The following is a 69830-nucleotide window of genomic DNA, read 5'->3' on the forward strand; positions in this document are numbered from 1 at the left end:
TTGATGAAAGTCTGCAACTTAATGAAACTTTCTCAACAGGGTTCCTATGCAGGGCTTCAAACCGGTTTGTTTGGGTTCAAACCCCTGCTGAGAATTTGCATTTCTAACAAGTTCACAGGCAATGCTAATGCTACTGGTTAGGGACCAATTCTGAGAACCACTAGTAGAGCCAAAAGCAAAACAAAAAACAAAAACAAACCCATTGCCATCAGGTCAATTCCAACTCTTAGCGACCCTATAGGACTGAGTAGAACTGCCCCGTAAGGTTTCCAAGAAGTGGTTGGTGGATTTGAACCCGTAGCCTTATGGTTAGCAGTAAAGCTCTTAACCACTGTGCCACCAGGGCTCCTAAACCAGACAAGCCCATAAAATAAACAATAACATCCTAGAGGAACGTGCTCCTTAGGACAATCAATTATGCGAGGTCAAAAGGGAAACATTTGCCCAAAAGCAAAGATGAGAAGGCAGGAAGGAATAGAAAACCAGGATAGGATGAAAGGAAACAGGGAACCTAGGATGGAAATGGGGACAGCGCTGACACATCGTGGGGAGTGAAACCAGTGTTATGGGACCCTTTATGTACAAACTATCGAATGGGGAATAAATTTGCTATGTAAACTAGCAAATACACACCTAATGCGTGCACACACACAAAGAAAATCACCTGTTAAGATGTAGATTCTGATTCAATATACCTGGGGTGGAAAAGCAAATTCTCAGCAGGGGGCTGAACCGGAATGAACCAGTTCAAAGCCCTGTTCCTATGAAACCAACTGAAAAACACATGTACAACTACCACATCCTTCAGCACAGACATCTGCCCATCCATTCAGCTGACAGTGGTTGAGTGCTGCTTTCTCTGCGTGTGAGCCTCAGGAAAGCTTGTGCGTGGTGCTCGAGAAGACTCCCATCAGAGCTGTCAAGTGGACAAATCACTGGCAAGAAGATGATGCTTTCCCTTGATGGAGTTCTGGAATCTTCCAAACCCTCTCTCTCCTCCTCTCTACTCATTCGTCAGTGATGGAAAGCACAGCAGAATTTAAAGAATGGTGGGAACGTGTCCAAGACACAGTATTAAGTGGAGAAAGCAACTGCAGAACAACACGCATAGTGGGATTACTTTTTCTACAAATACTTAGAACAAAACCTGGAGAACTTGCATCAAATTATGGGTGAGTTTTTTTTTTTTCCCGCCTTCCGGTTGTTGGATTATTTCTTATACAGTTTTGTAAAGTTTGAAAAGATTACATCATTCTTTTGCAATTAAAAAAAAAAATGAAGACTAAAAAAAGAACAAAAAACAAAAACCAAACAGGAAACACAAGACTCAAGAAATATTTACCAAATGTCCACATAAGACTCGGAACGTGTGTCTAAGCAAATCCATGTTGATCGTGTCACTTGTCTTCCTTGCTAATTGGCAAACGCCATGAAGTCACAGCCCATGGCTGCCTTAGACATACCCGTAGTCCCAGAATTTAGCAGAAGGTGATGTGTTACGTGAGGGGTCAGCCAACCTTTGCTGTAAAGAGTCGGTTAAGAAATATTTTAGGTTTTGGGGGACAAAAGGCAAAAACCTAAGATACTACATAGGTATTTATATACCAAAAGAGAAAGTAAACTTCCATACGTTTCTTCACTGATGAAATTAAAAATACAAAGACTAAGTATAATCCTTTGGAAACCCGGGTGGCGTAGTGGTTAAGTGCCACGGCTGCTAACCGAAAGTCAGCAGTTCAAATCTACCAGGCACTCCTTGGAAGCTCTATGGGGCAGTTCTGCTCTGCCCTATAGGGATGCTATGAGTTGGAATCAACTCGACGGCAACAGTTTTTAAGAGTAATCTTTAGTAATCCATGTCTACCAATAAGAAAAATGTATTCTTTTGAGGGAGGGACAATATTTCACTTAAGATGCCCTGGTGGCGCAGTGATTAAGCGCTTGGCTGCTAACCAAAAGGTTGGAGGTTTGAACCCACCAAGCTGCTTCTGTGGGGGAAGGGTGTGGCAACCTGCTTCCGTAAAGATTTACAGCCTAGGAGACCTTATGAAGCAGTTCTACTCTGTCCTACAGGGTACCTATGAGTCAGAATCGACTCGACGGCAACAGGTAATATTTCACTTAACTAAGGTTCGCAGGTAGTGTTCTCTATCATCAAAATAGGTTGCACATGTTTGATTTTTCCCCAAGCGTGTAAAGATGTAAAAACCATTCTCTCCTCACAGGCCATACAAAACAGGAAGCCCACCTGATTTGGCTCATAAGTAGTAGTTTGCTGTGCTAAGCAATTGATACATTTTTAATTAAATGAATGAAAGGAGGAAGAAAGGCAGGTACATTCTTCTTATCTGCACCTACATGTCACTGGGGCACACCAGCCTCTGGAATATTAGAACAGCAGTTTTCGGAGTCAAAGAAACAGTTGCTGAATGATTCAGACTCACAGCGACCCCATGTGTGTTAGACTAGAACCAGGCCCCAAAGAGTTTTCAATGGCTGATTTTTGGGAAGTAGTTCACCAGACCTTTCTTCTGAGGCGCATCTAGATGAACTCGAACCCCTAACCTTTGGGTTAGCAGCCAAGTAAGTTAACTATTTGCGCCACCCAGGGGCTCCTTTAAGAGTGAGAAACAGTTTTAATTATCCTGGAATCCATGTTTTGGGGTCCATGGATTTGGGGTGACTTACCCGGATCATTTGCCCTTAGGTGTCTTTTTGAACCTTGAAGAAACTGGTTTCCTAAAGTCATGTTTAAATCAAACAATGGCCTAGGAGGCAGCTGAGTGATGACCGTTTTGCCTTCGGCCTAGGGTTCTTTTGGAGACTTATCCACATGTAGTCAGTTTCAGCAAACAGGAACTCCAGGGTCTGCCTGGAAGCTGTGTTTCAGGGTAAATTGTTATTATAGAAACAGTGTCCTGGCCCTGTTTCCATGGCAATACTGATAAGATGTGGTAGAAGAATTTGGGAAGTTCTCATCTTCAGAGTATTTTTGACTTTCTAGTCAAAATGTTACCGCGATTCACAAATCCTATACTGAATAAATTTTAATCAATTTCTGTTATTGGCTTAATTGGGTTTTTATTTTAACAGGAGTCAAGAGGTAGTGATATCATCTCCGCTGCTTCTAAATATAAGACCTCCCAGCTTTTGAGGGAAAAAGCAGTGCCGAGCTCGCATCAGGAAGCCTGGCTTTAGACGCTCCACCATGGGTAAGGCAGCTCCACATGACAGCATGGACTGAGCACCTGTCCCTGGCCAAGGCGCCACCTCAAAAGATGGCATGATGAGTTTATTACACGTCCTCTCCGGAGCAGACTGAATACCAGCCCCTCTTCCCATAGCTGGCTCTTCTTGAGTCTGGAGTCAGACTGCTGGGCAGAGAATGTTCTGGATGGTAAGGTCGAGCCAGACCAGCTGGCAGTGGCGCTGTGTTTGCCGAGAGGCTTTTATGGATTGAATTGTGTTCCTCAAAAAGTCACGCTGAAGTCCTAACCCCTATACCTGTAAGTGAAGCCTTGGGAGCACAGTGGTTAAGAGCTTGGGCTGCTAACCAAAAGGTCAGCAGTTGGAATCCACCAGCCACTCCTTGGAAACCCTATGGGGCAATTCTGCTCTGTCCTGTAAGGTCGCTGAGTCAAGAGTCAACTTGAAGGCAGCATATTTTTTTGGTACCGGTGTGACCCTGTTTGGAAATCAGGGCTTTCTTTTATTATGTTAATGAGTCATACCAGGGTAGGGTGGGCCCTAACCCTAATCACTTCTGTGTGATGTCTTGGCAGAATAGACACCGCACACACGGCACACAGGAGGAAGATGCCACATGAAGATCCATCTACAAAGGAACACCAAGAGTTGATGGCAGACACCAGAAACCAGGAGAGGCCGCAGAAGGAACCGACACAGCGGAGAGCCTGATTTGGACTTTTAGCCTCCAGGACAGTGAGAAAATAAACTGTTTTAGTGCTATTTTTGTTATGGCAGCACTAGGTAACTGAGACAGAGCTCCCCTCCCACCCCTTGCCCTTGGGTGCAGGCTGGGACAGGAGAGGGAGCTGGACACACATGGGTCAGAACGACCCTTGGGCCTCACACTCCCACATAGCGTCCTTCCTGTCTCATGCAGGGCCTGCCGGCACCTCAGGCCTCACTCCAGATAGATCCCAGAATCAGTTAAAGCTCTTAAAGCGAATCTCATTTGGATACTGAGCTGCAGTAACCGTAAAAAAGTCAGAAGAGTTATAGAAAAGGGGTACCCCGCTCCTCCAAGCCATTTCCCCGCTGCTCTTGGTATTCCAAGTCTAGGGAGAAAGGAGGCTACTTTGCTAGGACTAGACTAGGGGTGGGAAAATTGTATTCCCATGAACTCAAGGGATGCCCTGCTCCTGGCTCTGTCCTGTGCCTGGGCTGTTAGGGTACAGAGGCCTCTGCACCTCCCCGGAGGGGTTCCCAAAGGACACAGAAGCTGCTCACTTAGAGAAGCACCTTGAAACACTGTCAATTCGAGGCACACAGGTGCTACACAAGTCAACAGTAGCTTAGTGACTCCTGGGAGACCTGGTGTTGGCCCTGCCAAGCCTTCCTGGGCTGGCTGGGTTTTTCATGTCAAATGAGACACTGCAAAAAAGGCCTGAAGGGTGCTGTGCTTCTGCCAGGAAAGGCGAACAGTTTAGGGAGAGCTCGTAAGGACTGATACAGAGCTGGTGAGCAGCGTGCATGCTCCCCCTGGGAGAAGTGGCCCCCCGCCCTCCCTCCACCCACTGCATTATACAGAGGGTCCAGTGGAGGGGGCGTCTAGACGGGAGCTCAGGGTCAGACACTCTTGGTTCTGGTCACCTGCCCCAACCAAGTCCTCAACCTCTCTGCACCTTTGATTTGTTGTAATGAACGATCTCGTACAGTTGTTGTGCACTTAATTAACAATTAACATATTAGGGGACACTCATCTTCTGTTGGAGCCCTGGTGGTGCAGTGGTTAAGAGCTCATCTGCTAACAAAAATGTCGGCAGTTCGAATCTACCAGCCACTCCTTGGAAACTCTATGGGGCAGCTCTACTCTGTCCTATAGGGTCTCTATGAGTTGGAATCGACTCGACGGCAAAGGGTTTTTTTGTTTTTCATTTTCTGTTAAGGGTGATGGAAAAATTTGGGAACCATCGGTGGTGATGGCGAACAACAGGGTGAATGAAATTAAGGGGCCTGATGGCACAGTGGTTAAGCACTCAGCTACTAACTGAAGGTTGGCGATTTGAACCCACTTAGAAGCCGCACGGGTCAATGACCTGCAGTCCGTTCCCGTAAAGATTACAGTCAAGGAAACCCAATGGGGCAGTTCTACTCTGTCATGTGAGGTCACTATGACAGAACCTAACACCATTACCAAGAATATTAAGAGCATGGCCTTTGGGGAGAAAAGACTAGGGCAGCAGTGAGGCCTGTTTTTTGAGATGCCTTGTGACCTTCATTCAAGGCTCCATCTTTCAATCCTGTCACTAAAATTGTTACTGACATCTGCTTTGAAGCCCCTCCTTGCCTACTACATAACCCTGGAAGAGACTGCTCAACACCTGCCTTATTCCCTGCGGCCGAGGAAGCGGGAGGCTCACTGCATATTTAGTGTAAGTGGTTTATTTCTCTTCCAGGTGAGGCTACACAGGTATGAAGCAGAGCTCTGCCCACCTGGCTCCGTCAGGAGCCACCCAAGGAATTTGAGCTCAGTTTACATGCATTCAAAACACCTCTTCTAGTTGCCAACAATGACACATTAAGAACACCTTGATGGTGCAGGCACCCCCACCCGCACGCAACATGGACATACAAAGGGTAGGCTTATGGTACACGGTATGTACAGGTTAGTGTGGGTGAGACACAGGCCCAGTTCTGTCACAGAGGCTTGGCTGGGAACCACTCTGCTGTCAGTGTTTTGATGACAAAGTGGCTCTTCCCAAGCAGGAATGGAGCCCCGCCCCAAGCCATGGCACCCCGTGTCCCTACTTTGGTGTATGAGGTAGGGGAGGGGGTTCCCTGTTGTGCACCGAATTGGCAAAGGTTGGAGCACCAAAGACCCTCACCCTGGATCCTCCGCAGGGCAGGAAGGTGGGTCATTATTCCCTCCCGACCAACAAGATCATTTCCATCTAGCAGGTACAGTCAGGAGCCTGGGACACGGTAGTCGGGAGGTAGGGAAGTAGCCTGTCTCCACTTCGAGACTCAGTTGTCCTGCTTTTGCTAAACCCTGCTTCTGCTAAAGCCAAGTCAAACTTGCTTGAAGACAAAAGGGAGGGGACAGGTGGCTTGGCCATTCAGCTACCCCAACCCCACCAAGAACAGGGGGCTCTGTTCAGTTCAGCTTCTCCCCCTTCTTAAAGAGCCTCCCTCTGGAGTGGGGTCAACCCAGATCCCCACCTAACAGCAGCTTGGGGCAGAACATCTCCCTGATCTTTATTCTGTTTAAAAGTCCAGCCCCACCTCCAGGTCCATCAAGAACTGGTCAGTGCCAGAAAAATCTGCCAAGTAGTGGCAGAAAAACCAAGCTGAGGAATGAGCGCCGAGTCTACAGTAAAAACTGGACGTGCTATAGGCATTGGTTCTTTGGATAATCAAAATATTTAAAAACTGGGAGGGAAAAAAAAAAGAGTTAAGGTCGCTTTCAAAGTGTCTGTTAATACCTGAGACCGCCCCTGGCCACAGCTGACTACCTCAGAGCATCATTTCTGGGATGGAGGTGAGATCATGGAGGCTGTAGGGAAATGCTGCCCCAATAGGGCAGCCGTGAAGGACAACGGCAACTCGGAGAAAGGTCACCCGGGCTTCTGAGCCTGGCTAAGCTAACAGGGGGCCAGGTCCTGGCAGTGGGGCCCCCAGAGGGATTGGCTCCAAGGGTGGCGGCACCTGCCTGGCCCTGTCCTTGCTGCCTGCCCCATCTGGTGAGGGTGGAGGTCAGGCCGGGTCCAGCCAGGCTGTGGAGAGGGGATGAGGAGTGGCAGCTTGGGGGCAGCACCTCCAAGGCCGCCAAGTGCTTGGTGGCAGCAGACAGAAGAGGGAGAGGCTGCCCAAGTCATGGGTCTTCCTCCAGCTTGGGCCTTAGTCAGGAACCTCTGAGGCAACCCCAGGCTTGCATCTTCACCAGTCTCAGTGCCAACATCCATAGTCCTGCCTTTGGTTTCTATGAAAGAAACGCAGCTGCGAGGAGGCTAGAACCCTGGGCAGGTGTCATTAGGCTGGGTAGTGCCCCAGGTGCTCATCCGCCACGGACAGGTAGGTGGCCCTCATGCTGGGGGAGTACTGTGGGGAGAGAAGAGAGGGTCAGTCAGCAGAGGACCATGCCTCAGGGACAGACAAATTGGACACTGTAGTAAAGGTGTCCAGACTTCTCAGAGTGTGAGAACTGGACCTGCTGTAGCAGCAGCCAGGTACCGAGTTCTAATCCCAGTATACTGTGGGGACTGGAGGATACCACAGAGGCCTGGGCAGGTGGCCATGCCTGGTGGTACATCCAGCCCCCAGGTGAGCAGCCCTTGACTGGGAGGTGGAGAGGGACCCACTCAAGCCCAGGTCTATCAGGACTTCTGGCTCGCAGCCTCAAATGCAAAACCTACTCACAGGCTAGCTGCCACCCCTCCACCATGCTGCACCTCCACTCCAATGCACGCCACTGCACAAGGGGGCGACAACACCCAGGCCATCACCTCACGTCAGGGGCAGCTGCAGCAGGGTGCACCAGTGCAGCTAGGAGCCCACTGGGCAAGCTGGCTGTGGTACAGGCGCTAGGCTCAGGAGCCAGGTGCAGACCTCAGCTGTGCCGTGACCATGGCTGAGGTTCTCCAGTCTGTGAGCCTATTTCCCCACCTGTCCAGTGCACCTGAGAGTGTTCAGCTCTCACCCTGAAAGGCTGAGATGACACAACACAGCCACGACCCCTCCCACTGCAGTTCTTTAGAAACACCAGGGGGAGCTTAGGAGATCTGCATGCCCAGGCCCCACCCCACTTGCATTTCCTAAAAATTGAGATAAAATTCACATGACATAAAATGAACCATCTTACAGAGTCACCAGTAGTTTTCAAAGCTGTTCAGGTGATTCCAGTATGCAGCCAGCTCTGAGCAGCAGTGACCTCACGCAAAGAAAGTGCTCAATAGCAGCACCAGCTAGGGATCCTGTCCTGGTCACTGACACAGTGAGGCTCAGCTAGCGTGGACATGAATCACCTCAGGAACACCTGCGATTCTGCATTTCTAACAAGCTCCCACACTGTCTGTCCACTGACCCCAGGACCCTGACTACTGTCTCTGGGACCTCAGGGACATTTGGGGGGCCAGGCCATTGGCACCAGAGAGGGAGGGAGTGCCTCCAGCTGGACGAGAGGACAAGGCTCTTTAACCCTGTGGGTCTTAGCTGGGGGCGATTTTTGACCCTCAGAGATATTCAGCAATGTCTGTAGTCATTTTTGGTTCTCATGACTTGGGGTGGGGGCGAGTGCTACTGGCATTTAGTGAACAGAGGCCAGGGATGCTGCTAAACATCGTGCAACGTCAGGACAGCCTAACCACAAACAATGATCCTGCCCCAAACGTCAGCAGGCTGAGAAACCCACCTCAGAGCGGTGATTCTCCAAGTGTGGTTCCCAGACCTGCGGTAGTAGCTTTCCCCCGAACAAGTTAGAAATGCAAACCTAACCCTCGGCTCCACCCCAGGCTTTTGGAATCAGGAGCTGGGGGTGGACCCAGCAGGCTGTTTGACCAGTCTTCAGCAGAACTGGAGGAGCAGCTACCCAAACTTTCTGGTGATAAGGATCGAGCGGGGTCTGTTAACTAAAAACTTCCCAGAAATTCTGATTCCATGAGTTTGATGTGAGGTCCAGGATAGGTCTTTTTTTTTTTTTTAACAGTTGCACCCAGGTCCTTTTCACCCATCAAGTTCAGGCAATAGCTTGGAAGGATAGGAAGGATTCCAGGAGGCAGAGCTCTGGGGGAAGACACCTTTCTAGCCAAGGGAGCAGACTGCATTCCGGTTGGCTTTGCTGGGGGGATCACTCACTGGGGAAGTCCTGTCTATCCCAGAGATGGAGTTTGGAAGAGGGAGGAACTGCCCCAACAGCAGGCACATGGAGTACCAGTGGGTATTCAAAGCTGGCAGCAGGGGGAGGGTGGGTTGTCCCTTCCCATGCTCCAGGCCCTGGGGTTTCTTGCTCAACAGCACCTTTGGGTGTATCTCACCCAGCTTACTTGGGGTGTGGTGTGGGGAAGGGTCTTCCCTGGGGCAGGATGAGCTGGGTGGGGCCTGATAGCCAACTTTATCAAAGCAGTAAGTGTGTATGGGAAGGTTTATTCTGCTCTGGAGCCTTGCAAATAAGGTCAGTTCTTAATCTCTGCTAGTACAGGAGAAATGGCCTGGGTATTTCCAAAACAAAACCGGCTGCCATTCCGACTCATAGACAGTTCTACTCCGTCGTATAGGGTGGCTATGAGTTGGAATCCACTCGAGGGCAGTGGGTTCCAAAACAAAAGGTAATTCAAAAATCATTTTTAATTGGCACCACAGTGCATCAAGGAATTCTTTTTTTTCAGATTTCCCCTGGTTGTGTTTTGCCTGGATTAATGTTAAACTCAATCTGTATTTCTGGATCCCAGCGGCTGTGGGAGGTACAGGAATACCAGAGATTTTTGGTGAGCGAGGAAGCCAGGCTGGAGTCTAAAATGCAGTCCAAACAGCCCACCTTCCCTTCCTGAGGACCCCAGAGAGAGAACGAGTCAGGCTGGGTCTAGTGCTGCCTGCAAAGCTGCTTAAAAACTGGCAGGTTTGACGCTCTGGGTAGAGGCACCAAGGAGGAGTCACGGGAGGGAAAGACAGAGGACTGGGTAGAACAGGCTCTCTCAACCCAGCACCATTGACATTTGGGGCTGGCCCATTCTTTGTGGTGGGGGCTGACCTGGGCATTGTAGGAAGGTCAGCAGCAACCCTTGGCCTCACCCCTTAGGTGCCAGTAGTACCCTCTCCCCAGTTTTGAAAAGAAAAAATGTCTCCAGACACTGCCAAATGTCCCCTGGGGACCAAAATCACCCCTGCTCTAAGGTTTGGTTCAAATGCTACCTCCTCCATGGAACCATCTGGGGTCTCCAGGGCAGAACCGACGGCCCCCCCCCATTCCAAAGCACTTAACCACAGGAAAGTTCTCCTGACTCCCCTCCTACAGACCGTACACTTCCTGAAGACAGTGACTGGATCCCAGTCACATCTGGGAGGTTGGTTCAATGGATGCCCCACGAGCATCCTGGGGTCTCAGGTCCCAAGCCCTCTTTCATCCATTTACTTGAGTCTCCAGTGTTGGCCATCCCCTCCCAAAGCACCTGGGTGTGGCAGGTGACAGCCATCATACAGCAAAGGCAAGGGCTCCCTCCCTGACCAACACCTGGCTCCAGAGCTCTGCTGCCCACCCCTCTTGCAGACTTCCAGTCCCTCCTTTCTTATTAAGGCCACATTAATAGGTGTGTGCTATTATTACCATCCCCATCCTATAGATGGGGAAATTGAGGCAGGGAGAGGTGAAGTACTTGTCCAGGGTCACAGAAATCATAAGTGACAAGCTGGAATTTGAACCTGCATTTGGCCCTGGAACCTGATCTTCCATATTCTAAACCAAAGAAACCCCAAACCCATTGCCTTCAAATTGATTCCGACTCACAGCGACCCCATAGGGCAGAGTAGAACTGCCCTATAGGGTTTCCAAGGCACGGCTGGTGGATTTGAACTGCCGACCTTTTGGTTTGTAGCCAAGCACTTAACCACTGTCTCACCAGGACTCCTTCTACATCCTACTGCCTCTGTCTATAGTTCTCTCTGTATCAGTTAGTATTCCTGCGACCCTCAGATCCTTCTCTTGGGTAAAAGAGCATGATGGTCTTTCCTTCTCAGCTTGCCCACCCTCCACCGCAGGCTCCTGCCCTGATGATGCATCTTGGTGTCCTTGGCTGGAGGTGGTGTGGTGGGCAGGAGGCACAGACCCCACTGGAGCACAGTTCCAGGGGCAGGAGAGCTGGGCGGGGTTGAGGAAGACTATCTAGTATGAGCTGTCTGGTATGACTGCCATGCCAGCCACCGTGCCCTTCAGCCCATGTGGTGCAGAGGCTGAGGATGTAAACCAAACCAAAACGCACTGCCATGGAGTCGATTCTGACTCATAGCAGCCCTGAAGGACACAACAGAACTGCCCCATAGGGTTTCCCAGGAGCAGCTCGGGGATTTAAACTGCTGACCTTTTGGTTTGCAGCTGATCTTTTAACCACTGCACCACCATCGAGTCATTGAGTTGGTTCCGACTCATACTGACCCTGTAGCACAGAGTAGACCTGCCCCGTAGGGTTTCCAAGGCTGGAATCTTCGTGAAGCAGATCACCACATTGTTCTCCCACAGAGTGGCTGGTGGGTTCAAACAACTGACCTTTTGATTAGCAACCCAGCGCTTAACCACTGCGCCACTCCTTGAGGGTATAAAGGCAGATATGAATCTGGGTAACAGGAAAGAGTCTGTCTCCCCTTTTTTCTAGAAAACTTGTAATTTATTTCTCTGTCCCTTTGCCAAAACCAAAATCTGTTGCCATCAAGTCCATTCTAACTCATAGGCCCCTAAAGGACAGAGCAGAACTGCCTCAAAGGGTTTGCAAGGAGCGGCTGGTGGATTAGACTTTTTGGTTAGCAGCCTATAAGCACTTTAGCCACTATGCCACCAGGGCCCTCTCTGAGATGTATGTAAATCTTTTTAAAGGCTAAATAAGCCCCTTGTCGGTTTTAAGACTCAGGAATGCTTCTTAAGGGTCTTGGCTTCGTCTCTGAAATGCAAGCCTCAAGGGAGACGGTGGCCTAGTCTCCCACTTTCCAGGAATTTAACTTGGGTGCCTGGCTCCAAGCTGTGACACCCTGCTTGTCATAGAGATGTGGGAAGTCTTATCCTCCTTTGGATAAAGGTAGTCAGCTTATACCCTAATAACCAGGTGGCTTTATGATGGATTATGGATGACAAAAAGGAGTCCTTGGATTGCAAGAATCGTAAAGTTTTCAACCACTAACTGAAAGGTTGACAGTTTGAGCCCACCTAGAGGTGCCTTGGAAGAAAGTCCTGGCAATCTGTTTCCGAAAGGTCATGAAAACCCTGTGGAGCACAGTTCTACTCTGCAACACATGGGGTCACCGTGAGTCAGAACCAACTCAATGGCAACTGAGAAATGTGTGAAAAACGGTGCTGTTGAATCCTCTCATTTGAGGACAACTTATCGTTTATCTTGAGAACAGGCGTCTCAAGATAAATGGGTTGGCTCTGCCCGGCTATACAAAAGCGTGAGATGTCTCACTGTTCTGCAGTCTTCTCATCGGGTGGCCAGTGTCAACCATCTCAGGCTGGTTTCATGCTTATTCCAAAATAAACTATCTCATTCTTTTATACCTTTGTGGAGCAGTCTCACTGGGCCAGCAAAAGGTTTTGTTTTTAATTATTTCCCTCCCACCTGCTCCCCCAGTGGAAGTCCAGGTTACCGTGGGAGGGGGGGAGCCTCTTCCAATGAGTGGCACGTTCTCGTAGCGCGGGTTCCCACCAAAGAGTGCAGCTTGGTTCCTGCAGGGGCCAAGATAGGAGCTCAGGAGGGGTAAAGGGTCTAAGTTCACACACCCATTGCTACATGAGGTCCCTGTGGTGTGTACCCCGGAGCAGGGGATGAAACAGACGGGCATGGATGGGGGCATGTGAACAGGAAGAGAAAGGAAAATGTGTTAGGAGGGGCCCAGGGAGAAGCAGCAGACTAGGGCGACAGGTATGGGGAGCAGGTGGCAGCTTCTCGTCCCCGTGGCACAGTCCATGGGCTCGTGGCAAATGCCTGCTGATGGGCATGTACAGTGGGTTCCTCTTCTGCACGTGTGGGTGGAGGGGTGAATAGGTGCTCTCTGGGCCCTTCTGGGTGGGCACGCTGTGGCTGTAGAGGGGTGGCCCTGGGTGGCCTTAATGCCTTCCCTTCCCACCTGGCTCTCTGGAGCTGAACATGCAATCACCATCCCCCTTCTAGGGCTGAAAGCTGAGCCTAGCTGGGATGGGTGCCCCCCTGCCTCAGCTCCTGCCATACATGTACTCGGAGACGGGGGCATTGGAGATGGTCTGGGCCGGGGGCTGCAGGCTGGTCTGGCTGCCCAGGCCGCTGCTGTAGCTGCAGAAGCTGTGAAGTGGCCCCCGTGGGGGGTTGTGTGCGGCGATGCGCCGGGCCTGGGGGTTAAAGGGGTCGTCGTCGTCGATGTCGTTGTAGTCCCTGTCCCTAAAAAAGATGTGGAATAGGGAGGTGTGTGAGAGGTGAGGGAGGCTGCGGGGGTCCTGCCTGCTTCCAATCTTTTCTCCCAGGACTCACTCTGGCCAGACAGATCTCCTTGAGTCTGTTCTAAAATGTGGTCCTCAGCCCAGCCTCCTACCAATCATTCCTTCCCTTTCCCAACTTCATGCCCACTTCTTCCTCCAGGAAGCCCACCATCCTGACTGTACACACTGAGTGTCTGATCTACTCACGAGGGGCTGAGATACCACTTTGTCTCTCTGTTTCCTCAATGAGACCATAGGTCCCTGACAACACTGACTACAGCCGACCCTTGGTATGCCCTGGGGGCCCTCTCCCAGCACCCAAAATTCTCCTCCCCACTGCACACCACTAAGTCCGGCCCAGGAAGAGAGACACAAGGGATGCCAGCTGCAGCATGGGGGCTGTCACCATCCTCAGCCCCCCACTCTTGCCCCGGGACCTCCCTTTGGGGGTCTGTCTGGACTCTGAGGAAAGCTTCTGCAGAAACTCAGCCAGCCTCTGGGACCTGAAAAGGCCCTGGGTCCTCTGCCTCCCTCTCAGCCCAGGTTATTGCTCTGACTCTGTCACAGAGCAGAGCCTCCCACCTGCTCCCCCAGGAAACCCCTGGGCACCAACCGGCAGGCTCCCCTCCTTACCTGGTGGTAAAGTGCTTCCAGGCCCGTGGCCCCACGCAGATCATGGTGGAGAAGGCCAGCGCGGCCAGGAGGGAGAAGAGGCCGAGGTAGAGCAAGCCCTCGATGCCATCATAGCAGATGCCAGTGAGGGCATCCAGGTAGTCCTGGGGGGAACGGAGGAACAGGCCGTTGGACAGGGAGTGGAGGACACATGTGGGCTCTGAGCTCTTCTTGGAAGCCCCTCTGCTGGGCCTGGATCACCTGGCCACTCCCCATCCTGAGCACCTGAGACAGCCACACTCTGGCACACAACACAATGGGCTTCCTGGGCTCACCCTACAAACATTTGCTGAGCATGTTAGGACTAGAGGTTTGGCGCCAAAGAAGGCAGACACAAATGCTGGGGGATGGGCAGGAGCCAGGGAAAGCCTGTCCGAGGAGGGGGCATTTACGGTGAAGCCAGGAGGGCAAGAAGGTACACACCTTGAGAAGAAGGGGACAAGGGCACAAGGTTGGGATGTCTAGGAAGGAGAACAAAGACAGCAGGAGGTGAGGTCAGGTAGGGCCAGGTCATGCTGGGCCTTGGGGGCAGGCAGGGAGTTTGGATCTTGTCATGGGGAGACAGAAGGCCCGAGAGGGATCAAAGATGAAAGAGATGTGACCTGATTCATTTCACAGCCCCTCTGGCTGCCCTGTGCAAGAGGTAAGGATGGAAGGGGGCAAGAGAGAATGTGTGGACCTATTAGGAGCCCAGGGGAGCAGGGTGGGGAAGCCGTGGCCAGAGGAGCAGACTCAGGATACTCATGGTGGCCACAACTCGCTGTGGGACTGGATGGCTTGCGTGTGGAGGGAGACAGGATACTGGCGCACTGCCCACGTTCTGAGTTCTACTAAGTCGGCTCCAAAACCCAACTCCTTGACTCGCCAGCTCTGGAATCTTCAGTGTCCTACGTGATAGACATCCACATACATACACAGATCTTTGTTCCTCGAGTGTAAAATTTCCCTTGAAAAAAAATCTATTCACGGTATAACTGTGAGGCTGAACGACATACTGAATATGAGGCGTATAGAATAGTGCTGACCACAGAACCAAGTATTCGGTAAACGGCATCGCGATCCTTATTTTTATCATTTGCTCTAAATCCACCTGGGATGTGAAAGCTGCTGACTTCCAGGGGATGCACACTCCTGAAGTGTTCTCTGCATTAGTGTGCCTGTCTGATATTTCAAGTTCCTGGAAAGCCAACCCTGGCCTCCTCTTGAAGCCCAGTGAAAAGGGCAGGTCGGGGCCTCCTAGCACTCCAGGGCTAATGGGATGCTACCCCACCCCATGTTGTCCCTTTCACCAAGCCTGTGTCTCAGCCACTAGAGAGAATCAAGAAGCCAGGTACCTCCGCCACCTCCCCTCCATCCAGCCAAGTCCTGAGGGGAGCCCAGGCTTTGCTCTAGGAAATGGCCTGCTGTGCGCCCCAGCCCCCCCACATGCCTGGGACCACAGCACCTTGTGCAGTCCTCGGCAGTCCAGCAGGGCTGTCAGCTGGTGAAGGCTGGCCTCAGACGAGTTCAGCAGGAGCTGGATCCCCAGCAGATCTTTCTGAAGTGGGGAGAGACACCGAGGCAAGCATGCAGACACACAGGGTGTGTGGCATGAGGGGAGGGCTTGCAGAGAAAACCACCAACAGCAGCTAGGGCAGAGAAGCCTGACGAGCCGGGGGAAGGGCCAGCCTGCCCGGGCAGGGAACACAGAACGACAGCCTTACTCTCAGAAGCTGGCCCTGGGCCTTGGCCTTACCTCTGCCGTGGGGAAGAGGGGCACTGCAAACTGCAACAGCCCGGCGGCCTGGATCTGCATGGTGGTCAGCGAGCGCTGGAAGATGGTCAGCGCCTGTGCCGGGAGAGAGAGAGCACAGCCGCTGTGAGCCCAGGGGTACCAGCTACCGGGGCCTGTTCCCACAGGAGCACCCTGATTTGGCCCTTCCCACTTGCAGGCAGTTTCTCCCTCATCCTTTCAGGCTCTTGAGAACGACAAGCCTCTTGCTCCCTGTTATTCAGAGTGAGGTCCTCAGACTGGAAGCTTGTCAGAAATGCAGAATCCTGGGTCCCACCCCAGATGCAGCATAGCGTCTGTGTTCTATCCAGCTCCTGTGTGATGGGAAGGAGCCCTGGTGGTGCCACAGCTAAGAACTAGGCTGCTAACTGAAATGTTGGCAGTCTGAATCCACCCAGAGGCTACCTGGGAGAAAGACCTGGTGAAGATTACAACCTAGAAAACCACGTGGGACAGTTCTCTTCACACGGGGTCGCCATGAGGCGTAACCAATCTGACAACACACAACAACGGGGGATGTGCACACAGGTTAAAGAAACACTGATCTAGAATACAGTGACTAAGGGCACTGACCCTTCTGGGAAGCAGTTAGACAGAGGACCCAATGAAGCAAGGAACACCCCAGCCACCTCCAGGTCCCTCCTTATTGGTCAGTGTTGGGGTGTGGGACCAAGGGGGAGTGAGTGGGTGGAGGGGCTGTGGGTGGGGCGAGGGCTGGTCTGGTGGGCTGTACCTGTTGGAAGGGGCTGCTCACACTCTGGCTGCAGTACAGGTAGTATCGGGTCACCTCTGCAAGGCAAAGCCATTGGCGTCAGGCAGGAGCTCACAAATGACCTGGTGGCCCAGCCAGGTTTCCCAAAGGAGGTTGTTTCCAGGAAATGGCCCAGAAATCCAGCCGGCCTTGAAGTCCTGGGGCAGGGAAGGGCTGGGACAGTACAGAGCTGAAAGGGGTGAGTAGAGGCTCATTCTGGCTGGCCACATGGGCCTGGCCTGGGCTTCCAGAGTGGTCCCGGGCAGCAGAAGCTGGAGCGCTCTTTACCTGTGCTGATCCGGCCCTGCGTGACGTTCAGGATGAAGGTGTCGGGAGCCACGCAAAAGTCGCTGGTGCCCTGAGCCAGGGAGAGAAGGGGAATGAAGGAAAAGTCAAGAAACCAGGGCCCTGGGGGTAGTGGGGAGGCAGGTACCGTTGCCCCAGCCACTCAGCACCTCAGTTCATTCCAAGGTGGGAAAGAATCCAGGGCTGGGAGCCAGTCTCCCTGAGTTTGAATCCTGTCTCTGCTCTTTCCCAGCTTTGTGGCCTTGGACAAGTGACTTATCCTTTCAATACCTGTTTCTTCACCTATAACATGGAGATAATAATGCCGATCTTATGAATTCATACATGTAAAAGTGTTGAGAAAAGTGGCTGACAGACAGCAGGGACTATATAAACATGAACTCTTCTGGACAGACCCTGCGGGCTCTCCCAGGAAGGGTGTGCACCCCTCCCTCAAGGGCTGGCAGACTGGGGCCCAGGGGAGCTGCATGTAGGATGTGTGTTAGGAAGCTATTATTTTATTTTTTGTGTGGCTGTTTCAAGTCTTATAGGCTCCGGGGGTCGATCTATGAACCTCCCTTGGGCTCTCTTTCTAAGAATTACGTTCCCCTGGATCCGTCTTGGAGGCTTTGGGTACAGGACCCGCTCATATCAACAGGCTGGGACAGAAGGAGCATGGACCCAGAGGATATGGGTCCCAGCTGAGAGTGTCATTCCCAGCAAGTGGCCTGGCTGGGTGACCGCAAGGGTCTTTGAAGACGTTATCAGTTAACAAGAGGTCATACCAGAGTAGACTGGATCCTAATCCAATCTGAGTGATGGCCTTATACAAAGAGACAGAGACACACAGAGAAGATGGGCACGTGATAACAGAGGCAGATTTGGAGAGCTGGAAGCATCTGTATGTGAAGGAACGCCAAGGATGGCCGGCCGTCACCAGAAGCTAGGAGAGAGGCATGGAACAGATTCTTCCTTAGAAGGAATCAACATGGCTGACACCCTGATTTTGGACTCCCAGCCTCCAGAAGTGTAAGAATAGATTTCGGTTCCTATACAAGCTACCCTCTTTGTGGTACTTCGTTGACGCAGTCCCAGGAGACTGGTACATCTCCCCTCACAGAATCACAGAATCCATCTCAACCCCCTTTCCTCCTAGCCCTGAACAAACAACTCATCCTTCTAGAACTTTCCAATGGCTGTGGCTCTGTCCCCTGAGCCCTCTCGCCTTACCTCCTGACCCTGCAGAGGGCCACCAAACAGGTCATCACTGGCTGTACAGCTGGGGTCACAGAGGCCAGGAGGCTCAGAGCATCACCCGACAGCCAGAACCCAGCCCCCCTAACTCCCACCCACCCTCCTATCTCTTGGTTAACTGAGCAGATTCTCAGGGGCAGCGGGGTCCTTTCTGGATGACAGAGAGGAGGGGGAGGGGCCTCAGTGTCAGCTCACAGTTCTCTGCAGGCTCGGAGGCCACACAAAAGCTCTCCACAACAACCCGCTGACAGCCCCCCTTCGCTCCTCCTCACCCCACTTCCTATTAAAATGCAGCAGTATCTGGGCGCTATCAAAGGTCCATTCAGCTCAGCTCACACTCTCCCTGGCTCACACAAGGGCCTGACTAAACAAATTAGGGAAATGGCATCTCTCTCTGCTCCTTTGCATTCCTGGCACCCCGTTGGGAGATTCAATGCGCTCTGGTTTCTAGAACACTGAAGCCTGGTGCAGGGAGAAGCCCCCTGGGCGGTGAGGGCTGTCTCCCAGAGTGTGGCTCCCAGTGGCCAGCTGGAAGCAGCCTCTGTGTCCGGCAGGCAGAGGGTGGCCATGGAGCGGGACAGGCCAGGGGAACCAGAGCTGGGCTTGTTCCTTTGTGCCTACCCTTGTCCACCAGGAGGGCCCTCGGAGCCGCAGCTGTGCCTGCAGCTGTGCCTGGAGCCCTGGCCAGCCCGGATCCAGGCTCCCTCCTCTCCCCTGGGGCACTCCCAGCTCCCCAGGACATTGGGAGGCTTTTGAGAATGACTGGGCACTCCTACCCAGCCTCCCCTGCATCTGAGGGGGCCCCAAGTCCTTGGCTCTCAGCTCATGCCTGTGGAAACCGTTTGAGGGGGACAGACAAGAAAGGCCCACCCCCTCTCCCTCTTGGCCCCAGCTCTGCCTAAATCTGCCACAAGCCACACCACATAGTCCCAGGCTCCACGTCTTCTGTGGGCATCGTGGGGGCAACTGCCCCTGTCCAGGGCTGCTGGGTGGAGTTTGGCTCTGGTCATAAACCTACGTGTGGTCTTGCAGGCCTGACTACAGACCATTACAAAGGCCTCACCTGGCAGGCCTAGAGGCAGCTGCCTGCCCCAACCAGGCCCGGTGCACGGCTGACATGTGGCAGTCTCTGAAGGGGGTTGGCCAAGGACTCAGGCGTCCCCCTCCCCCCCAAGCCACACTCTTTCTCTTATCTGCACTCCTAACTCCATCACCTCCACACGGGGCCTCTTTACGTACGGTGGGGGGCTTCGGCAGAGGCCTGCCTCAGGCACCTTGCTGAAGCCCCCTTATTAGAGGGAAGAAAGAGGAAACCTTGAAGATACTTTATTTAGTATTTTTCTACTAGCCCATTCCCCCACCCCACCAACCCTGGCCCCCAGGCCCAGAAGACTGCAGCCTTTTGTTCAGGGTCCCCAAACAGTAAGAGAGGGTCCCATGTCTGCAAGGGTCTACCTGACCCTCACCCAGGCACAGTTCCTGGGGAAATACGGAATGGGGGAGCCGGAGGGCCTTCTCCAGGTATCTCTTGCTTATAGGGCCACAGTAAGTGACTAAAGGCCTGGTTGTTACTTGTCTCTGAGTGAAGCATGGGTTTGGTGGGAGCTTCTCATACAAGGCTCCACCCTTTCATCCCAGGTAGCTAGGGCAGAACGGAGGCAGGCCACCTGGTGGGCTTATGGCCCCTGAATGAGCCAGAACCCAAAACCCACTGCCAGTGAGTCGATTCCGACTCATAGCGACCCCATAGGGCAGAGTAGAACTGCCCCATAGGGTTTCTGAGGCTGTAAATCTTTACGGAAGCAGACTGCCACATCCTCCTCCAGTGGTGTGGCTGGTGGGTTTGAACCGCTGACCTTTCTGTTAGCAGCCATGCTTGACCACTGTGCCTGCCACCAGGGCTCCTTGAAATCCCCTAGTCAATCATGCCCCTCCCCCCAGCACACATACACTTCCTCCAGGTACCGCCTGCCTCCCTGCACAGGGGTCTGCAGGAAGCTGCCCGCAGGCTTTTCCTTCTACTGAGCTGGGATATCTCAAGAGCAAACGGCCATGCCTTGCTTTGCATCCCATGGCACCTGGCAGTGGTCGGTACCACAGCAAAAAGTCAGCTGAAGGATGGAACAGGCTTGTGCACAGCTAACTCAAGCGTTAGGCCTATTAAAGACCAAACGTACCTGTATAGGAAGCCCCCAACTTTTCCTTAACGTTTTGAGGCACTATGTGCAGAAACAAGCACTATGTGTGTTTTAGACTACTTACGTGAGTCCAAGCACCATGGGAGGGAAGGCAAGCTCAAGGGCCCTTCCCATGTCCCCCGGGCTGGGGAAGTGGGTGAAGGAGGGGCTTCTGAAAGGCGGGAGGGACTCCTCCAACCAGAGGCTCAGACCCAGCCCATCCCACCTAGACTAAGACCTTACTAGCAGTACTGGGAAGTGGCCAGTGGGGTGGGAAAGGAATCAGGTTTCAGGTCTCACATCTTGGGCAAGTCATGTCCTTTCTCTGGGCCTGTTTCCCCACCTGTAAGGCAAAGGAGCTAGACCAGATGATCTGAGCTCCTTCACTTCTGAGATTCCAGGCTCGGGACTGTGGCTGGAAGCTGGCCCCGCCCTGGGGGCTCTGGACAGAGCACGAGGGACTGTGAGATGCAGTTTGGTCTTTTGTCTCAGAAAAAAGCCTGAGCAATTAAGGTGCCCTTTGCCTTTCTGAACAGCCAGGCCACACTTAAACATATGTAAATGAGCTGGGAGGGCCCAAGTCATCACCCTGGCAACAAACCTCCGAAAGGGGAGGGGACACGATGAGGCCCCCAACGTCCCCACTCACCTTTTGAGGCCTGATGTTTTCCCAAGTAGCATGGTACCCAGGCCTTTGCTGTTGTTGGGTGCCAACTCACAGCGAACCCATATGACAGAATAGAACTGCCCCATAGGGTTTCCTAGGCTGAAATCTTCATGGAAGCAGATCGCCAGCTCTTTCTCCTGTGGAGCTGCTGGTGTGTTTGAACAGCCAGCCTTTTGGTTAGCAGCCAAGTGCTTAACCACCACACTACCAGGGCTCCTCAAGAGGGTTTTAGGGTATGAAAATGGTACCAGATGGAAGTATGAGTAGCTTAAGTGTCTAGCACACCTAATTAGGCCTAGCTGGTCGAGAAGACCGGTAGAAGGAGGCCCCCCTTTTTAAGTCCCTCACCCACAGCAGAGTGGGGTGTCCATGGAAGGGTCGTCATTTCTCCCAGACAGGCTTCTCAAGTTAGTGGGTTGCTCAAAAAATGGATTCAGTTTGCTCTGGTGTGTTGAGTGCTTCTTGTTGTGAGTCATAAAAGCTACTTTCCAAGAGCGAACGCTCTGCAGGAGGAGCCCTGGTGGCGCAGTGGTTAAGAGCTCGGCTGCTAACCAAAAGGTCAGCAGTTTGGATCCACCAGCTGCTCCTTGGAAACCCTGTGGGGCAGTTCTGCTCTGTCCTATAGGGTCGCTATGAGTCAGAATCAACTCGATGGCAACAGGTAACGCTCTGGAAGCTTCCAGTGTGTACAGGCTCTGATTGAAAGGACGTGATGTTCACAGAGCAATCACATTTAGTGATTGGTCCCCTTTTTCTAACAGTCTCCTGGCTATTTACTCCTGCAGTTTTGGCATGGTGTCCCAGAGGGACGTACCACCAGACAGGCCATCTGGCTGACCACCCGCCACCTGCAGCCCCACATCTCCAACTCACCACTGTGGCAGCGGTGTCTGCAGCCAGGGAAGCCCAGCTGAGGAGCAGGGTCAGCACCCCACAGCACAGCATCCTAGAAGAGAGGCAGCGCTGATGGAATTCCGGTGGAGGCTGGCGGGCAGAGGACAGTCTGTGACTGTTGTCACTTCATGGACCTCCAGTGACCGTGGGGCTTGAGAGAAAATATGCCGTTCCCCCGGCTCCAATCCTGCCCTCCCTCCCCCAAGACTCCCGCAGGGTTCTGGAGGCAGCCTTGGCCCCTGCCCTCATCGTCAGCCCTATTAACTGCTGGAAGAACCATAAGGAACCTGTGCCTGGAGCTAAAGGGACACAGCTGGACCTGCAAGCTGAGGAGAGAGCTGGTCAGAAAGGATGGAGGCTCTAATTCTCCAGCTCCGTTTCTTCAGCTACTCAACAGAGGGGGCATACGTGGAGGTCAGCTCAGTCCTGGCTGACCACTTGGTTTCTGGATTGCAAGTTGGTGGCTGCAGTCTCTCCTCACTGGGGCTGAGGAGGGACAGGAAATGGCTCTGGCAGCCTGGCTGCCCCCTGCCCTCACTCTCTGAGCCTGGCCAGACCCTGATCTCTCTGTCCCTCTCTAAGGCTTGCTCAGGAGGCCCAGGGGTAGGCTACTCACGAGGCCAGCAGACACTTGGAGCGTTTGGCCAGCCCCAGGCAGGCGATCAGGCAGATGACCACGTCCATGATGAAGAGCAGGAGGTAGGAGAGCCACCTGTGGGGGGGAAGGGCAGTCAGGGGGTGCAGGGCAGAGCTCCCCACCTGCTGACCACTGCAGAGGCCCAGAAAGGAGTCCCCAGGCCACTCTGACCCTTGTGACAGCACAGTGCCCGAGCTAGTAGCTCAGCAGACTAGGCCAGGGCACATTCCCTGCCCTGAGCAGGAAGGACCCTGTGTGCTTGGCCTGAGGGTCTTCGGGGGCCCACCCCCATTTCTGCCTGGACAAAGGGACTCCACCATCCCCCTGCCTTAACCTTCTAGCTGAGTGTCCAAACCAGCGCCTGCCAATAGAACTTCAGGCAAGGATGGGGGGGTCCTGTATCTGTGCTACCCAATTCATAGCCACTACTTGCATGTGACCTCTGAGAATTGGAAACGTGGCTTGTGCAACTCAGGAAATAAAGTTTTATTTAATTTTGATTAATTTAAATGTAATAACCACATGTGGTTGGTGGCTACCACACTGTATGGCACAGGTTTAAACCGTCTCTGCAGTCTCCCAGCAGGCATGTCCTTGGACCTGCTCCCTCTCCTTCTAGAACTCTCTGACGGCTTCAGAACCAGGCAAGGTGGGACATGCATATCCAGAGATCTAGGAAGGGCCCCTGCAATGTCCAATCCTTTGCCAAAATCTCCACCTGGATTCCCCAAGGTCTCCTGTCTTATCCTCCCAGCTCTCTGGGGTCCACCATTTAGGACACTGCAACCAACATTTGTGCCTGAACTGAGCTTGGCACAGGGATGCCCAGAGAACTGGGCTCCCCGCCAGATCATCAAAGTGCTTGTGATGGGGCAGGGGAGCCCAGGGCAGCCCCAGGGCACCGACACAAAGAAGCACACCCAAAAGCAAGGCCTTCCAGCCCCACCCTCCTCTGGCCTTTATGCCCTGTTATGAATTGTGTCCACCCTCCCCCTGACCAAAAAAAAAAAAAGAGTTATGTTGATGTCCTAACCTCTGTACCTGTGAATGTGACCCCGCTTGGAAATAGGAGTTTTCTTTTTTTATGTTTATGAGGTTGTATCAGAGTTGTGTACTGTTGGGTTGATTTGGAATCATCGTGACCCTATAGAACAGAATAGAACTGCCCCATAAGGTTTCCTAGGCTGTAAACTTTATAGGAGCAAATTGCCAGGTCTTTTCTCTCATAGAGCCACTGGTGGATTCAAACCACTGACCTGTCAGTTAGCAGCCCAGTGCTCAGCCAGGGCCCTGTGAACTTGCTAGAAATGAAATTTCTCAGCCCAGCCCCAGTCCTACTGAATCAGAAACTTTGGAGTGATGGGTGTTTTAAAAAGCCCTCCAGGTGATTCCAATGCCTGCTCAAGTTTGAGAACCTCTGAGAGAGGCTGTAATCTTTATTATGGAAGCAGAGCGCCAGGTCTTTTCTCCCGCCAAGCTGCTGGGTGGGTTCCAGCTGCCAACCTCTCGGTTAGCAGCTGAGTGATTAACCATTGCACTACCAGGGCTCTTATATCAGAGTAGGGTGGTACTACGCCAAACCTGATGGCAGCTGGGTGGCACAAACAGTTAAGTGCTCGATTACTAGCCAAGTTCGGTCGTTTGAACCCACCCAGGGCTGCCCTGGAAGACAGGCCTGGCAATCTGGTTCTGAAAGGTCACAGCCATGAAAACCCTATGGAGTAGCTCTCCTTTGCCCACATGGGGTTGCCATGAGTTGGAACTGATTTGACAGCATTAACAACCCAAAACCCAGTGCCGTCGAGTCGATTCCGACTCATAGCGACCCTATAGGACAGAGTAGAACTGCCCCGCAGAGTTTCTAAGGAGCGCCTGGTGGATTCAAACTGCCGACCTTTTGGTTAGCAGCCATAGTACTTAACCACTACGCCACCAGGGTTTCCGCATTAACAAGAACTCTAAATCTAATCCCTTCTAAAAAGAGCAGAATAGACAGACACACGAAGGTAGAAGAGACCAGCGAGGGACCGTCCACAAGTCAAGGAATGCCTGGGGCTGCCAAAAGGAGGGATTCTCCCCTAGAGCCAATGCCCTGATTTGGACTTCTAGCCTCCGAAACTGTAAAACAATACATTTCTTTAAAGCTACCTACCCCCAACACCCTTTTAACTCCCCTGGACACCTTTTTAGCTCAGTTCTGAAGTCACTCCTGAGGTTCACCTTTCAGCCAAAATTAGATGGGCCCATAAAATAAGACTAAATGGAAACGCCAGTGCAGGGGCAAGGATGAGAAGGCAGGAGGGGACAGGAAAGCTGGTAATGGGGAGCCCAAGGTCGAGGAGACTGTTGACATGTCGTGGGGTTGGCAAACAATGTCACAAAACAATGTGTATATTATTTGTTTAATGAGAAACTAATTTGCTCTGTAAACCTTCATCTAAAGTACAATTGAAAAAAAAAAGCTACCCACTTTTATTTTTTGTTACAGCAGCACTAGGTAACTAAGACATCCCTCAGGGCTGATGGGGGAAGGCAGACACACATCTGCTGGAGCTCCGGGTAAGTCACCTAGCCTTTTGAGCCTCAGTTTCCTCATTTGTACAGAAAGCTGGAACTTGGTCAACTTGATCCCTGCTCTCTGGCATCTCCAAAGCCCAGGCTGAAGAAGGAAGAGGACTTCAAGGCTGAGGGGGCTGAGACTATCCAAAACAAACCACCCTCCTCTCTTTCCCTTACAAAGAGAATTTCAAGGCTACCTCCCAACCCAGGCCAGCCTTACCTAGCTGCTCCTTCCACTGCACTGACCTGAGGGGTAGAAGCTGAGACAGGACACTTCCCCCAGTCACAAAAGAGGGGAGTCTTTTGATCATGATTTCTCCTGATGCAAAAACTAAACGAATTCTTTAACCCCTCCTCTCCACCAATGGCTTTCTGCTTCACTAACATCACAAAACCAAAAACCCGTTGCTGTGGAGTCGATTCTGACTCACAGGGATCCTCTGTGACAGGATCTGGGTCTCCTCTTGGGCAACCTCCATCTTTGCTTTCCAGAAGATTCTTGAGCATAGCCATCCGGCTTTGTAGTTTCATACAAGGTCTGGCTAATTATTGTAGGAGTTAAAAGCCAGGAGACAACCATCTTCAAAAGGCTTGTACTCCAGTGGGGGAAAAGGCGTGTATACTGATAAGATCAATGCCAGGATGGATATGGGAGGTGCAAGGGAGTGAGGGTGGAGCAGCTCCAGCAGAGCCAAGTTCTTGGTTAGCATCACTGAGCTCCCTTGGGAAAAGCAGAACTGTTTCCAGGAACCCATTACAACAGGAGGCGTGGGTGTGGAGAAAGGGATGGAGACACAAACGTGCACAATGGCTTAGATGCAACCCTAACTTGATTTCCTGCCGATGTTAAGTGTAGGGGAGGAGGGCAGTTCTACTCTACGGTCGCTATGAGCTGGAACTGATAGCAACGCATACAGGTAGAGGCAGTTCAGGTCCCTGGGTGATGCAGTTCAAGTCTACCCAGAGGCACCTTAGAAGTCAGGCCTCGCAATCTGCTTCCAAAAGCTCACAGCCATGAAAACCCTGTGAAGCACAGTTCTACCCTGCATACTTGGGGTTACCACGAGCCAGAATCAACTCGATGACAAGAGGAGCGCTTTACAGTCTGGGCCCGGAGATTCAGGCATGGATGGAGGAAGTCAGCACACCCCTCGCCCCTCCGTCTGCCTTACACGGCCCCTCACCTGTAGTACTCCACGTAGCCGGTCTGGTCGGCCACCTCGGTCAGCTCGGCGGTGACGTCCCTCCACGCGGGCAGCCCTGAGAGCTGGGCCACGATGCTGCCGGCCATCTGCTGCATCAGCTTCAGGGTCTGGATGTAGTCACCACGGGCCATGAAGATCTCGCTGAGCCGGGCCAGGTGCTGCTCCAGGTCCACCTGCATCTTCTGGGTGGTTCCGGAAACCTGCGGGGGGTGGGGGGAGGAAGGGGTAAATCTGGCCCACCAGGTGAGAGGAGGTGTGTGTGTGGAGGGGAGTAGGGCTCCTGGCTCTTACTCTGGGGAAGAAGGTCTTTGCAGGGGCAGAAGACAGCTGCTCATGCGTGAATGAACTACCGACCACCCACCCCAGCCCCAAGGAGCTTGGGGGGTTGCAGCCCCAGGAAGGAGGGGAGGCAGAGGCCCTGTCACCCACCCAGCCCCTCACAGGCCTCAATCCCAGGGACAGCCCCTGAGCTGGCCTCAACCAGGGCCTGGGCTCCAAGTTCCAGAGTTTGGCTGTAAAGAGAGACCCGGAAGGGAAAACGAACAAAATAACCTTTTTTTTTTTCCCGTTTTTTTCCCTGAAAATTTTCTTAAAACTTTAAACTCCTTGGATGATGAGTTCTTTTTTAGAATGAGGAATAACATGTTTAAACTGAAGAGTTCCTCTGTCACTCCCTGATCTTTTATCCCCAAAGGATTTCTAAATTCCCCAGAAGAGAAAGGCTTTGTTGTAGAGCGAGCAACGCTTAGAGCGTCCAGTGCACAACAATCGGATGTTGAAATGACAGATCCGGTGCCGCCTCTGAGGAGCCTGGGTATTTGATGGTAGGAGGAAATCAGCGCCTTTTCTGAACTCTGCATGTTCATGGCCCCTTCCCCCTCTCTGGGCATGTGTCCTGCCGGCTGGGTGAACGGGTTCCTGTCCTTCAGCTGGGTCTTAAGTGCTTTGGAGCTGAGTGGACCCTGAAGAAAGTACCTGCCAATTCAGAGGGAGGGATGGAAGGGACAAGGGCTGTGACCGTCCTTGATTACAAGCAGGGAATACAGCTGGGGCTTGGTACTACAGGATTCTGGGAAAGGTGTTATTTAGATGAATGAAGCAGGGTTTTGATAGGCTCAAAGCAAAGTAAAGCAAACCAGTCGCCACTGAGTCAGTTCCAGCTCACGGTGATCCTGTGCCTGTCAGAGCAGAACTGTGCTACATAGGGTTTGCAATGGCTGATTATTCAGAAGTAGGTCACCAGGCCTTTCCTCCAAGGCAATTCTGGGTGGACTGGAACGTCCAACTTTTTGGTTAACAGCTGAGTGCACTAACTGTTTGCACCACCCAGGGACTCCCAGGGCTTGGTACTAGAAAGGTGTTTTCAAGCCACCCAGACCCAGGGTTCCCACAGGGCCTGGGGACACAGTCCAGAAAGCCCAGGCGTGTCCCTCCTGAGCCTGCGCAGGGCCTGTGTGTTGGCCGTGAGGGAAAGAAGGGCTTTGTTGTTCTGAATTGTCACATTCAACCAAGGAGCGCAACTGGTGGTGGGGGCGGGCGGCACTAATCCTCACCGGGCAGCCTTCAGCTTCATAGTTTGGGAAGGATGATAAAAATGCCACAGTGACAGCTCAGCAATGAGGCCGATGAAGTAACACTCCTAGGAGCAGACTCTGGGTTTGCTGTGTTAGGGCGATTGAACATGGAGGTTGTGGCCTTTCACATCTGCTTCATACTCTAAGCTCCTGATTCCAGAAAAAAGAATGGCTCTCTTTGTTTTGCTCTTCAACGTCAGAGGCTTGTTCCCTCTTCCTGCTTGTGCCTGGCTCTTAAAAGCTGGTTAAACGGCTAAGAGATGCCAATGATCTTACCAAGTCCAGAGGCATGTAGCTTCACACACAGGGAAGCATGTAAGAGTAAATTCAGTCACTAAATTAAAAAAAAAAAAAAAAAAAAACACTGCTGTCGAGTCAATTCTGACTCATAGTCACCCTATAGGACAGAGTAGAACTGCCCCCACAGGGTTTCCTAGGCTGTAATCTTTACGGGAGCAGATCACCAGGTCCTTCTCCTATGGAGCCAACCTTTCGGTTAGCAGCCAAGTGCTTAACCACTACACCACCAGGGCTCCTCTAGTAACTAAAAAAGAGATCATCCCAATAAACTTTCCTTCTTGATTTAGTAAGATAATATGTGTCGAAGTGCTTTGTAACCATGATACAAATGGCATGATCATTAAATGATAACATCATGAGCAAGCCAAATAGTATGTGATATTTTTATACATCTATATTATATCAGGAGTCCCTGGGAGGTGCAAACGGTAACGTGCTTGGCTGCTAACCAAAAGGTTGGAGGTTCAAGTCCACCCAGAGGCACCTCAGAAGAAAGGTCTAGTGATCTACTTCTGAACAGTCATTGTACACCCACAGTTCTATTCTGACAAACGTGGAGGTCACCATGAGTCGGAACTGACTGGATGGTGACTGGTTTGTATATCAAATGAACTTTCGAGTGAGAGCTTCGAAAATTATCTTTAAACTTTTTCCATAAGACCACTTTTTTTCTTCCTTCCCTAGCTCCAAATTTTTAACTTTTCTACTTCTTAAACCCCAACTTAAAAGAGCAAGACATTAAATGCCTGTCAGCCTCTCTCTTTCCTCCTGATGTCTTCCCACAGGAAACAAAACAAAGTAACAAAAAATTTATAATCACAAAATTGACCTGCTCTCAGCTCTCCTCCTTCCCTATTCCTCAGGGATTCCGGTACACAGCACTCCCTGCAAGGAGACACAGGTGGACAGGCTCCAGAGGCCTTTCTCCCACAGAGAAACAGTAGCTCTGAGAAGGAGAGGAAGAGGTTGGCCTTCCTCTAGGCGAGGCAGGGTTAGGCAGGAGCAAGGAGATGGTAGAAGCTGTTATCCCATGGGGCACAGCAGTGGTTCTCAAAGTGAGGGCCCCCAACAGCAGCATCAGTTGTTGTGTGCTGTGGAGTCGATTCTGACTTGTAGTGACCCTATAGGACAGCGTAGAACTGCCCCACAGGGTTTCCTAGGCTGTAATCTTTATGGACTGGAGCCCTGGAGGCACGGTGGTTAAGTGTTTGGCTGCTAACCAAAAGGCTGGCAGTTCAAATCCATAAGCCGCTCCTTGGAAACCGTATGGGGCAGTTGTACTCTGTCCTGTAGGGTTGCTATGACAGACGTGGCGAAGCTCCAGGGGCAGCTGAGAAAGCTGAGACCCTGAAGGGTTAGGGGCTTGCCCAGGCCCCCTTCACCGTGTGGGTGGTGGGGGTGCTGGATCCACAGAAAGACTCTTGGGCTTTGCCTACCTTTGGGCTCCAGCGCTCCCAAATGACCCCTTTATGACCCCCCAATTCGAGTGTGCAGAACCCTGTCAGGCCTGCCTGAGCCTTTACTCACTGCCCAGCCCACTGAGGCCTAAGTCCCTGTGGTGTAGAAAGGCACAGGTGTGGGGCTGGTGGTCTAGGAAAGCGGGGCGTAGAGGAGGGTCCGCCCCGCTCTCTGCTGGATGCAGTCCCAGAAGGCCTCTTGCTTGCCACCTGATCTGGGCTCCCAGGATGGCCCAGGTCTAGGTCAGCCTGACCAGTTCCATGAGCCCCTCCCACTCTGCCACCCACCAGGCCACCCCCAATCCCAGCCTCCTCTCACCTGCACAATGATTATAATAATTATTGTAATGGCTCTCATTACTGTAATCACCCCCATTTGGAGCTTACTCTGTAGCTGACGAGGCGCCTTCACTGACATTATCTCATTTAGTATCATTCATCTGCTGTTCAGCCTTCACCCTCAGGGCTGGTCCAGTGCCCTGGCTGAGCCCAGGGTGAGGAGGGGGAGGCCATGGGGATGGAAGTGCCCCGAGGCCCTGGAACTCCTGCATTGACTTCTTAGTGTTGGTGGAGAGAGGATGAGGGCTGATCTCCAGAACCTGCAGGGCCCCTCCCTTTGGGGGCGTGGGGGATTTCAGAGATGTGGGGCTTGCTGAGAAATGTCCAGACATTGCCCCAGAGACCTCCCAGGCCTAGAGGCAGATGGGCACATCTGGGGGGGGTCTCATTCCCAGCTGGTCTTCCTGCAATATTCTCATCCACAGGGATGAGGACGCTAAGCTTTTGCTTTCCCATCTTGGAAGCTCTGGGAGTTTCTCAGTCCCTGGGGAAGTGCAAAAAGTTTAAACTCTACTACTAACTTTTTTTTTTTTTAACTAGGCTAAAAAGGTTGGCAGTTTGAACTTACCCAGTGGTGCTATGGAAGAAAGGCCTGGCAATCTGCTTCTGTAAAGCTTACAGCCAAGAAAACCTACTCTGTTAACTCATGGGACCTCCGTGAGTCAGAATTAATTTGGCAACGAGTTTGGTTTTGGTTTGGGGAGACAAGGATGACCCCTATAACTGTCACAAGTTAGCCAGTAAGGGTCACAGCACTGGGGCTTCCCAGGCAGGGGACTCTCCCCTCTGGGCTGGGTTCCTCCTCCAGGGCTCTGGCAGGGGTGACTGGAAGAAGAGGGGGAGGGTAGACAGAGCCCAGAGGACAGTAATCATGGAACCCCTCCAGGGCCCAGGCAGGGGTGGGAATGCCCAGGGGGTGAGTTCCCTCTGGCCTGGAGCCAGGTGATACCCATGCCTCCAGGACTCATCAAGCCAAGTCAGTCCCTGTGTTAGCTCCTCCATCCCAGCGGCCCTGCCCTCACCCAGGCGCTGTCCCAGCCCAGTGGACACAGGAGACCTGCTCCCTGCTCTGCCCCAGACCCTCAACCCCAGGAAGGGCTCTCTGGGGCCAGAGACAGCCTGTATCTTTAACATGAGTCACCAGAGGGAGAGGCTAACTGAGGGATTAAAGTCTTAGACCAGCTTAGGGCAGAGGCTCAAAGGAGGTCGAATCCTCTTCCAGCAAATGACGGGCCGAGGATGCTTGACACAAAGGGCCACGTGCTGGGGCTGTTACCCTCTGCTAGGGATCTGATCCAGAAAGGACCCAGGAATAGCTTGCATGGCCAAGGACTGGTGTCCCTGAAAGCCACCCTTTGCGGTTTCTACCAAAGCCTGGCCTCCAAGGGAGCACCAAGGCTGCATGGGGCTGCCCAGAAAACCAGCCCAAAAGACCCCACAGCTATGGTGCAGGCAACATGCACCCAGGGGTGAGGTTGGCATCTGAGAAAACCCCAGCTCCCCGCCCTCTGCCACTATGCCTCTGGTCAGAGGGCTCAGCAGAGTAGCCCTTTCCTTCCTCTGGCCAGCCCAGCAGTTTTTCACTTGAGCCCCAGCTAGAGTTGTGGCCCCTGGAGCCAGAGCCCAGGTTTGGGGTTCAGTCTGCTCCCATGGGGCTCTTTACCTGGTTCTCCTTTGGCAAATGGAGACCTGTCCTTCTCCTCCTGAAAATGACCAGATTCGATCCTGGCGCCCTCCACCCCTCCAGGACCCTCTTTAGTCCTCCCCCCTGCCCCTGCCACTGTTCTCAGCCGGAGAAGCAGAAAGCTCCCGTTCACTCCTGGTAGGGGACACTGTGGCCCAGAGGGACTTCAGCACCACACAGGTCTCAGTGTTGGAGCTGCCACTGATGGGGGCCCGACTAGGGGGTGGAGGCTTGTTGTGGCAGCACCGACCTTCTGGATTGTGGCCAGGCCCTGCTAGCTGCCCACGAGCCTTACCAGAGCATCAATCCCAGAGAAGGTGTGATTGGCGTTGTCCAAGGAATAGATCAGCTGGTACACCCCATCGTTGGTCTCGCTGTTTCCATAGAAACCAACGCCCACAGCAGCGCTAGAGACAAGACCCCAAAGGTTAGAGGTGACACCAGAGGGGGACAGGTTAGTGACTAGCTGAGGGATACATTCTGGGGCGGCAGGGATGTGGGTAAAGTTCAGGCAGGTGAGGTAGTGGGGGTGGGGCAGCACAGAATTCACACAGCAGGAACCAGCTGGTTCCCAGGCTCTGGTCCACTCGCTCCATACCACGTTTCATGTAGGTAACAGGAAAATACTACTGTCTTCTAGTCCAGTGGCTCTGAGAGGTGGGGGATTGTGGGTCCTGGCCCTAGAGGTTCTGACGCAGCAGGTCTGGGCAGAACCCGTACTTCCCACCAGCTCTCAGGTGATTCTGACATGGAGGTGGGCGTGGGAACAGCTGATGTCTAATAAAACCACATGCCCAGTGCCCTAATGGGTCTCTCCTGACACCTCCAGAAACAGGGGGCTCCCCCTCTGCATTCTCCACCCCTTCCCCCATTCGCCATGCCGCCCACAGGGCAGCCTGTTCTTGTGCTGAAAAAGTCCAGCTACTGGAAAGTTCCTTCTGAAATTGAGCTGCAACCCACTTCCTACACTCATGGACCGTGGGGGCAGCCCGGGATCTCTCACCCACACGACACCCCCAGACCTCTGTATGTGGCCCCCGTGTCACCATTTACTCTTCTGCTGTCCATGTTGGACATGTGTCCTCCCTCTGCGTAAGGTCTCCAGACCCTTCTGACCTCAACACCAACCTCCAGGCTCAACTGTCTTGACTTGGCCAACATCCCTCTTAAACCTGGCCTCTGCATGAAGCACCAAAGCCGCGGTTGTCTATGTAGGTCCTTGCACAAGGGGGCTAATTAGTTATGCCTGAGGACCACATGAAGGTGGCCTGTGTGTGCTCCCACCCCAACCCTGTGGTCAACAGCCAGCTCTGGATTTCCTCACACGAACTGCCATGAAGGTGGCCTCTCCTCCAGCCTATCACGCTGTATTGATTATCTTTTTTAAAATAAAAGCAGAACTTTTAATTTCTCCCTGTTAAAGTCCATCTAGCTGGCTTCAGGCCAACATTCCAGGCTGAATGAAGCACTTCAAATCTTGACTATGCCACCTATCATTTTATCTGAACCACACCACTTGGGGTCATCTGAAGATTTATGAATCAGCCTCCTGGGTTTTCGCTCAGCACACCAATAGAATCTTCTGGAAGTTGTTAAAGACCTCCTTCCAGGCCCCTAATTTTGTGTTTCTCAGGGAGTGGTCCATGGACCCCCAGGACAGAATCACCTGGGGTCCCTGTTAAGGTGTGGGTAAGTGGGCTCTGCCCTCAACCCACTGAATCAGTGTGGTCTGGGAAAGTGCACTTTAAAACAAGGTTCCAACAAGCTTCATGTGCCTATGTGTGTATATACAGATACATGGATTAGACATAAGTAGACACAGTCATAGACATAGACTAGACATACATATAGATCAGACACACATATAGACCAGAGACACAGAGTGGACATAAGACATACACATCCACACGTCTGTGGTTTGTGATCCACAGTGTACTTTGGCTTCAGCCAGGGTTGTTCAACCAGCTTTGAACCCACTTAACTGCACCATCATCTAGCCCATATTCTTCTGTCTAGCCCACGGGGATACTGCGAGGAACTTTTATCAAATTCCCAGTTGAAATTTTAATAAATTACACTTATTATATTTCCATGATCCTCCATTTTGTAACTTCATTAAAAGAGAAAACTATTTGTATCATGACCTGAAAAAGACCTTTTGTTGGCTCCTTGTGTTTATAACTTGCTCTTCTGATTAGCTACTTCATGATCCAGTCTATTCTGGAGACTCCACACAGGAGCAGAGGCTTTTCCATTCATCTAAGCCTCCCTTCCCCTGTTGCTGAGGTGGGGCATTCTAGGTTTTTGCGCTTCTCCTAGTCTTTGGATTTATCAGAGATTGCCCACGCGAGTGGCTGTGAGATCGCTCTGGTCTTCCAGGACCAGAAGTCACCCTGGCAGTTCAATGAGGATCCCTCTCAGCCCTCTCCTGCCTGTGCCTATGGAAGTCTACTCTGCTTGAGTGCAAAGACAAAACAAATGAGTTGAGAGGCTCCACCTTCTCTGTTACAACAACACCAGCAACTTTCCCAAATATAGGGTCATGGTCTGCCCTCGACCCAAAACAGAGAACAAGGATGTCTCCTCTTACCCGGTCTTTCTGCCCCTTTCATCTTTTCAGGAACCCCTTGCTCACACTCTCTTCTCTGTATCTAATCTCTTCTTTCCACTGGGTCCTTGTTATGCTCAAACAAGCTCTCTCCCATCTTAAATCCCCCCACCTTTGACCTTCCATCCCTCCCCCTCCTGCCCTCTTTCTCTACTCCTTCCCCTCTCTTTTTTCTTGCCCCTTCTCTTCCTGAACACACTCCAATATGACTCCTCTTCCTGAATCCCCATGAACACAATGACCACCAGGCCACTCAGTCTGATGGCGCTTTCCATCCCCCATCTTACCTGGCTGCTCATGACACTGGACAGGGCAGCTCTCCTTCTCCCTAAAACCCCTGCCCCCTTGGGTCTTGTGACCTTGTGGTTTCCCTCCTCCCTTTCTGTCCTGTTTCCTTTATCAGCTCCCCCTTTTCTCCCTGGCTGTGACATGATGTACTTCAAGGCCTGGATCCTCTTCTGTCCCCACTCTTTGCTCTTCCTCAGGCAGATCTCACCTGGATCCATGGCCTCCACACCATCTATTCTACAGCTCCTGAATTTATAACTCCAGCCCTGTGTTTCCATTGGTGTCCTTGACATTTCCACTTGGAGGTTTCAAAGGCATCTTAAACTCAATCTGTGATCTTCTCCCTCCTTAGCTTCTCCATCAGGTCCCACAGCTCAGTGGGTGCCCCACATTGTCCATCCAGGTGCTTAAGCCAGAAACCAGAGGGTCAACCTTCAGCAGCTCCTCCTCCCATCTGGGTCATCATCATAGCTATCCGCCTGTCCTCTCGCCACAGCCCACGCCCTATGCTGCCCTGACAGCCAGCAAGCTGCTTGCTCTCACTAGGAGATCTTTAACACCACAGTGACTTATCAGGAGTTCCTCTCTGTTGGGAATCACACTCATCTTTAAACTCCAGGCCTGAGTTGGACTCTTTATTATTTAAGTCCAAGCCACATGTCTGCCCAAGGCCCAGGCCCCGTCATGTGCTCGGTGCTTCGTCACCTCTGCAGCACAGCTTCAGGCTCTTCCCTGTCTCTGGCTCGGATGATCATTACACCCCAGGCAGGACAGTGATGACAAACGTGCCCTCACCTGCCAGGTGAGCGAGCTGAGGCCAGTGAGGTGAGCCCAGCTGGGCTGAGAACTCCGCTGCCTACATGCCCAAGTTCACAGGCCTGTTCCCACTGTAGCCCTGCTGCCGGGGGCAGAGTGACAGCTCCTGCTCAGATTCTCAGACAGGACAGACATTTGAGAGTGACGGTCTCTCACCCTAGAGGGCCAACACGCCCCGGAGCATCTCAGAGTGACACTAGCCTTTCAGAAAAGCCTCTGTAGATACCCGAACAAGAAAAACACAACAGCTTCTGTAAAACAGACTCAGCTAGTGCGTGGGCACCCCTTCTTCCCAGATGGGGTACCCAGGAATCAGGAACTCTCACCTCCTCACTGAAAGCAAAGAGCAGGCTAATGGCACCAGAAGTTATTGATCTCGTGTGAAGACGGAACCGATGTGGGCCGGAGTCAGGCCTCCTTCTGAGCTTGCTGACCCAGGGTGGCAGCTGGGAGGGGGCAGGGGCAGAGATGCCCGCTAGCCGGGATTGCTGCTCAGTAAACCTCGCAGGAAGCTCCTTGCCTGGACTGGACAAGCCCACCAGAGGGCACGGCTGGGTAGTCCCTGGTTTCTCATTCCCATTGCTTGGCAAGAAAAGGAACAACATTCGCTAAAGTTCTCCCATGGAGGTGCGTGGGGTCAGTCAGTAGGGTGTGGCCACTTGAGGCTTGCCAGGGAAAGAAGGGGTGTCACTCTTGGTCCTGGTGGCTCATCCACCACGGAGGCCCAGGCAAGCTAATGTTTTAACTTCAGCACGTCTGCTGAGGCTGTTCCCCCAGCACTTGAGCTGACTGAGAGCCCTCTGAGCCCCACATGCCAGACCCACCTAGAGGGACACTCACCAGCAGATGAGCCCGGCCACCACGGCTGTCCAAGTGACGCAGCAGGAGTTGCGCTGTTTGGTCTGCACCCCATCCTCCCGCCGGCAGCAGCACAAGCAGACCAGGTAAACCGCCAGGAAGATGAGGTTCAAGGCCAGTCCCACGGAGGCCACCAGCCCCAGGAACAGCAGCGACTGGGAAAGGGGAGAGGCTTCGTGTCAGCACCTGGTTCCAGCAGGGGGGATTCTGGAAGTGCCTGCCCATGGGGCCCCCAAGTACCCCAGGAGATGAGGGTGCAGGGTCAGGGACGGAGCTGTATGTTGGTCACCAGCTGTACTGGACTGAATTGTGTCTCCCAAAATGTGTGAGAATCCTACCTAACCTATACCTGTAGATAAGGAGCCCTGGTGGTGCAGTGGTTAAGTGCTTGGCTGCTAACTGAAAGGTCGGTAGTTCAAGTCCTCCCAGAGGCTCTGTGGGAGAAAAGACCTGTGGATCTGTTTCCGTAAAGGTCACAGCCTAGGAAACCCTATGGGGCAATTCTACTCTGTCCTGTAGGATCACTATGAGTCGAAATTAACTCGACGGCATACAACAACAATATACCTGTTGATATAACCCTATTTGGAAATAGGGTTTTCATTATATTAATGAGGCCATGTCAGTGCAGGTAATCATTTCTGAGTTACAAGGAGCTGCGCAGACACAGAACAAGCATAATGTGGTTGGGCGGGGAGAGTATCGGGGGGATGCCACGTGAAGATCACAAGGAGTCAAGGAACGCTGGGTCTACAGAAACTGAAACAAGGATCTTCCCCCAGAGCCGACAGGGAGCCTTCCACTAGAGCCAGCACCCTGAAATCGGACTTCTAGCCTGTGAGAAAATAAATTTCTGTTCTTAAAGCTACCCACTTGTGGTATTTCTGTTATAGCAAAACTAGAAAACCAAGACACCATCCTTTCTTCTTTTCTTCCTTCCCCCCTTCTATAACTAGAGTCCGTACTCTATAAACAAGTGTCCCACACTTGGGCACTGGGGTTGGGGGGTGGGCTTAGACTAGGATGTGGGCAGAGGACATGAGGACAGTGGCCGGGCTTCGTGACCAGCTGAGTGGAGAGTGTGGGGGGAGAAGCTGCAAGTGGCTGGCCCCCAGGTTTCTGGCTCCCACACCTGGATGCAGGTATGGGCCTAGGCTCTGCTTGATGAACAGCTCAGAGCAGCCCTAAGGGGCAAGGCAGGAACCGCCTGCTGACGGTGAGGCCCGGGCTGATGAACTGCTTGTCTGGGGGAGACAGAAGTGCTCGAGGGAAGACGTTCTTGGAAAGGGACATTCCATGCATCAGAGTGTCCTGAGACCTCCTGGGGGGGATGGGGTGAGTCGGACGCCTGAGAAGCTGCGTGGGACCTGCAACAGGGCCAGGAAGGAGTTGCTTGGAGTAGCTACCTCCTCCGTGCAAGACAAAATCAGTTGCTGTCAAGTGGACCCCAACTCATAGCACCCCCATGCATGTCAGAGTAGAACTGTGCTCCACAGAGTTTTCAATGGCTGAGTTTTGTAAGTAGATTGCCAGGCCTTTCTTCTGAGGTGGCTCTGGGTAGGCTTGAACCGCCAACCTTTTGGTTAGTACCTGAGTATGTTAACTGTTTGTACCACCCAGAGATCCATTTGTGCAAAGGGCCCCACTATTCCAGTTCAGTCATCCTATGCCCGGGATGTAAAGAGCCTTGTTCTAGGTGTTGGGCATCTATCAGGATATATACTGTGAAGTGAAAGGGACAGCTGGCCACCAGGTACCAAGGGGGCGCCCAGCCCTGAATTCTGAAGGGGCAGGAGGTGTCCCTGACCTCTGCCCCGAGGAGACGGCCCCTTTCTTAGGCAGCCTAGCCCCTCAGGGAGCCACGGTCCATCAGGAAGCCTGGTGTCCCCTCCCCCTTACTGTCTAAACTCTAGATTCAGCCAGATGGACGTTAGCTGGCACCAGGTTTGGTGGCAGCCAACCAGGGCTGGTCTTGGCTCTAAATCAGGATCCTGAGCTGACAGCCTTCCCCTGAGCCTTGTGGCCACCAAGAGGCTGAGGTCCAAAGCCCCCAGTGCTCCAGTCTAGGCTGTCAGGATGGGGCCTACTTTGGGTTCCCCTTTTATAGGTGGTGGCAATCGGCTGAGTAGGGAGACAATATTGTGCAGGACGGCATATACACACACGTGCGCACACACACGCATGTACACTCACATGCAAGCGTACACAGGCACAGGCACACGCACACGTATGTGTGCACACACACCCACGCATACACATGAGGGTACACATGCATGCACACACACACACAGCCCTGAAGAACAGGCTGGGGGCTGTGGTCCGGAGGTCCCAGGGGCATTTTCCGGAGGCAGCACGGGGTGGTGAGGGTGCCTGTTGGAATCACCCTTCCCGTGCCTCCCCTGAATTGGCTGCTCTGCTGATGGTTACCCTGAATCCACTGGCTTCTGAGTCTCAGGAATGAATGGCCCAACTGGTGGGGACAGCACAGAAGAGGGCAGGGGTGAAGGGTCATATAGGAGCGGGCCCACGGATTTGACTCAAAACTTGGCTTTCACCTCCACCTGGGACAAGTGCGTCTTAGGTGCCCCTGGGAGCACCTCCCCACCCCCACTCAGCCTCCAGGCAGCTGGGAAGACAGGGCCAGGGGAACTTAGCTATCACCTGCTAAAGTCCTCACAGTGCAGCAGGGGGTTGGGGCTGGTGTTCCCTCCACCCTCCCAGACCACTGGTTAGCACAGCCTGCCCCGGGGACTGGCCCCAGGAGTTCCCTGCCCTGGTAAGGCAAGGCAATTTAGGTGCCCGCCTTCCAGCCTCCAGCCCATGCCCCCTCCTGGAGGATCCCTGCAGCCCCAGGTCAAGGCGAAGAAGGCCAAGATGGATGGGGGGACTACTTGTTACTGTCTAGTCTACTTCGATCCCTAGTGATCCTACAGGACAGAGTAGAACTGCCCCATAGGGTTTCTAAGGAGTGGCTGGTAAATATGAACTGCTGACCTTTTGGTTAGCAGCCGAGCTCTTAACCGCTGTGCCACCAGAGCTCTATGGGGGGACTAGAGTCTCACTATTCAAAGTGAAAGGAGCCCTGGTGGAGCAATGGTTAAGCACTCGGCTGCTAAGCGAAAGGCCAGCTAGGCAGTGCTGGCTCCATGACAGAAAGACCTGGCAATCAGTTTCTATAAAGATTACAGCCTAGAAAGCCCTATGGGGCAGTTCTGCTCTGTCACACGGGTGGCTATGACTCGGAATGACTGGATAGCGCACACAAAATTCAAAGTGAAGTTCAGCCTGTTAGAAATGCAGAATCTCAAGCCCTACCACCCCAGGCTGAGCAAATCACAACTGAGATGCTCTCCAGGTAGTTTATATCCCCCAAGAGTCAGAATCCACTCAACAGCAAATAACAACAAAGTTGGGGAGGGGTCCCTGGGTCGTGCATGTGGTGAAAGTACTCCACGGCTATACAAAAGGCTGGAGGTTCGAGTCCACCCAGAAGTGCCTCCGAAGAAAGGCCTGGCTATCTGTTTCAGAAAAATCAGCTGTTGAAAACCCTATGGAACCCAGTTCTCCTCTGACACACGTGGGGTCACCACGAGTCGGGGTTGACCTGATGGCAGTGGTTAAGCCTGGGAAGCACTGCATTAGTGTTAACAGGGGCTCTCAAACTTTTTCCAGAAACTTAAACTTTTCTTTATCAGAATCGTTTAGCAGAGCCCCGGTATACAAAACAGACACAGAGTTCTGATTGAAGAGTGGATGTAAAATGCCATGCTTGGTCCTGGCCACCCCCCTCCAGGACGAACCCATGAGATCCCTTTGCTAAAACCCAGGAATCCCTTAACAGTTTGCAAACCACTGTGTAACATGCACATCCCATAACCCAAGAAGTCCATTCCTGGACCGTATCTTACAGAACGGAGGCTCATGAACCCCAAGACACATACACAAATGCTCACCAGTCCAAAACTGGAAACAACTCAAAGTCCACCAGCAAGGGGACTGATACATAAAATGTGTTATATTCTTAAAATGGAATGTGACGCAGCCATAAAAAGCAGGTTACAGCTACACACACAACAATACGGATGAATCTCACCGACGAACGTGGAGGGAAACAAGCCAGGCACAGGACAGCAAAGACTGGGCTGTTTAATTTATACAAATTTTAAGTCAGAGAAACTAACTCGTCTACAGTGGCAGAGGTCCGAATGCTAGAGACCTTTGGAAGGGATCGACTAGGAGGGAAAGTGAGGGAGCCCCTGGGGGTCAGAAAGACTCTGTTTTCGATCTGGATGGTGTCACCCTATATATACATGGTTGCTATTGGGTGCTGTTGAGTCGGTTCCGACTGAAGAGACCCTGTGTACAACAGAACGAAATGTTGCCCAGTCCTGTGCCACCCTCACAATAGTGGGTAAGTTTGAGTCCCTTGTTGCCGCTACTATGTCAGTTCACCTCTTTGAAGGTCTTCCTCTTTTTCACTGACCTGCTATTTTACCAAGCATGATGTCCTTCTCTAGGAACTCTTCCCTCCTGATAACATGTCCAAAGTTAACAAGACAAAGTCTTACCATTCTTGCTTCTAAGAAGCATTCTGGCTGTACTTCTTCCAAGACAGATTTGTTCCCTCTTCTGGAATTTCATGACATACTCAATATTCTTTGCCAACGCCATGATTCAAATGCATCAAGTCTTCTTTGATCTTCCTTTTTCATTGTCCAGCTTTCACATGCATATGAAGCGATTAAAAATACCATGGCCATATATATATGTGGCCTTGGTATTTTCACATATACATAAATATATATATATTTATATTTCACACACACACACACGTATATATAAAAGCCAAAATCAAACCCTTTACCGTCAAATTGATTCCAACGCATAGCTACCCTATAGGACAGAGTAGGACTGCCCCAGATGGTTTCCAAGGAGCGGCTGGTGGATTCAGTGAGTTGCACAGGTAAGATCAGTGCACATTCCGGTACATGATTCCTGATATTAAAAAAGGTAACAAAACAAAAGCCCAGACCAACCTCTGATACAGATTGGAGGTTGGCTAAGGCTCAGACCTCCCCAGCTGTGCTTTGCTTCCAGCTTGCCTCCTGGGCAGCCCCACTATCACAGGAAAGAACACTGAGTCTACCATGTGTCCCTGCCCAGCAAGGAAGTCAAAGAGGTGGAGAAGACATGGGTTGGTGCTATTTCAATTTCTCCAAACTCGCCCCACCCCATGCCCGCCATGAGCCCTGGGCTGGCTCTCCTATTCCATATGCTCACCCACCCACCTAGCGGGCCTTCTGACCGCCTGCAAACCCATCCAGCCACCTGCAGGGCCCTGGGACTCTGCAGCCTGGGGTCTCTCCCAGCTCAGCAGCTGGCTTCAGTTAAGTGAGTGATAATGTGGAGGAGGCCTGGGGAGCCCAAACTCAGGCCTTTTGTTAGTGATTCACCTCTGGAAACTTCTCCAGGTCTGGAAGACCAGGACTGGCTCAGGAAGTTCAGGGTGGTGGTAGTGGGGGTTGGGGGGGTGGTGTGGGAGAGGAGGAAGTTGGGCCAGGGAGGAGAGGAGGGGAGGAGGAGGAAGGAGGGAAGAAGGAAGGGGGAGGCTGAGGCCTAACCAGCAGAAACACCTCCCACAGAAAATGGGTAAGTTGTACACACTCCCTAACAGGCAATTACCTTCCTGCTCCTAATTAACGCTACAAGGCCCCAGGTGCATAGGGGTGGGCCTCCTAGTCCCAGAGGGAACCAAGAGCTCCGCTCATGCCCCTCCTGCTCTGACGGTCAGAACTTAGCAAGGACAATGTCCCACATCACCTGTGTCCCCACAGTGTCCACTGCGGCCCCCACCACTTCCCCATCCCATCTCATCACTAAGCCCACAAGCTCCTCCTCTCCTCTCATCAAAGAGACTACAGTTAGCTCTGGTTGACACTTGGTAGCAAGAAACCCAGATCAGGAAGCACCAACCCAGGACCCAAGTGGCGGGGCAGGGTGGGGGCCAATTTGCATTTGGGGAGTGCTGATGCCCTGGTGGCACAGTGGTTAAGCGCTCGGTTGCTAACCCAAAGGTCGGCAGTTGGAACCCACCTGCTCTTGGGAGAAAGATGTGCCAGACTGCTTCCGTAAGGATTATGCCTTGGAAACCCCATGGGGCAGTTCTACTCTGTCCTATAAGGTTGCTATGAGTCTGAATCAACTCAAAGGCAAAGGGTTTGGTTTGGTCTATTTTTTTTTTTTTGGATACTGGATCTGGACCCCAAGGGGCTTCTGCATGGGGATGCAGAGGAGAGCCTGAGCCCCAGGGCCCCAAGACCCCAGAAACTATTAGACAGTAAGCCAATCTGGGGTGGGTGAGGGGAGCGAGGAGTACCCAGAAGGAGAGGCTGCCCGGGCTGACTGGGGCTGGTTAAGTGCCCCCCTGCCTCTGGGCCAGCATGACTGTCTGGTGACCATGACTCAATGTTCAGATGGGCTGAATGGGGCTTCCTCATCTCAGTCTCTGCCCCTCTCCAATCTCAGATCTCAGCCAGGCTGGGCTCACTGCCCTGGCCTTTCCTCTAGAGCCATGGCCTGAAGTCAAGGGGAGGGGTCCTGCAGCTTTGGGGCCAGCCCCATCCTGCTTCTCCCCTGGCCTGGGGACACACACCTGGAACTCTCTGCGGGGTGTATGCGTGGAAATGAACCTCCCAAACACAAAAAATTAATTCTATGTCTTAACCCACAACCCCAAAGAATAAGCATTCTACTGACCCAGGGAGAGAATGGATAAACTGGGAGCAAGCACATGGCTCTTGCATGTTGACAGTAGCGACAACTAGCATTTGCCCAGAGTTTGGAGTTTACGAAGTGATTTCAAGTGCATTAGTGCACCAGTGTCTGGTCTCCCCATGGGGGACAGGTGGATAGTGATGGTGGCGCCAATACCTGCAAGAGGTGGACGCTGAAGAGGCTTGTTCGGGGACACACAGCTGGACTGAGTACCAAGTACCCTTTCTGTTATCCCTACGCTGCCCAGTGGACTCCCAGACAGCTGGGGCGTCCTTCCCCAACAGCGGTGACTGTGATAATTTATCATGAGCCTGTCACTGGGCACAGGATTTACGTCTACTAACTCACTGGGTGTTCTTACTATCCTTTGGCAGATGAGAAGGCTGACAGGCCTGGGGTACATCCCCTCAAGACACAGCTACAATGGGTAGCCTGGAGTGGGGTGCCCACCCTGGGCCTGGGCTCCCTCCTCCACCAGCCCTGCCTTGGAGTGCACCTTCATTGTCTCTGCTGATCCAAGGCCAGCCTTCCCAGGAGGCCTGGTGGGCACAAGCCAGCCATCCCTAGGGAGGACCCAGGCTCGAGTCCACCGTGGGTAGAAGAGGTGGTGGAAGGATTGACCATCAGGGGGACCTGGGTATCCGCCGCTCCCAAAGACCCTGAATGTGAGTGGGAGTACCCACCTCCTCGGGTAAGTTCTGGGACACTGAATTCGGTCAAGAGACTCCAGTTCACCAATCGACTCACCCTTCAGCTGTCTTCACTTGTCTCAGACCGCCCCTCCCAGCTTTGCCTTCTAAATCCTACACACAACTCATCTCCTGAACTTTTCTCCAGGCCCGCATTTGCCTCTTTCCATCCCCACTTAGTCCTTGGTTCTTGCACGCGAGTGCACACACACATACGCACACCCTTAACCACAAGCCTGCACTGTTCCCTTGGACGAGCTGAAGCAATTTCTCCAAGTGTTTTTTTCAGTCCCTCCTGACCATTCTCTGAAGATCTCTTTCCCCTATTTCCTAGCAGGTAATGTACTTGAACGGAGCCCTGGTGGCACAGTGGTTAAGAGCTGGGCTGCTCACCAAAACGTGAGCAGTTTGAATCGACCAGCTACTCCTTGGAAACCCTATGGGGGAGTTCTACTCTGTCCTACAGGGTCGCTATGTGTCGGAATCGACTCGACAGCAACGGGCTTGGTGTTTTTGGTTTATTGTACTTGGACAGGTGGCTAAACCTCAGAGCTAGTTTGTCTAATGATTCCTATCCCTGGGTCCTACTAGATGCTATGTACTAAGCATGTTACGGAGCCCTGGTGGCACAGTGGCTAAGAGCTCGGCTGCTAACCAAAATGTCAGCAGTTCAAATCCACCAGCCACTCCTTGGAAACTCCACGGGGCAGTTCTGCTTTGTCCTAAAGTGTTGCTATGAGTCAGAATCGACTTCAAGACAGCGGGTTTGGTTTTTTTGGTTTTTAAGCATGTTACTTGGGATATGTCATTTAACACTTGTAGATAAGGGAAGTGAGGCTCAGAAAAGTTCAGACGCCTGCCCAGCGTCACGCAGATAGAACTGGGATTCCAACCCAGTCAGATGGCAGAGCCTCCACCCCGAACTGCCAGGCCAACGCTGTATAGCACCGAGCCCAGAGCCTGGCCCCAGAGAATGCCCAGAAACTGCTCCTGAAGGCTCCGTCTGCTTTGATTAGCAGTACTATCACCCCTGTTTGGACAGCACTCAGCCTCAATCAAGTCTGCCGAGTGGATGACTGACAGCAGAGGGACCCTACAGATGGCCTTAATGACCTGCCACCCGACTGTCACCCTGACATGCAGGAGAGCCCATGGTCAGACCACAGGGGAACTTACCAAAATAGGAGCCACTGCTGTAAATAACACACAGGGCCAGACTTCCCATCCTGGCCCACCCTCACCTGTCTCCCACTCAGTATCCTCAGGAGGCCCAAGCAGGACAGAGGGGCACAGGCAGAGCCGGTGTCTGCTGCCCAGGAGCAGAGGCTAATGGAACGGGGCTGCCAGAACCCCAGGAGGAGAGGAGCAGGGTCTGTGTGTGGGTCCCGCTGGCCCAGCTGCCACCTGTCCATGGGACTAGGGGTTGGAGCAGGCTCAGGCCCTGCCGGGCACAGCTGCTGGCAGGACAGGTGTTGTTTCTGGTGCGGAGGGCGGGGAATACCCTTACCATCACTACCCTAACCAGGGGTCTTTTTGATCCACACAGGAGTTTAGATTTCCACCAGTAGAGAGGAGAAAACTATGATTGGAGACCCCAGGTACAGGAACCGGAGCACAAGGTTTGGGAGACACAAACACACACACACACACACATGCACGCAAGCCACAGCTGTCTCTGAAATCATATCCGCCTCTTTTCGTGCATTCAGCTGGATCGGAAGATCCCCTGGAGCTCTCCCCAGGCAGCCGTGTTCTCAGGAACACAGACTTCCAGAGGCAGGCTCTGGGAGAGGGCGGGGCAGACAGATTAGGAGGGAGTCTGTGAGCCAAGGGAATGGCCTTCGACACTCAGCCCCCATGCTGGCCTGAGGGTTTCTGCCTAACAGCAGGAAGGGGGCCGATTCTCCCCTACCTCTGGAAGGGCATACACCCACGTGCCAGGACCTGAAGGTGGCAGGGGCATTTGGTGTTTTTATTAGGCTCCCTGCCACTGTTGCAGGCGCTTCGGCAGCGCACAGCCTAGCAGATCAAATCCCCTGGGTCTGCAGGAAGAAGTTCTGGAGTGGGGGTGGCAGGGTGGAGGGGCGACAACTGATTTCCTCCTTCCACCTGCAGAGAGGCCCCGACAAGCTCCACACCAGGAGCTCACGCCTGACAACGTGACACTGCCCACAGAGGCGCTGGGGTCAAAGTCTTGAGGTGTGCACATAGCTCAGAGCACATGGGCCACCCGGAATCTTTGACCCAAGGGAGGGAAGGGACTCAGGTCGGGGGACTACCACCCTGTCTGTGGGGTGCAGAAACAGCAGGGGGAAGGGACAGCAGAGCAGGCACGGGGCAGAGGTCCAAGGATGAAGAGAGGGGCTGGCCAAGAAGCCAAGGCCCCCAGAAATGCAACCAAAAAAAAAAAAAAAAACCAAACCCATTGCCCTCGAGTGGATTCCGATTCATAGCGACCCTATAGGACAGAGTAGAACTGCCCCATAAGGTTTCTGAAGCGCGGCTGGTGGATTCCAACTGCTGACCTTTTGGTTAGCAGTCTGAGCTCTTAACCACTGCACCACCAGGGCTTCCTCTGAAACTCAAAAAAAAAACCAAAAAAAAACCGGTGCCGCCGAGTCGATTCCGACTCATAGCGACCCTATAGGACAGAGTAGAACTGCCCCATAGAGTTTCCAAGGAGCGCTTGGTGGATTTGAACTGCAGACCTTTTGGTTAGCAGCCGTAGCAGTCAAGGCCACCCTAAACGACGTGGGCCTCAGGGCCTAGGTGTGTGGGATGGGGGAGGGGACACGACCTAGGTGACAGGGATGGGGTGGCGCAGGACCCAGTGGAGGACAAAGCGAAAAGCTGGGTGTCAACACAAAAGAGAGTAATTACGACGATGGCGTGAGACGGCTCTGATCGAAGGCCACTTTCCTTCCCAGAAACAGGCGCGCTGTGGTTCTCAGGCACAAGAGGGAAGTCACTCATCGCCGCCCCCCAGCCCTGCGCACAAAGTGTACTACCCAGCGGGGTGGAGGGGAGACCCGCACTGCCCACAGAACTCGGGAGACTCGAGGCAGTTTCGGCCCAAACTTCTCCCAGGCCACCCAGCACCGCAGAAATCGCCCGAGGCCTCGTCTTGGAGCTCCCTCAGCCGGTGAACCCCGGGGCGCCCCTCAGCAGCCCCGCCCCTCGGCGCCGGAATCACCCCCGGGCAGGCGCAAGTGCCCCCGCCCCCATTGCACGAGTCCTCCCCCACCCCTGCGCCGGGCTCGGTCCCACGCCCCGCGGTCTCCGCGCCCTTCCTCGACCCTAGCACCCCGACCGCCTGCAGCACCCCGATCTGTCCAGTGCTCCCGGCCCCCGACGTTCCCAGACGGGAGGGGCTGTGGATCAAGGGTCCCGGGGGAAAGGGGAGAAGGGCGAAGGGACGGCACGGGCAAGGGGAAAAGGGGGAAGTCTGGGCGCAAGGAGGGAAGTGGCGGGCAGGGGAGGCAGGGGGACGTGGGACGCGCTGGCCGGACTCGGGGCCTCGGAGCCGCCGTGACCCGGGTCTGGGGCGGCGCGGACTCACCTCCTGGTAACTCTCGTCGCGGGGGTTGAAGGTGCTGTTCACAGGCTGCAGGCGCAGGCCGAGGTGGGGTACGCTGTGCAGCCACACGACCCACCAGGGCGCGATGTACTCCACGCGCGCCGCGGGCATGGCTCGGCCCTACCACGGCCAGCCAGCTGCAGCAGCCACCCGGCCTGGGCGCGCAACCCGCTCAGGTCCCTCCCAGGCCCCAGGCCACGCCCCGGGCTCCAGGCCCCGCCCAGGTTTGGGCCCGCCCCTCCCTTGCCCCTGGCCCGCCCAGTCCCGGCCCCTCCAGTCTCTGGGCGCACTGCCGCCTCGCCCAGCCCCTGCCGCGCCCCGAGCTGCAAAGGGTCCAGCCCCAGCGCCTTCATCCCCCCTTCTGGGTCCGGATCTGCCTTGGCCTTACGTGCAAGGGAGGTGGAAAGAGAAGTGGAAAATGCTCCCCAGCTCTCCTAGATCTGTTTCTGAATACCAGTCTCTAGACCTCCGGGCTTTTTATTAATTACTAATTACCAAATCAAGGACCTAAAGTGTGAGTGAATGCAGCTGGCAGTCCTGGCACGAGAGGCGAGAGGCAAGGCTGGCTGTCCCCAGGGCTTGTTAGGGGTGGCTGAGCCCCTTCAGGGCCGCCAGACCGACAGGCTGGGGACAGAAGGGAGCCATATTCATTCAGCCGCTCTGTCACTCATTCCGAATTCACCACCAGTCATTTACTGAGCACCTCTTGTCTTAGTCGTGAGCGGTCAGACACATGCCATGCCTCGGAGAGCCTGCCGCTGCACAAACACCTCACTCACAAGCACTGTGACAGGGTGTCCTGGGAACCGAGGAGGTTACTTGATTCTTCCTGGCAGGCGGGCCAGGTCGGGCTTCCTAGAGTAGAGGAAGGGGCTTGGAGCTGTCTAGAAGGGTGGGTAGGAGCACAAGAGGCATGCTGGAAGGGCCTGATCAGGCACTGCCCTGGCACAGCCTTTGGTCTCTATATTCAGAACAGGAGGGACCAGTCCCTGGAGAAGGACATCATGCTCTGTAAAGTAGAGGGTCAGCAAAAAAAGAGGAAGGCCCTCAACAAGATGGATTGACATGGTGGCTGCAACAATGGGCTTAAGCATAACAATGATTGTGAGGATGGCGCAGGACCGGGCAGTGTTTTGTTTTGTTGTATATAGGATCATTGTGAGTCAACCGACTCAGCTCAACGGCACCTAACAACAACAACACTCAGAACATGCTGGTTGCTAAGGAAAGGGCTGGAAGGTAGAGGTGGAGGTGGAGATGTAGGGCTGGGGAAGATGGCTGGGTAACTGGCAAATGATGACAGGTACCTCAACAGGAAAAAGTTGAAGCCTCTGGGCCGGTGTCTGCTTGGGGAATCCCAGGTGAAGGAGGTGCTAAATGCTGAGCCCATTTCCCTTTTCCAAGACATTCCATCCAGACATTGCCATCTTGGCAGTGGTGAGTGAATGAGGCCGCGCTTAGCAAAGGAAGGAGGTTGTCCAGGAAGTAAAAGAGCCAGGCAGGCAGGACTTAGCGGTGATGACTGGGACAACGCCTGGGCCCCGCTTGTCATTCACAGGAAGAGGGCAGAGAGCAGTCCCCTGCTGAGGCTGGCTTGAACCTGGGTAAGGCCCCAGACATTCTTGGTGCCTCACTAACCTGTTGCTGCCAAGGTGATACCGACTCATGGAGACCCCAGGTGTAATGGAGTAGAACTGCCCCATAGGGTTTTCATGGCTGTAATCTTTGTGGTAGCAAATTGCCAGGCCTTTCTTCTGCGGTGCTGCTGGGTGAGTTTGAACTGCCAACTTTTTACACCATCTGGGGAACTTTGTGCCTCAGTATCTTTTATCATAAGGGGCTCCGGGTGAATTCAGACACATCAACTTCTGACCTCTGGATAATGGCACTGAGACCTTATATTTTATTAGTGTTTAAGGCTGATGGTAGGATTCACCACAGGGACAGGTTAACCAGTAAGCAAGGTATGCACGGCCGTAATTATGCTTACATACTAACCTGTAGGGCACATCTGACGTGGTGAAAACTAGGCGAAATTGTGCACTACAGATTAGTACGTAAGCACAGTTAAGCCCGTGTGTACCTTGCTTATTGGGTAATCTGTCCCTGGTCATGAGATAAAGGAAATGAAGGGCTTAATACAGCTCTCTCCACAGGAAGGGTCAGTCAGTGGCCACTAGCCTGTCTTCACGGACACTGTTAATGAGGACACTGCCTGCAGCCGACTCTTTCCCCTTGAACCAGTGACAGGCGCTGCCTGGTACCATGAACACATCCTTCCTCTTTCTCTTCCTCCTGTATGTCAGTGGTGGGGGCTAGAGCTGCTTGGTCCTTGCCACTAAGCCTCCCAAACACCAGCCCATCCCTCAGTGATTTACAAGTTAAAAGAAGTTATCATTTCTCTAGGGAGAGATTAGAATTCTAATTGTGAACTTACAGAGCCTTAGGAGGGAAAGGAGGGCCAGACACCGAAGCCCTAGTGGGAGAGGTCTGAGAAACCTGGTGCAGATGGAGCCCAGGCTGGAGCTGGGGCTGGGCATGGGGAGGAAGGGGAAACCCTCGCACACACACATTTCTTGAAGTAGAGGCACAAGCCCTCCCTCAGGGTTATCACCGCAGCTAATTGGAACAGCTCGGAATACCAAAACCTGCTTAGCCACTGTGCACGGGGCTAAATGGTAACCATTCTAGCAACTTCCCCAGAGGCCTGCTGACCTAGACAGCCAAGCCAGTGAAGCAAAGAGCAGAACAGAGAGTCCTTCCAGAAAGGTGTAAAGTAAGGTTAACACTCCTTCTGGTTATTTGGTCTGTCCTGCCTGCTCCAAATCACCCACCCAGTATGCAGCCTGGATGCGCTCAGTACAGCTACTGGCAATCTCTAGAAGGCTGTGCTCAGCGCTGGCTGCCTGTGACAGCCACCTGAGGCTTAAAAACATACTTATGCCCCCAACAACTTAGAATCTCTGGAGTAGGCCCTGGTCAGCAAGGTAGTTTTGCAAAGTGCCCCGGCTAGGGTAGGGAACCCCGGTATGAAAGGATGTCTTCTTTCAACTAGGAGGCCAGGCAAATCCCTGCAGGGGTGGTCTCCTAGGAGCTGGTACTCGTCTTTGGACAATGTGCTGGGGACAAAGCTGCCAGAGCAGTAAACTCACCCTCTTCCTTGGGAACCTTAAACGTTTACAGAATGGGACAACTGACAGCTGCTTAGGGGCCGCATCTGAGCCTGTCAGCAACCAGAGTGCCCCTGCTGTCCCCTCTCCCTTGGGAGAAGCAAAACCTCTGCCCCTCAACAAACTCACAAGATTAAAAAAACTGCCTCGCACACTTAAAATTCTCTTACAGAAATAATCAAAGACTGGTGCTTACCAGTTACAACCCCCTTTAGTAGGTATTTGGTTTGAACCTACTGGCTGCTCAGCGGGAGAAAGGTGTGGCAGTTGGCTTCCACGAAGATTACAGCCTTGGAAGCCCTGTGGGGCAGTTCTACTCTGTCCTTTAGGATTGCTATGAGTCAGAATCGACTGATTACAATTTTTTTTTTTGGCTCACTTAGACCGCCACAACTGTTGCAGTATGGCGCCACCTTGTGGTCTCTCGCTACACACCACACCCCTTCACCCCGCCCCCCCCAAAAACCGACCCGTTGTTTCTGAGTCCATTCCGACTCATAGCGCCCCTACAGGACAGAGTAGAACTGCCCCACAGTTTCCAAGGAGCGCCTGGTGGATCCAAACTGCCCACCTTTTGGTTAGCAGCCACAGCTCTTAACCACTAGACACCAAGGTTTCCGCAGCCTCACTCAAATTTGCTATCAAGCGCCAGGAATTGTTCTCAACTGTTAAGTATCAGCTCACTGGCGCGAGTCAGGAGTGGCTGGACCCTTAACCATTTGCTATCGCGTTGGGATTTGGGCCTTCACAGGCCTATTTGAGTAGCACCCCTCACTCACCCACCAGAGAATCCGTCCCACAGCCTAGAGACCCACGGTGAGATCAGAGGCTCTATCTCTATCTATCACTGAGCTCTGGAAGGCCTGGCCTGCTCTGACCCAGGCTCCTCCCTTTCAATGTTAATTACATTTTGCATAGGTCTCTTTCCAGTTAAGGAGGTCCCACTTTGCCCTAGGCCAACATCTAGGGATGTTACACTTCCAAACCGGACAACAAAAAAGGAAGACTGAAGAATTGGTATCTTTGAATTATGGTGTTGGCAGAGGATATTGAATATACCATAGACTGCCAGAAGAACAAATCTTAGTCCAGCCAGAATGCTCCTTAGAAAAGAGGGTACTAAGACTTCATCTCACTTTACAGATTTATCAGGAAGGACCAATCCCTGGAGGACATCATGTTGCTAGTCAGTGAAAAAGAGGAAGGCCCTCAAATGGATGGATTGATGGTGGCTCCCAACAATGGACTCAAACACAGCAACGATTGTGAGGCTGGTGTTTCCTTGGGTTGCACATGGGGTCACCGAGGCAGAACTGACTCACGGGCATCTAACATCTATTAGCTTGTGTTCTTAGCTTAAATGTTCCTTCCTGGAAGGGCTTACCTAAATCATTCTTCTACCTTCATCGCACCCCATGGTTTTCCTTCTTAGAGTATTGGGTAACAATACTTATGAAACTAGAAACTTTTCCCAGTGCTGAGAGTACTCAAGTATTACCATCTGAGAAGTTATCTTTATGGGGCAGAAAACCAACTTGAAAAAAAAATGTGTGGAGCTGGGAATACTCTCAAGGGGAAGATAAGCGATCTGGCATACCAAGGCTACATTCCAAGGATGGGATGGCTTCCCACGGAGCTACCTGCCAGGAATGTTAACCAACTCCTCCCTTTAACCATCTTCATCATAAGGCAGCTCATTCTACTTTTGTGGTTCCAGGAGCGCAGGTGGCCCTGCTTCCAGACAGCTGGCTCTCAAGCTGCCCATTCCCGCTATGGCCTTCCTACATCTGTATCTTCAAATTTTGGCTAAAAAAAAAAAAGGATGGCTTTATATAGCCACTGAAATTACAGCCCAATACTAGGGACACAAAGAGGTGGCAACCAGGACCCACAACATATTCCCATCAAAAGCTGCCACAGAGCAGAACATCCCTTCCCATCCTCAAAGACAAAGGACACTGAAGAATTTTAAAAATTTTATTACTGTTCAAATCAGCATGTCTGGTTCATTTCAGCTCCTTCACTGCCAAGCCTAGAGGAAAAGAGACAAAGGTGAGTCGTTCAGGAGATACGTTTGTACTACTGTCTGATACTGTACTTATGCTAAAGAGAGCTCACAAAACTCAGAAATCAAGCTCACCCAGAGAGGTTTTGCTTAAAATATTAAGCTACTGTCCAATAATAAAAACGTTTCCTCTCAGACTTTATAACCAGTTAATTTGTACAAATCTCAAGCTGCACTGGCTGATTGTCATTCCCAAGTGGCCTTTAGAGCCTCCCAAGCCCCTTGCCCCCCACAGCACCCCCGTCTCCAGTCTGTATACCACCAGGAAGCCCCCTTTGTTAACCTATGCTCACTTCCTGTTGTATCTGATCACAGTGCCCTTACCTCTGCACAGAGGAAAGACCAGTATCCACCTCAGAGGATTGTGGTGAGGATTAATAGTTGTGCAGAGTAAGGGCTAACTATTATTTATTCTGTGTCAGAAAAGCCTGAAAGAGGCTGGGGTGGGGGACAAGGACAAGACAAAAATAAACTTTCCCCTGGCCAAGAGAACTATTCTGGTGTTGGATATAATGTCTCAGAGCCCAAATTATTCCCTGCACTACAAATAGCAAGAGTAGACACGTAGACAAACCGCAAAATGGGCTTTCCAAAATCTGGGGATGACTCAAAACAGAGGATAACACATCTACCGTCCACACTTTTGGTCACTCCTGGCTTCTGTCCTGCCCTTCCCTCCTGGGATTTCAGGCCACTCACCTGGGGGCAGGGACTGCTTCAGTTTCTCTGCCTTCTCTTTGTCTGTGATGACCAGGGTGTAAAGGTATCTGCTGCACCGAACCTTAAACTTCACATTGTCCTTATTTTTCTTGATCTTGACAGCTAGCAACAAAGAGACCAGGATTAGCGATTACATTGTTTCACATAAAGTCAACATCACAGTTCACCTACTTAAGCAGCAAGTGGCACTTAAGTGACCGCAACTGGCCACTCAGCAACCACTGACCTCCAACCCCCTCCCCGTACCGACCTGTCAACTCAAAATTTTAAGTGATGTTACAAATTTACATTTCCCTTACTCTTAATTGGCTCATTTATATTCATACATTGAACACAACACTGTAGCACAGCGTGGATCCACTTTATTTTTAAAAAGGGCTGGAAGTAGTTCACAAGAAGAGACACGGAGTATCTACTGAGGTCAGGCTTTTCACCCATCCACTCCCGGAAATAGATTCTCTGTGAAGCTGAAGTGATGCAGTGGTGTCACTAGCTGGCATCAGGATAGAGCTCTTCCTTCAGGGCCTCCCCGCTGGACAAAGCAAACATGGAAGCAAGCAGGTAGCAAGGCTCTTCTTAAAAAACCACTGCGGAATCCATTTCCTGGGTTCTTTACTGCTTTGGAAACCCTGGTGGTGCAGTGGTTAAGCGCTACGGCTGCCAACCAAAAGGTCAGCAGTTCGAATTCACCAGGTGCTCCTTGGAAACTCTATGGAGCAGTCCTACAGGGTTGCTATGAGTTGGAATCGACTTGATGGCACTGGCTTTACTATCTCAGAATCACAGCTCAGACAAGAGTCCTCAAACCAAACTCGTTATGTACAACATCAATGTCTCCACCCACTGGCAGCTACTCAGCTGCTGGAAGACACCTGCTTCCCAGGCACAGGCAAGTCATTTCATGGACTTGTTTAATTTGTCCCTTGTTCCCACTTCTTAAAAAACACCTCACAGACATTCCCAAGAATTCATTGTTATAAAAGCAGCCAAGTGTCAACTGAAAAGCAGGTGGCTAAGGACTGAATACGGGCTCTCGACCCTAGCACCCAAGCAGACATGTGCACAGCATCTAGCACCTTCCAAAAGCAGCGCAAGATTACCACGTGCTCACAACCCATAACTCTGTTTCTGCCAAGAATCGCTAAAGGGACCAGGAATGGCACAGGAAGCAGACGCGTTGCTGCTCCGAGGCTGCCCAAGGCACTGGCTGCCTGGGATTAAGTTTCTCATAAATCCAGAAACCTGGACGTTCATTCAAAACATATTTCAGTGTCCCAGCATTCCTCTTACAATAAAGCAGATATACTCTACTGCCCCAGCAGCTGTGATGCTCTTCAGGCTAAGCGGAACACTGTTAAGATATAAAAACAACACACACACACACACACACACACACACACAGAGTACCCCACGACATCCATGCCCAGAGGACCATGATCCCCTCTTCTGGACCACATGGTCCTGAAACTGGGGAGAGTAAACTGCAACTAAAACCAGGCTCCCTGACAAAACTAAAATTCAGACGAATCTAATGGACACTAGTATCACTTATTCGATGTGCTGAGCTTTAATGGATCGTTGGACTCAATCCTCACACCAAACCTGTGAGACAAAGACACTATTTCCACCCCACTTGAAATGGAAGGAGACTGGTGTTTAAGCTTGCTGAGGATGGTGACTATTGGCAGAGCTGAGATTTGAACCAGGCGGTGAACCCACTGTGGTCTGAACTAAAACAGACAAGACAATCTCATCCCTGTACAGTGTGGCAGTATTCGGAACAGTCACCTGTGATCCTTATGTCAACCGTCCAGGCAGGGCAGAAAACACTCCCACCAGATGCCACTTGTACCCACGTGTGGTCATACAATACCAGAGGATCCAAGCCAACAGGCTGTTTCAGGTAATGGGGCTCACGTATGACCCTTCCCTGCCCTCATTTTACACCCCTCGCAACTGCTTCCAAGGGCCTGCCCGCACATCCTGGTGGTCCCCACCACTGGCCCAATGCTGTTCTACTTTCATAAACTATCTGCCGTTCTCTCTTTGACAGATCTGAGTGAAAGGTAGCGGTGTTGGTGTAGCAGAAAAAAAAGTGACTGTGTTAAAGCCGAGCATATGCATGAATTCAAAATGTATTTTATACACAAGATCCCGAACCTCTGTCAACTACAAAGCTCAACTTCCTCTTGTGTTTGACGTAAAAAATGAGAGTCTATAGGCAGCAAGGACCGGCACACACCAGTTGAACACTTGCTGTTTTGTTTTTGATTCCATTTATTTACAAATAGGAAACTAAGAAGAATGAAATCACGTAGCAGATGGGTCATGGTGAGCAGGGACACTACTCAGTCCACGTGCAGCACTAGCTCAGTGTTTATGGGATGTTTCCAGACTTTTAGCCAGTTAAGTCTTCCACGCAGAGAGCACCTACTGTACACATAACAAAAACAAAACAAACTCAGAACAGTCTTCAAGATGCTTACAATTAGCTAAGGAAGACAGTCCTAAGAACAGTTCCCACCACCTCATGCTGGCCAAACAGGTTTTTCTTATGGCATAGATGGTACACACAACTGCTCCCAAATAGCCAGGCACATGCTCCCATAGCCTAACCCACATCCGGACGGACACTCTGGTGAAGATACCCCAGGAAGGGTCACCAGTGTCAGGAGCTCTCCATGCAAACAACAAGTACCGCTCCGTCATCTTAAACCTTCACAGTGTGGCACTTACATTTGGCATCCTTTCGCCTGGCTGTGAGCAGGAAGTCCTTGATTTCCTCAATTTTGCGAGGCTGCGATACAAAGGGAACAGGATAAACTACTGAGATGCATTATTATTATTTAATCAATTGTTTTAGAGCAACTTCAGGTTTACACGAAAAACTGAGCGGAAAGTTTTGCAAATGCCCTCTCCCAAGTTCAGTTTCCTGTTATTAGTTGGCTCCGACTTATTTTGACCTTATGTTTACGTACAGCAGAAAAAAACGTTACCTAGATTATTGGTATGTTTTGAGTCCACCGTCGAAAAAATCAGTATTGACAGATTATTAACAACTAAAATCCCAGTTCACGCTTTATTTTGCGCATTTGTATCGCTTTTGCTAAAAAGATAAAATCCCGTATCTACCATTACAGTATCACGCAGACTAGTTTCACCGCCCTAAAAACACCCTGTGCTCCTCCACCTACTGATCCCCTGGCAATCCTTGATCTGGCCACTGTCTCTGCAGTTTTGCCCTTCCAGAAAGCCATATAGCTGGGATCACACACTATGTAGCTGAGACGCGCTTTTTCTGCTGACGGTCATGTTCACCACCTCCCTGCGGCTTCCAGGGTCCCTTGGAAAGCCCATCCTGCGCTGGCCTGGGGCCCCGCGCCCCTCCCCTGAGAAGGTTCCAGGCAGGGACCGTACTCACCATGGCGACGAAGCGCGCAGGGAAGCCGGCGCGGACCAGCACCTACACGGAAAACATTCCTCGGCGTTAACAGGGTGCGCAGGCGGGCAGCGACCCGCTTCCTTTACCTCCCTCCAAAATAACCGCCCCATCGCACCCCACCTTCCTTCCCCGCACCCTCGATCCAGATCTGGAGTGCCCAAGTGTCACCTGACAGAGGATTGCCCCGGATTATACCCTCTCCCCCGCGTACCGCCCGAGACACAAGCGGCGAGAACCGAGGAGGACGGAAAAGACCTGAACTTCCGCTTCCGGTCAGTTAAACCCTCCCACGGAAGGAATCCGCTACGGTCTCTGCAACGGGTCAAGATTCATGTAGGCGTTCTTCCTTCCCATTTCAGCACCCCTGCCCCCTGTTGGTCTAGATTAATAGTGCAGCCCCACAAAAGCAGTGAGCCTCCCCGCATCGTGTCTCTTCTTCAGCCTTTTCGTTAAGTCTATTTCCTCTCTTCTCCGTCTCTCCTTCTTGCTTCCTCCTCTCCCTTCTTGTCTCTTCCCTGCTCCCCTCCTTTTCTTTACTCCTCCACCGCAACCCCGCAAGCTCCCCAGCTTGGCTTTTCTAGGTTTTATTTCAGATTCAACTGGAGGAGCTAAGACTACGTACTACCTTCATTAGACTTGTGTGTTGGGCGTCTCCACAGAGATGTCCTCATTTAATTGAAGAACCCTCTATATACATTTGGACTCTCTTGCTTGGGGTTCCTCCATCCCCTGATTCCTTGACCCACACCTGATCATCCACGCTCAGCAGACCCTCCTGTTTTCGTCCTTCCATTCGATGGAGCTTTCCACTTGCTGCTCCCAATTCCATTAAGAACTGGTGTTGACTGAAGACAAATTAATACTTCCAATAGCTGCCATTTTTGAAGCACTTTCCTTGGGCAGGCCCTGAGCTAAGCAATTTACCCATATGACCGCTTGTGGTCTTCAGGTGTACCTAAAAGAGGAGGCTGTTGTTATGACCAGTCTTCCTGATGATGTAGAGACTGTGGGCTTCTGAGGCATCTTGTCCAAGGCCAGAGCTGGGAGAGGTGAAGTCAGGACTGGAACCCAGTCTGGTCAGATTCCCACGTCCGAGCTCCTGACCACTTCTTTATGAGGCCTCCTGACAGACACCCAGGTTTGTACATGTACAACAGGCTGCTAGCTTTTGGAAGGCAGTGCTTCCTTTGCTCATTTGGTTCCTCCCAGCCTCTATCCCAACCACACCTGATATTATTTGCTTGAGCACATATTTATCCTCTGCTCTTATAACGGATGGAAAAGAGGTACCTTTTCAGGTAGGCTCTGGGAAGCCTGTGGTTATCGGTTTTATTTTTTATCCTCCACTTTTATTTTATTTTTAATCTCTCTACAAATGTCTACATTTTATTATATTTGTTCCCCAAATTTAATAACTGTGAATTTAATAACTGCTCAACAGACAGGATGGAATTGCTTTGTGCCTATTATAGAAGAGCTCACCTGAAGAGAAAGAGGACTTTACCACAAAAACCGTGAGTCTTGTGGGCTCATTCTCCTGCCTTTCCTTCCTTCCTTCACTCCTCCTTTCCTTCCATTAGACAGGCCCGGGTTAAGCACCTTCCTAGGGGTGCTGGGAATACAGGGAAGAATAAACCAACAGTATCTGCCCTCAGGAACTCTGGTGGCATAGTGGTTAAGAGCTACGGCTGCTAACTAAAAGGTTGGCAGTTCAAATCCACCAGGCACTCCTTGGAAACGCTGTGGGGAAGTTCTCCCCTGTCCTATAGGGTTGCTGTGAGTCCTAATTGACTCAACGGCAATGGGTTTTTTGGTATGTGTGTGTTGCATGCCATCGAGTCGATTCTGACTCATTGCGACCCTCTATGATAGAGTAGAACAGCCCCATACGGTTTCCTAGGCTGAAATCCTTTCGGGAGCAGATCACCAGGTCTTTTCTCCCAAGGAATGGCTGGTGGGTTCAGACTGCTGCCCTTTCATTTAGTAGCTGAGTGCTTAACCATTGTGCCATCAGGGCCCCCTAATTGTATTAGAGAGCCTTTTAAAGAAGCCAGACTATGTTTCTGCAACTCTAAATGTGTTTGGGTTTTAACAGTGGGAAAAGTTAATTGGTAGAAACTTAATTTTTTAGGAGTCCCTGGGTGGTGTGAATGATAAATGTGCTCAGCTGCTAACTGAAAGTTTGGAAGTCCAAGTCCATCCAGAGGTACCCCGAAAGAAAGGCCTGGCAATCTACTTTTGAAAAATCAGCCATTGGAAATCCTATGGAGCACAGTTCTAGTCTGACACACATGGGGTCGCCATGAGTCAGAGTCAACTTGACAGCAAAATGGCAGTGGTGGTGAGGTTTGCGTTCAGTCTAGAATCCTGGGACTCTCCACTCTGGCCTGACAAGGACGTTCCCAAACTCCTCAGCCTGACTTTGCCAACCCTTCTTCGTCTCAGGCAGATGCCTTTCTGGTCTTTTCTACCCCACTGCTCCTTCCAAGCAACTGCCCTTCCAGCCAAGCCAACTCACCTCTTACCGTGTAGTGTACCTTCTGACCTCCAGGCACTTGCTCTGCTGGTGTCCTCTGCTACTGCATCGTACTCTCCCTTTAAAGCTCATTTCCACCTGTCCTCCTTCAGGCAGGACCCTCCACCTCTGGACTCCTCCTACTTGTCACTCGTTCAGCAGTGACTCAAACACCACCTCTCAGTACAGTTGTGTGGCACTGTTTAACATTTCATACATCTGTACTGACTTCTCTCTGCATATAAGGACAGGGTTCATAATTCTGTTGAGAATTCTTGGAGTGCAGGACTCATGCACTTAGTAGGTGCTTGATGCTGCCTTCACAGGTTCTCAGACTGGGTGTGACCATTGAGATCACTCAGTGTATTAAGGAATGGATGGATGAACAGATGGATGAATGGGTGGAGGAATGGATGGATGGAGAGATGGTGGGATGGAGAGATGGATGGCTGGATGGATGGAGAGATGGAGGGATGGATAAATGGATGGAGGGATGGTTGGATGGATGGATGGATAGGTGGAAGAGTGGATGGAAAGATGGATGGATGGTTGGAAGATGAATTGATGGAGGGGTGAAGGGATAGAGAAGTGGAGGGGTGGATGGAAGGATGGATGGAGGGAGGGATGGAGGGAGGAATGAAAGGAAGTATGGATGGATGACTGGAAGAATGAGTGGATGAATGGAGGAAGAGGGATGGAGAGAAGGAGGAATAGAGAGTTGGAGGATGGATGAATTAATATGCCCAAAGCAGTGTCTGGCATATAGTAGGTTCTCAAAAAATATTTGTTGAGTAAACAGACTGGTGCCTCTCCTCCCCACCGCAAGACCAACAGGACAGGGACTGGACAGGGGGAAGTAAGAGTGGGGACTGCTTCTCCCTTTTGGCAGCAATCCCAGAGGAACAGATGTTCACCCTCTTGAATTGTATAATTTCAGAGAACATAGACGTAGAGTAATGAAATACCAGGGCAAATTTGTTCAAGTACCACAGGTTTTCTCCAGCTCCCCAAGGCGGCGGGCCGGGGCGGGGGAGGAAATAGCAAAATCAGCTGCAGTTACTGCGGGGTGAAGGAGGGAGCCCCTAGGAGTGCTTCCTGGGAAGGCCGGCCCCAACATCATGCTGTGACATGCCAAGAGACTGGGGACTGTGGGAGATGGATGGGGCTGGAACACCTACCTTTAGTGAAAAAGAAATTGGGAGGGGGCTTGTCCTTCGAAGAGTTTTAGAAACACTGTCTCAAGAGATACCATAGGGAGAAAAGGAGTGTCTCTCCAAGCCTGTTCCATGGACCTTTTGCGTCAGCATCACTGAGGGGGCTTGTGAAGATGCAGGTTCTGGGCTGTGCCCCAGACTGACTGTGTCTGCGTCCCTGAGAGAGGAGCCCAGGACACTGCCTTTCTTATAAGCCTCCTTGGTGATTGCGATGCACTCTCAAGATGGAACGTATTGGTGTATCCTGTAGGGGATGAAAGGCCATGGGCCTGTGAGCAAGGCCAGGGCATGGTCTAGTTTGCCTGTTATGATCCCTGTGGCTGTCAGGTGTGTAGGAAAGGTTGGACTGTGCAGGACTGGAGGCCTCGGGAAGGGTTAAAGTCATTGCCATTGTCTGAGAGGCCAATGAGTAAGTAGGGTCTTAACCAGGGTGGTGGCAGTACAGTTAGAGAACTGGAGATGGATGGAGGGAATGTCGAGAGCTGCAGGACGCATTCTTTTCCTTCCAGACGCAGCTCGGAACAGGGCGTCCATCATCCTGCTGGGCCCAGGTCTGCCCTGGCTGGCTCTTCAGCAGGGCACAGCAGAGACAGGTAAGGCACGCAGCCCCCTTCTCCTCCTTCCAGCAGGCTTCTCCCGCCCCCAGCCACCCCTGAAGGCTGAACAGTTTAGATTTCTCTCCCCTGTCTTCAGAGGCATGTTGGAAGTAGGACCAGGACTGGTAAAAAACTAGCAGCCACAGGTAGACCACCTTACAGGTGTGCAGAGGGATATTAACATCCATGGGATGATCCGAAGGGGCTTGGGAGGCCTCACCCAAAACAAACCCACTGCTGTTGAGTTGGTTCCCACTCATAGCGACCCTGTAGGACAGAGCAGAACTGCCCTGCAGGGTCTCCAAGGCTGTAATCTTTACAGAAGCAGACTGCCGCATCTTTCTCCCATGGAGCGGCTGGTGGGTTTGAACCATGGATCTTTCCGTTAGCAGCTAAGTGCTTAACCATTGCTCCACCAGAGCTCCTTGGAAGACCTTGAAACCTCCAAATTTTTCTCTTATTCAATTCATTCCATTCACTCAGTTAACAGGGAATGAACACCTGCCCTGTGCCAGGCAGTGAGCTGGGCTTTGGGAATAACCACCTGGACATCAAAGCTCTGGGGAGCTCCCTGGTTAGCAACATTTGGGGCCTGTTGTCACACATCATTGCTGGGAGAATTTAGCATTGTCCTTGATGCCACAGGGAGAGGATGACTGGAAGCTTCATGCATGGAACTTCCCTGAACTCTGCCTCATGCCTCCTCCCTTGGCTGATTTTAACCTCTGTTCTTTGGCTGTAATACATTCTCATGAAATAGCCCCAGCCTCTGTGTTCCCATCTCCCCTCCCTCACTTAGGAGCTGTGATTCCCTGAGCTCCACTTCCCACGTTTGAAAGGAGGGGGTGTGTGACACAATCTCTCTCTCCTTCAGTACTGTGCTGATGTGTATCTTAAATAGGATAGTTAGAAAACCTAAAGTCACTTAATGCCACCCTTGGCTTCCTCCCAGGTAATCTGAAAATAACCCACTCCCTGCCCTGGATGGCACCAACGGTTAAGTGCTCAGCTGCTAACTGAATCCACCCAGAGGCATCTCCGTGGAAAGGCCTGGCTATCTACTTCCAGAAGATCAACCCCTGAAAACCCTACGGAGCGCAGTTCCACTCTGAAACACGCAGAATTGCCATGAGTTGGGATTAACTTGATGGCAGCTGGATTTTGTTTTCCCCCCAGGTGTGGAGCACAGTTCTAACCTGACTTACCTGGGGTTGAATGGGTCCCAATCTGGTGAAAGAACTGGTTTCTTTGGTTTGCTTTGGGTGTAGTGGCACCAATGGCCGCATGGGGGAGCTAAGGCCTTGGTTGGAAATGGAAAGTAAAGACGTCACTCCCTTTCTGCCCTGAATCCTAAAATCTCAGTCTGAGAGTATGGTATATAAATTATGAGTAGTATTTGTACGGTACTTCATACCTGAGGAAGTGCTTTCCGATCTTCCACCTCATATAATCTCCTGGAGGCCCCCTAGAGGCTCACGCCTTTGGCTGCTGGCAGGGCTGGGTTTTAAACCACCTTGGGAAGGGAGTTGTTTATTAATGCCTGAAGGCCCTTAGCAGGGGGAGAGTGTAACCCTGGTGGGGTAGTGATTAAGAGCTACATTAGTTCAAATCTACCAGGCACTCCTTGGAAACCCTATGGGGCAGTTCTACTCTGTCCTTTGGGGTCACTATGAGTTGGAATTGACTCGACAGCAATGGGTTTGGTTTTAATTTTTGCTGAACTTGGTTAACTCGGAAAAGGAGGGTGAGGGAGAGGAGGATGGAGGCTATGAGCAGCGGGGCTGGTGCTTTTGGGGGAACACAAGATGGCGGCTCAAGGAATACTGGTTACTCCCCGCCTCCCTCACCCTAAAGAGTCCAGGAGACCCTCAGGCGCTGCTGAGGGACAAATAGATTTACTGCTCTCCCAGTGGCTGTGCTAAAAGCCACAGGGCAGGACTGGTCTGACTTGAACAGGGTTTCTCAAACTACCTACTGGCCTTTTGGACTGGATCATTCTCTGTGGTGGGCCCTGTCCTGTGCATTGTAGAATGTTTAGCAGCATCCCTGGCCTCTACCCACTAAATGCCAGCACACTTCTGGTTGTGACAACTGAAAAAGTCTCCAGGCATTGCCAAATGTTCCCTGGGGGGCAGAACCACCTCTCGTGGAGAAGCACTGGAATAGGACAAAACCAAGAGGGTATTCTTTGTTGTAATGGGTGTCCGTTCTGTGCCTGGGTCCAGGCCACTGTCTTTGCACGGAGTGGCCATGTACTCACGTCTGTGTCTAGCCTAGTGTTTCAGAGACTTTCCCTGGATGCCCAAAGGATTACGACCTCCCTGCGCCACCTCTGCTCGATCAGGGCGCCACGCAGCTGAGCTTGGAAGGGGGGTGTGGTCAGCTGCAGCAGGATCAGTGGACACCATGGCAGCCCGCCAGCCGGAAGCTCCTGATTCTTAGGGACAGCATTCTCCTCCTCACCTGGGGCAGGTGAGGCAGCTAATGTCACACCAGAGTGCACTGGAGTCCCTTTTCCAGTGGGAAGTCTCATGTCGGGGGTGGAGTGGAGTGAGAGAACACTCACCCGCCCAGCTCGACTGACTAAATGGATTCAGCCCATTTTTAGAGTGCACAGCCTCTGTGCTAGGCATGTTACCTGTCATGACAATATCCATTCAACTCACCTTTGCTTAGTTCCAGCTTTATGCCAGGCCTGGGGCCAATGAAGATACAGAAAGAAGATCCTGTCCCCATCTCAAGAACTCACAGACTCCTAGGGGAGACAGTGACAAGGCAGGGTCATAGGTGTGGAAAGTACTTGTCACTGTGGGACCAGATAGGGGACGTGGGGATCTGATCCAGGCTGGGGAGGGGGTCGGATCGGGGAGATCATGCTGGAGGAAGTAACCTTGATGCAGATTCATAAAACAGAGTTGAACGTTGCTTTGTCCTGAGAACTCACCCAACACACTCAGGGGAGCCTGCCAGACCAGCAAAAAAAAAGCCTCCTAGGACATAAGTTCCAGGAGGGATAAGAATAAAGGAGCAGCCAGGCTGGGTGGCATCCATCCAGGAAGTCTTCCTGGAGAAGGCGGAGGCGAACAGTTCCCAAAGCAGGCAGATTGGGTTCACACCTGGTGTCTGATAGAAAGACCTCGTATAAGCTTCTTGCTATCTCCGAGCTTCCGTTTCTGTTGAGGAGGGGTGTTTATTCCTAGTATGAGCCAGGCTCCACGTCCAATTGTGTGCAGCCTGCACAGCTGTCTGCGACTTCCTTGGTTATGAGAAACCAGGAGACACGAGGAACAGAAAAGTGCTTAGCCCAGCAGCTGGCTCCGTTACTGTTAATTGAATATGAATCCAAGGCAAGGGTTTGGAGGAAAAGAACTGCAACCTGGGGAAGAGGAGGTAGGTTGGAGGAGCCAGAGTTTTCCCTCTCCCAGACCTGGAGAGCCAGGCAGAGAGGACCCCTGAGAGGGCCTGCCCTGGTCCCCTCCCTTGGAGGGGCTAGTCAGTTGTGACAGATGACACCTCAGTTCTCTTGCATCCTGCGACCAGCCCCGTTAACTCCAAGAAGTGCTTCCACAGTGTCCAATCTGCTCCCGTAAAAAGGATGGATGTGATGATATCCCCCAGCAGCAAGGAAAATAATATCGGGGCCAAGGAGAATCCATCTTGAGCAGAAGAGACAAGCACCCCTTCTATATATCAACATGTGCAGGGTGAGGGTACCTTAGAGTGAGGGGGGAAAAAAAAAGCACAGTCCCTTCAAAGTAAGGGACAGGGGCCAGCCTATCGGCTTGTATATATCTTGCATTATGCAGTGGGAGAGAGAAAATCAATAGAGCTGTCAGCGATTTAATGCATTCGGTAGCGCCGACGTCCCCATCTCGGGATGCTCCAGACAGATGCTTCAAATTAAAAACTGGTGGGGGGCGGCGGGGGGTGGGAGATAAACACCCTGACAGGCCAGAGGCAGAGGAGGGACACAACAGTGGAGGAGCTGGGAAAATTAAAGTCCATGAATCACCAGGCTTGGTGAGTCCTGGCGTGAATGACAGAGGGGGGCTCCCATGGGTCTCAGGTCCCCTGTGCCTGGTGGGAGTCCCCGGGAAGCTGGTGACCAGGTCAGGTGACAACCTGTAACTCGGGTTGTGTGGGCATGGGGTTCTGTTCTGGGTTGAATTGTGTCCCCCCAAAAGATCTGTTGAAGTCCTAACCCTGGTACCGGTGAACGTGACCTTGTTTGGAAATAGGGTCTTTGAAGATGTTATCAGTTAGGGTAACAAGAGATCATACCGGGGGAGGGTGGGTCCTAATCCTTTATGAGTGGTGTCCTTATGAAAGAGAAGAGAGACAGAGAGGCAGAGGAATTGTGGCCAGGTGAAGATGTGTCTACAAGCTAATGAACGCCTGGGCCAGCAGAAGCTGGGCGAGAACAGAAAGGTTCTTCCCCACAGCCTTTGGAGAGAACGTGGCTCAGGTGACAGGCTGGTTTGGTTGGTTTGGATTCTCAGCCTCCAGAGCTGTGAGACAATTGATTTCTGTTCTCGTAAGTCACCTAGTTTGTGGTACTTTGTTAAAGCAGCCCCAGGACACTAATCCAGGTCCTTGTGGGCTGGGGTGGGTGACCCAGCAAGCAAGGTAAGCACGGGCTACTTGTGCTTACTTCCCGATCTCTAGTGAATTTCACCTGTTTTTCACCACAGGTAGTGAACAATTTCACATGTTTTTCACCATGTCAAAGATGTGGTGAAACCCATGTGAAATTGTTCACTACAGACTAGCAAGTAAGCGCAAGTAAGCCCATTCTTACTGGGTCATCCACCCCTGTCAGAGATTGGAAGTTTAAACAGAGGCATTAATTCTGTAGGAAGGTGCTGAGGGTTTGGGAGAGAGACACATGCCAGCCGTACCTAGAAGCAGAATCTTTGATGTGGTGAAACAATATGAAGTTGTTCCCTACAGATGATCTGGTAAGCAAGGTAAGCACAGTGCTTACCTTGCCTATTGGCTAACCTGCCCTTGCTTATGGGCCTGGGCGAACTGGTGGATTGCAGGGTTTTGGTGGGGGTGGGGGAAGGAAGCCGGGCTTGGCTTCTAACTCGTTGCTTCCGCAGGCTCTGGCCTCTGAAGGCTTGAGCCACGTTCCTGACCCACTCCCTCAGCCCCACGACAGGACCCTGCAGAGAACCCTTTGCATATTTTGCCCTGGAGTTGACTCTGGGGGTTGCGGTGACCCTGGTGGGGAAGCCCGAGTGGTCCACGTGTCCCTCCCCAGGGCTGGCCAGCGCTAGCCTAGGATGTAGGGAAGCTGGTCTAGAGATCTGGCCTGGGCAGCACCCCCTGAACCAGGAGCCAGGGAGGGGTACGTGCGTGGGGATGGGGTCACCTCACCTCTCCCCCTCCTGCAGGCAGCCCAGAGTGGCCAAGTCAGAGAAGACCAGTGCCAACCAGGCAAATCAGGGTGTGAAGGACGAGGGGTTCCTGGTTCTGGGAGGGAGGCCACTTCCACAAACACCTTCTCCCAGTCCAGGTCCTGATAGGACACAGACACACCCACACTGGGCAACTGAGGATAATTCTAATAAAGGGACTGGCTCGGAGGCCTGGGCAGGTGTAGGGGACCAGGAGGGAGGTGCTGGTGCTGAGCCCCAGAGCAGTAACGACAAGTACCCTGTTACTACCTCGGGCCTGCAGGGTGAGGGGAAAGGGCATCACCAGACCCTGAAACAGAGACGGGGTATGGAGAGGGCTGCCTGGTGGGGGCTGAGATGAGACCATCAGCCAAGGGGTACACCCCACCCTGGCAACCTCTCAGGAGGGAGCTGGGAATAGATAGCTGGAGTTCACCAGCCTTCTTCCCTCTTCCTTTTTCCTCTCCCTCCTTCAGTCCTTCCCTTCCTCCCTCCCTCTCCCCACCACCTCCTTCTCTCAGATCTCCTGCCAGAGCACCCCACAGGGGAGGTGGAGAGGTCGGAGGAGCAGACCTGGAGAGGACAATGGAAGACGCCCACCCACTTCCCAAATACACAGGAAGCCCCTCTCTCTCAGCCCTCAGACCTGATATGACCGTGTCACCTGTCCCAGGGCAGAGAGGTCCCCCAGGACTAAACCCTACCCCCTTCCCTCCTGTCCCTCACTCAAGCATTCTGCTAGCCCCCAGAGCCCTTCAGTCCCTCACCCCCAGACCCAGGCCAAGCCCCCAGGCCGTGTGCTGCCAACAGACAGAGCCACTCTGCTCCCATGTCTCCCACGCCAGGTGAGCTGCCACTCAGTCTGCATACCTGCTTGTGCATCCAGGGTTGCCTGATTGTGTTACATCACCCGGGACAAGTGCTACCGATGAAACCGGTGACCTCATTTCCAAAAGCAATTACTGGAGTGAAGCGCTGCCCCTCATGGTGAGGAGATTAAAGAGACCTCTCTGTGGGGTGGTGGCAGCCAGAGGAAGCAGGGGCTAGAGGGGCCTGCTGGCTGTACTGGTTACGGGCATACGGGTGTGTGTGCGTGCCATATGCATGTGTACGCGTACCTGTTTTTGAGCTTGTGTGCACTCAGGTGGCAGTGGAAGAGAGTCCCACGGAGGAAGCTAGAGGTGTGGGGAAAGAGCCGGACCAGCAATGCAGCCGTGGAGGCCACCAGACCCACAGTCTAGCGGGGGAACCAAAGTCCTTCTGTCCCCATGTCCTTCTGTCTCCTCTCTTTGTTCCTCCCTGGTATGTGAGAGTAGGGGAAAAACAAACTGCTTGACTTTGGACTGAGTGAAGCAAATGGTTAACGCACTCGACTGCTAACTGAAGGCTGGAGGTTTGAGCCTACCCGGAGGAGCCTCGGAAGAAAGCCCTGGTGATCTATTTCCAAAAAATCAGCCATTGAAAACCCTATGGGGGAGAGTTCTGCTCTGATACACAGGGTGTTACCATGAGTAGGAGCTGACTTGACGGCACCTGGTAGACTCGGTTCCAGGTGGGCAGGGAGGAGATGTCTGCTTGTGAGGTTGGGAGAAGCAAACTGCTGGTGGTCTCCATGCAGGGAACAACCTCCTTCGCCTCTTCCCCTAAGGCTCACTGGCAGCTGGGGCAGCCTTGTGTTACAGGAGTTGCAAAGTCTTTGGAGAAGGAAGATGGAGGCAGAAGTAGCCTGAGCAGCTGCCTGGGGGGACAGCTGGTCCCCGTGATGGGCCTCCAGGTGATGGCTCTGCCCCTCTCCCAACCTACCTGCTTTCACCTGCCAGCGTGGGTACAGGCTGTTTACTTTGGTCTGTCACCTCTCTCTTGAATAGCATGTGGCCTCTGGGAGGTGTCAGTCTGAGGGTGGAGGGACGAGAAAGGCTAGGAGGTGAGGTGGGGTGGGGTTGGGGACCCTGGCCCCCTGTCTACGTCTCTCTTACCTGCCTGTTCAGACTTCCTTCTCAGCCCTTGCCTGACAGGCTGATCTGCTATTACTGGAGCAAGACAGATGCAGTTGGCTTGTTAATTACAGCAGATGAAGTCTTCAGCCCCAGCCTCCTGAGGGCAGGGAGGGCAGTGGTCTGGAGTGGCGGCAGTTGGTAGTCAGTTTGGCCTTACCCTTGGACTTAACCTTCTAAGAACATGGTCCTGGGTGGGGTTGAAAGAGGGCTCATGTGTGTGGCTGACCCAGGGAGGGAGCCTGCTGGAAGGACAGTGAGGGACTCTGTCCTGTGGTTTCAGAAGGGGACAAAAGCTACCACTGTGTTGAGTGCCTAGTGTGTCAGGCCACATACCAGCTGCTCTGCGCAGACCATATCCTGTGATCCTCGCGGCAGCCCTAGATTAGGCAAGATCACAATCCCCATTTTACCGGTGAGGCCCTGAAGCACAGAGAGACTAAATGACTTGCCCGAGGTCACACAGCAGCAACTGGTGGACAAGAATGGCTCCTTATCTGGGTGCAGAGTGTTTCCTTGTTGGATTCCTCAGAACTTTTTCCCTCCCTCTCCAGGGGCCAACTGGATCACAGGTTGCTGAGAGCAGAACAAAAACTGCGAAGTGGTTCATTTATCCTACAAGTATTTGTGAAGCACCTCCTATGGGCCAGGACTGGGGCTCTAGAGATGAATAAACATGGTCTCTGTCCTTTGGAGCTCGTCCTGAAGCCTGGGAGATGGCTAGTGTCCCAGCTGTGCCCATCGTCCTTCCCAGAGCCAGCCTCACAGCCCCTGTGGAGGAGACAGCGGGTGTGTGACCTCATGCTATGACTGTGTGACCCTGCCCCAAGGCCTCAGATGATTGGACCAACCTGGGCCAATTCTGGGTTTGGAACTGGAGCTTGGAGACTCTGGTTTGTGGCTGATTGGCCTGGGAATTCATGCAAACTATGGGGTAAGGAAACCCTGATGACGTAGTGGTTAAGAGCTTGGCTGCTAACCAAAAGTTCTGCAGTTCGAATCCACCAGGTGCTCCTTGGAAACCCTATGGGGCAGTTCTACTCTATCCTATAGGGTTGCTGGGAGTTGGAATTGACTTGATGGCAATGGGTTTTTGTTTTTTTTTTGGTATAGTGTAAGGGGCACTATTGTGGGGGATGCCACATGGGTATGTGTAAGAAGAAGGCATGGACTAAGTGGCCCCAGAGAAGGAGCAGCTGTTGGACAACTTTCTAGCTACTGTGAGCCAGCTATGCTTCCTGCCTGTGGTTATTATGATGTTCCCCTCTCTCCTTCCCTTCCCAAACGTACTTACCTTTCCCTTTATCTGGTCTGAATAGGTTTATATTTTTGGCAGCCAGATGATCCTTCAGGCAGAAGAGCAAGGTGAGAAGTCCTGGTTGGGGTATGAGACCCCTAGACGCACATAAAAGAGGACTGGGCTTGTTCCTGGGAGCCTCACCAGGCAGAGGAGAGGGGACAGGCGAGGCATTCCAGGGAGAGGGAGAAGACCTAGCAGAGGGAATAACTGTGCAAAGATGGGAGATAGGCAGGGAGGGGCAGGATGAGC

At 52.3% G+C, this 69830-nt stretch overlaps 2 protein-coding genes across 4 annotated transcripts; both read right to left on the minus strand.

Annotated features, from left to right (window-relative positions):
- Positions 1-252: 252 nt before the first annotated feature.
- On the minus strand, positions 253-47316 carry TTYH2 (tweety family member 2). 2 transcript variants are annotated; one of them, XM_023556937.2, is made up of 14 exons: positions 47149-47316; positions 36109-36281; positions 31852-31963; positions 26182-26402; positions 22418-22513; positions 21781-21853; positions 16813-16882; positions 16507-16562; positions 15738-15830; positions 15447-15539; positions 13964-14106; positions 13107-13292; positions 12526-12604; positions 253-1522 (listed from the first exon to the last, which is right to left on the minus strand). In XM_023556937.2, exons 1-14 carry the CDS (start codon positions 47275-47277, stop codon positions 1454-1456), a joined length of 1593 nt encoding a protein of 530 aa, XP_023412705.2. In that variant the 5' UTR covers positions 47278-47316; the 3' UTR covers positions 253-1453. The 2 variants fall into 2 exon arrangements, with proteins under 2 accessions (XP_023412705.2, XP_003417244.2); XM_003417196.4 differs by lacking the exon at positions 253-1522 and adding an exon at positions 5613-7284.
- Positions 47317-52299: 4983 nt separating this feature from the next.
- On the minus strand, positions 52300-56844 carry RPL38 (ribosomal protein L38). Of its 2 annotated transcripts, none has more exons than XM_003417278.4 (5): positions 56732-56844; positions 56543-56584; positions 55858-55918; positions 53101-53223; positions 52300-52368 (listed from the first exon to the last, which is right to left on the minus strand). In XM_003417278.4, the coding sequence occupies exons 2-5, from the start codon at positions 56543-56545 to the stop codon at positions 52343-52345; spliced, it is 213 nt and encodes a 70-aa protein (XP_003417326.1). In that variant the 5' UTR covers positions 56546-56584; positions 56732-56844; the 3' UTR covers positions 52300-52342. The 2 variants fall into 2 exon arrangements, with proteins under 2 accessions (XP_003417326.1, XP_010595285.1); XM_010596983.3 differs by having other exon boundaries at positions 56775-56837.
- Positions 56845-69830: the final 12986 nt, after the last annotated feature.

The sequence above is a fragment of the Loxodonta africana genome, chromosome 18, assembly GCF_030014295.1.
Source record: "Loxodonta africana isolate mLoxAfr1 chromosome 18, mLoxAfr1.hap2, whole genome shotgun sequence".
Lineage (NCBI taxonomy): Eukaryota > Metazoa > Chordata > Mammalia > Proboscidea > Elephantidae > Loxodonta > Loxodonta africana.

Excerpts from the sequence above, each read along its gene's own strand:
- RPL38 (XM_003417278.4), bottom strand. Across the intron at positions 53,224-55,857 it reads CAGGCGAAAGGATGCCAAAT|CTGTCAAGATCAAGAAAAAT; the intron begins GTAAGTGCCACA and ends CTTTGTTGCTAG. Across the intron at positions 52,369-53,100 it reads GAAGCAGTCCCTGCCCCCAG|GCTTGGCAGTGAAGGAGCTG; the intron begins GTGAGTGGCCTG and ends CTTTTCCTCTAG.
- TTYH2 (XM_023556937.2), bottom strand. The coding sequence starts at position 47,277 with ATGCCCGCGGCGCGCGTGGAGTACATCGCGCCCTGGTGGGTCGTGTGG. Across the intron at positions 26,403-31,851 it reads TCTCTGGGATTGATGCTCTG|GTTTCCGGAACCACCCAGAA; the intron begins GTAAGGCTCGTG and ends CACCCCCCGCAG. Across the intron at positions 15,540-15,737 it reads CCCTCTTCCCCACGGCAGAG|AAAGATCTGCTGGGGATCCA; the intron begins GTAAGGCCAAGG and ends TCCCCACTTCAG.